The following is a 72089-nucleotide window of genomic DNA, read 5'->3' as shown; positions in this document are numbered from 1 at the left end:
TTTCCATGGGATACCCTACAAATTCTATCTAATTTCGGCTTTCTGAGTTGCTAAGATTCCACACATGAGGGAGTGTAATTGCTCATTTTTAATTGCTGGTCTTAAATTAAAAGAAGGATAGGGTACATTACCAATTCAATGAGCATTAAGTCCCTTAAATTGTGAGTTCAAGCAAAGAGTTGGCCACATGATAATAACAAAATAATAGAAAACATTAATAAAATGTTATCATCAGGCATACTTTAAATGAATGTGGTATGTTGGTTCATAAATTGAGCTATAAAACAGGCCAAGGTAGGACTCCAGTCTGTGAACCATCCCTTCTCAGAAAGCATCCAGTTTATAAACATGGGAGAATGAGCTATTTCCAAATGGATGGTGTGTGTGTGTGGGGGGGTACAAGTAGGAAGAGCAAGGGCACAGGTGCCTCCCAATCCCCCAATTTTTTTCACTATTCCTCTGTAGATAAGCAGAAGTGTTGGGCTGGGAAGGTGGCTCATTTGTACAGTGCTTGCCTTGCATGCATGAGGCCCTGTCGAATCCCCAGCACCACATAAACAAAAAGAAAAAAAAAAGCTGGAAGTGGTACTGTGGCTCAAATGGTAGAGTGCTAACCTTGAGCTGAAGAGCTGAGGGACAGCACCCAGGCCCAGAGTTCAGGCCACACAACCGTATCTTCCCCCCCGCAAAAAAGCAAATGGGTGAACAGTGTGACGGAAGAGGTTAAGCTAGCAACTAGCTAAATCTTGCAATGTGAAGTCCACTGTCCTTTTCTTGTACATGGAATCATAAGCTGGATTTAAGGATTCTCTTTGAACAATTAAAATAAATACTGAAATTGTTGAAGGCACAGGAAGCATGAGGTAAAGCACTGAAGGAAACCTCCTGTTACCAGAGAGAGATTTCTTCAGAACAGCCCACAGAGCTCATGCTTTGATTCCTAGCTTTTATGGAGGCCAAGATGAAAGAATCTCCTTTGAAGCCAGCTTGGCTTCAACTCAGTTCCTGAGTTCAACACCTCATATTGGCACAAAAGCATTCCTTCATGAAAGTGTGAAAGTAAATAGGGATACAGGTGGACCCATTGCAACAATGAGATGTACAAGTCGTTATGTCGAAAAATGAAATTTACAACTTTGGTGGGGGGGGACAGGGGGGTAAGTGGGGATGATTGGGTGGGGAGCTGGCGGGGACGAAGGGAAGGTATGGGAAGGGGAAACAAAGGAAGAGGCTACGCTACAATGCTTGATAAGAAATGTACTCATTATATCGCCCATGTAATTGTAACTCCTCTGTAGAGTATTTTCACAATATAAAATTATAAATTAAAATTAAAAAAAAGAAAGTGTGAAAGTAGAGCTCTTCATGTAACCAAACAGCTCTGGACATATCTAGAATGATTGGCTTATATAGGATCTGGAGTCTTGGTCTTGGTTTACTAATTAAGCACTTTCTGATGTAACAGACATATTTTGTAAATGCCTCCAGGATATCTTTAATTACATCACTATACTGTGGCATCTATCTTGGCTCTAGAAATTCTAATGTTAGGTCCACCTTTGTGTTTCTGTAAAAGAAGACAGTATATTTGTTGGAAGCCACATTTTGGAAAATGGAATACTACAGTAGTAACAAAGACTTGAAGTCCACAAATACACTTAGACAGCTTGGAAATAGGACAGAAAGGAAAAAAAAGAATAAAACCAACACCAAGAAACCAATCAGCACCAAGAGAGTGTTGAATTAGGACACTAGGATGACCAGAGACAAGCCAGGGGAAAGGACACAGGACATGATCACAGAGACATGTGGCATTGTATCTGGTGCCACTGCTGGTCAAGCCTAAATAGGACCTAAGAAGGAGGCAGGTCTACAAGAAATTCCAGTCCCAGGCACTAGACGAACAGATTGAGTAACATATCAGCCAAATGCTCACCCCTGCTTCCAGGAAACCAGACACACCCATCTGTTGGGTGGCAAGTGATGTATGTTGTCATTTCCTTCCCCGAGCATAAATACCAGACGGCAGACACCACCAACCACCCTGTGGCCAATAGCGCACCAGCCACTCCTGACCTCCTTACTTAATATTACTGAATTATTAAATTAATTTACAAAATGTTACATCCTCTTTATCGTTTTGTAAACAGTTAAAGAATTTGCTTTTTGTAAAAGCCATTTTTCTTGAGTCCCACCTCTGAAAGAATAATTCTCACATTCACCAAAAATTAAACATTCTTCTTTTGAATAGTTTATTTCTTCCTTCTTCCTCATTCCTTCCCTTCCTCTTTCCCTCTCTCACTTCCCTCCTTCCTTCGCTTGTCTCAGGGCCTAGAAGTGATGCTGTAGCTCAAGTGGCAGATCGTTTTATTTTTTTGTTAACTTCAATGTTTGTGAGATTGATCAATATCTTTTTGTGCCTGATTATTTTCCCTAATGTCATATCTACATTGGCCCTGTATGAGATAAAACAGGCATGACACATCGTCCACACTGGTGTTTCATTATAGCTTACTCAGCAGAACAACTAAATGGGCTAAGAGTGAATCAATCACAAGTTGCTCATCACCAGTGATTAAATAAAGAAAAGATCAAGCACTGAAGACACTTTGGGGTTCTGCCCCAAGGCAAAATGCAGAGACTCTTGTTTATTTATCAACCATATTTTTTCATTTGTTCTTTTTTTTTTTCATCCAGTCCTGGGGCCTAAACTCTGGGCCTGTGCACTCTCCCTCAGCTCTTCAGCTCAAGGCTAGTGCTCTACAGCTTGAGCCACAGCAACACTTCCAGCTTTTTTCTTTTTGCTTATGTGGTGCTGAGGAATTGAACCCAGGGCCTCATGCATGCAAGGCAAGCACTCTACCACTAAGCCACCTTCCAAGCCCCCCACCATATTTTTTAAAATATATATTGTAGATATACTATATAGATTCGTTATACCATTATATGAGTTACGTCATGAATACATTTCCTATTGATCATTGTTACCCCTCTGAGAAAGAATTTACTACTATGTATGTACTGCAATAAGGACTAATATCTTCCATTAGATCTTCCATTCAGAAACTGAACTGGAATAAGTTAGGCCTTTGTACTATAAGGCATGTATCACACATACGGAGGGAGACTAAAGGGAGCAATTGAAAAATGGTTGTTCTCATGTTCTTGCCTCCAATCATCACATTCTTTACCTATCTATTGTTCCCCTAACCATTTTGGAGATGACCTGAATCCAGTCCCAAAGGGCCAGAGCTCATGTTTCTAAGAAGAGTTTATCAAATTACCCTGACACACCATTCCTTAGTATAAAAGACACAAGTTAATAACTTCAATCTCTGAATTACTTGTTGTGATTGGTTGTTTCCACATGCTTTGGATAATATTGAAGGACACCATATCCACTCAACACGATGAGAGGATGAGAAATGTTGGCTCAAAGAAAGCTGAAGAGTGAAGAATGGTTTTCCATCACACCTAGCTTACCTCTGTCAGGAAGCATTTCTCTATATAATTTATAGAGGTTTTATGACAAATGTTTTCCTACATTGGGCTATTTTCCTGGGTGAATATTTTACTAATTGCTAAAGGACAGCTTCTGGTTGAAACACTTCCTCTCATGTTTATATTTACAGAAATTCTGCCATGTGTCCCGGTCTCTGGAACCTGTACAGATATGACTTCCGGGAAAATGTTTTCTATACTCATAATTTCTTTCCTGTCTATGCTCTCACATATGCTCAGGATTCATTTCTGATTGAAAGTCATTTCACATAGGTTCTATGCACTACTTTCTTTTCTCCTACGTGAGTCAGTTCTCTGATGAACATGAGGTATTCCTTTCTGATCAAAGGATTTCCACATTTGTAATATTTGTAAGATTTCTTTAGTGTGTGTGTTCTATGAACTTGGATCCATGAATACTTGGTAAAAGACTTTCCACATTTGTTACATTTGTATTTTCTCATCTGTGTCTGTTCTCTGATGCAAACTGAGTTAGGACTTTTTCTTGAAAACCTTTCCATTTATTTTTCCTATATAGGATTTCTCTCCTCTTTGTGTGAGATGGTGTGTCTCTGTCTGTGTGTTTTGTGTGTTCTGTGATCAACCTTGAGCTGTGTTTTCTAGTTGGAGGACTCCACATCTGCTATATGATAAGGTCTCTATCCTGTATTAGTTCTGTATTGCAATTTCAATTTTCTAACATATCGAAAACTTTGTCCATTTGGTACAATCCTAAGTTATTTCATTTGTGTGAATCAACTTATGTGTATTAAGCTGTGACCTCCAGGTCTTTCCACACTGGTTGCATTCATAAGGTTTCTCTCCTTGTGTTCTGTGATGGATGTTAAGGTGTGCTTTACAGGTGAAAGAATTTCCATGCCTGCTACATACATAACATTTCTCTCTGGTGGGTTTTTTTCTGATGGACAGAAAGTTGTATGTTCTGGGTGAAAGACTTTCCATATAGCTTACATTCATAAAATTTTTCTCCTGTTTTTGTGCTCTCTGGTGGACAGTAAGGTGTAGCTTCTGGCTAAGACTTTTCACACATATGACATTCATAAGGTTTCTTTCCTGTGTGTCTTTTCTGATGGACAGTGAGTTTTGACTTCCAGGTGATAGATGACATGCATGTTACATTCATAAGGTTTCTCTCTTGTGTGTTTTGTCTTGTGGCCAGTAATGTATGACTTCTTGGTGAAAGACTTTCCACACCTGTTACATTCATGAGGTTTCTCTCCAGTGTGTTCTCTGATGTCTAGTAAGCCTTGATTTCTGGGTGAAAGACTTTCCACACATGTTACATTCATAAGGTTTTCCTTAGTATGTGTTCTCTGGTGGACAGTAAGGCATGCCTTCTTGACAAAAGACTTTCCACACACATTGCATTCATAAGGTTTCTCCCCTGTGTGTGTTCTCTGGTGGACAGTGAGGTTTGACTTCCAGTTGAAAGACTTTCCACAAATGTTACATTCATAAGGTTGCTTTCCTGTGTGTGTTCTCCGGTGGGTAGTAAGGTTTGACTTCCAGGTGAAAGACATTTCACACATGTTCCATTGAAAAGGTTTCTCACCTGTGTGTCTTTTCTGGTGGACAGTAAGGTGTGACTTCTGGGTGAAAGGCTTTCCACACACATTACATTCATATGGTTTGTTTCGTGTGTGAATTCTCAGGTGCACAGTAAGGTATGCCTTACAGGTGAAAATCTTTCCACACAAGTTACATTCATAAGGTTTCTCTCCTGTCTGTTTTCTCTGAGGGATGATAGGGTATGTCTTCTCAGTGAAAGACCTTTCACATTGTTTATATTCTTCAACTACAGAAGGCACATGAGGACGATATGCAGCACACATCTTACCAGGTTCACTGAAAACACCCATGTTCTGACACCCAGTGACCTTTTCTGTCCTCATTCCTAAGGAGTTCCCATTATTCTTAATCAGTTCTGACTTCTGTTTTGAGCTCAAATTAAAACTTATTATAAGTCTCACTTTTTCCTCCCCTAGGTTACTATTCATGACTGCTACTTCAGAGAGATATTTATTGTGACTTTCCTGACAGGTGCTAATTTCATCCTCCATTTCTGGGACATCTAAAATGAATAACAGGAAAATAGACAAAAACATAAATGAGATCCATAAATTCCTTAATGTAAAGGTATTTTCTCACACTCTGTTACAAGATTTTCAAATATCAAAGCATTCCTTTATTCAAAGCATTCGTTTATATATATTCAGAATGTATATTTTCTTTTTTTATTTTATTTTATTTTATTTTATTTGAGAACATACTGTACAGAGGGGTTACAATTACATGGGCAGGATAATGCATACATTTCTTACCAAGCATTGCAACCTCCTCCTTTGTTTACCCTTCACCTCCCTTCCGAGCCTCCCCCCTCCCCCCCACCCAATCATACCTCTCCCCCACACATACCGACATTGTAAAGCTGGTTTTGACATGACATTTTGTACTTCTCATTGTTGCAACAGGTCCACCTGAATCCTTAAACGACTTGTTTGTCCCCATCTCCTCCACATGTTATACTGACATCAAATATAGTGAAAGCGGGGGTTACACTGTGGGGGAGGGACATACAAAGCAACAAAGAAATAATCTTATAAATGCATTAGAAACACATGCATGAAAGAAACGAAAACTTTAAAATACATATTTAAGGGTTCGTCTTCCTAACATCACATTATCTGACCTTTTCCGCTTGACTCATACCTATACTAGATATTGCAAATAAGGGAAACCATGGGACCTATGTTTCTTTGGGCCTGGCATACTTCACTTAATATAATTTTTTCCAAGCCTTTCCATTTCCTAACAAATGGGGCAATGTCATTCTTTCTGATGGAGGCATAGAATTCCATTGTGTATATATACCACATTTTCTTGATCCATTCATCTACTGAGGGGCATCTGGGTTGGTTCCATATCTTAGCTATGGTAAATAATGCTGCAATAAACATAGTTGTGCTGGTAGCTTTAGTGTGGTCTTGTTTGTAAACATTTGGGTAAATGCCCAAAGGTGGGATTGCTGGATCATAGGGGAGTTCTATGTGAAGTCTTTTGAGGAACCTCCATACTGCTTTCCAAAGTGGTTGAACAAGTTTACATTCCCACCAACAATGAAGTAAGGTTCCTTTCTGTCCACATCCCCTCCAGCATCTGTTGTTGTTAGAGTTCTTGATTTTTGCTGTTCTAACTGGTGTGAGGTGATATCTCAATGTTGTTTTGATTTGCATTTCTTTTATGGCTAGGGATGTTGAACATTTCTTCATGTGTCTATTGGCCATCCTTCTTTCTTCTTCAGAGAAGCTTCTCTTTAAGTCTTTCGCCCACTTATTTATTGGGCAGTTGTTTCTTTGAGGATTTGTTGTTGAGGGGTTTAATTTTTTGAGTTCCAAGTATATTTTAGATATGAGACCCTTTTCCAGTGTATGGCTAGTAAAGATCTTCTCCCAATCGGTGGGCTTTCTATTGATCTTGCTAGCTATGTCATTTGCCCTGCAGAAGCTCTGCAACCTTATGCAATCCCATTTGTCCAACCTTTCTTTTATTTGTTGTGTTTCCGGGTCTCTATTCAGAAAATTTCGGCCTGAGCCAAGGAGACCTAGGGTTTCTCCTATTCCATCCTGTAATGTTTTCAGAGTGTCTGCTTTGAGTTCAAGGTCTTTGATCCATTTGGAGTTGATTCTGGTACAGGGTGATATATAAGGATCTAGCTTTATTTTTCTACATGTAGTTAACCAATTTTGAGAATATATATTTTCTATGCAATGTAGTAATTGAGAAAGTAGTACTAACATTTTACAATGGAAAATAATGTTTTTCTGTATTTCAGATTTTTCTTTTTTTGTCAAGGAAATATTTACTCAAATTATTCATCTATGTACTTTTAATGCTTCCATTCTGAATCTCACTCTATACACAGCATAACTGATGAGAAATTGTCACAGCAGAGGATAGCAGCCCTAGCATACTTCTATTTTCCTCCTAACTTCATAATACTAGTTTAAAAGAAAATGAGATCTCCTTTCTACAATTTTTATTGTCTTTTTCTCTTTATGAATGACTTCTTTACAGAAAAAGAGAATTGCTAACATTAACTACACTGGCACACCGAATTCAGTTTGTCTCCACGTGAATTCTGGATTTACAATTCCTTGAGACAAAAGATCACCTACTTTTCTGCTACACGTGACTCAGGCGTACAAGGCATATTTCCCTCTAAACAGCTCAAGATAAACAGACCAATAGGCTCTGGACCAATCATCACCTTCAAGATGCTTTAACTCACCTGTGAAATTCTCTTCTGAGTCTTCTCTTATCCATGGATCTGTACCTTGCTCCAGCTTGACAATCAATTTAGGTTTAGGAACACAGAGGCCTGTGATTAAGAAATAGTGGAGAACTATTGTTCTTGCTGGGTCATCATTAATAGAAGGTTGCAGACATCCTGCTCACAAGGGTGCTCCTAAATCTGGTTTCTCAATTGTTTTATTTTTTGGTGGGTGGGTTCTGTTGTGGGGCCTGAACTCTGGACCTGGGAGCTGTCTCTCAGCTCTTAAGCTCAAGGCTAGCACTCTATCACTTGAGCCACAACGCCAATTCCTGATTTTTTTATGCTTATGTTGTGCTGAGCAATCGAACACAGTGACTCAAGCATGCAAGACAAGCGCTCTACCACTGAGCCACCTTCCCAACCCATGGTGTCTCAATTCTAACAGCTCCATGGTGGACTTTTCCCCAGCTACGCATTTATTTTGCCAATTGTGTGGCTTGAACTCAGCTATTTTGCTCATATCTAGCATTCTACTACTTTGAGTCTTGGCTACCTTTCTAGTTTTGGAATGGTTAATTGGAGATAAGAGTCTCATGTTCATTTTTCTACAGTTGCTTGCTTCAAACCAAAATCTTCAGATTTCCACCTCCAGAGTATCTAGGATTCCAAGCTTGAAGCAATGCAACCTATGTCAGGTTTGGCTTACAAATACACACTTACACACTTTCAACTACTTATTTCCAAATCGTACTGACACTAGTAATATATATTCTTTCTAGACTGCAGATCCACCTATAATAATCACACCAAGTCTGGGAAGTCAGTTTCCTGTTAGTGGATAATCGTTTAGAACTTTTGTCCAACTACTAATTTGCCTTGTTAAAGAATGAGAATAAAATTAGCTCTTGAGTTACATATAATGAAGTTGAAGTTTCCCTTAGAAAGAAATGACACTTCCCATGGACTGGAATCTTTTTTTTTTTCAACAAAATGTAATGGTCCAAAGGCTTACACTTGTAACACTACATTTAGGAGGTAAGATCAGAAGAGGCAGGCTTGAAACCAACCTGGGATGGAAATTCAGACTATACCCCAAAACAAAAGCCAAAATGGTGTTGTGGCTGAAGCAGTAGTGTGAAAGGCAAACAATAAAAAGCTCCCAGACCTGACTTTGGTTGGCTTTTATACTAGGAGTTTTTTACCTGGGAATGGACTGGAATATTATACCTAAACAACATAAACAGTCAAATGTCTACTAAAATAAAAGCACTTGATCTTCCAATTAAAAGTGACCTTTGCTCACCCAAGGACATTAAGTTGCTATAGGTCTCCAGCATTACTTCTCTATAAAGGTTCCTCTGTCCAGGATCCAGATTCTGCCACTCCTTCCAGGTGAAGTACACAGCCACATCATCAAATGACATCAGCTTCTGTAATGGCACATTTCCATCAAGAAATTAGACCAGAGTCATGAGAATTCTAATCTGGAATTCCATTATGCTGCAGGTATGCTTTTATCTTACATAAAATGTTTGCAGCTGGCTGTGGTATCTTTTCACTGGGAAAATTAAATAGCAAATTAGACATATTTGACAATACATAAACCTGGCCATTAAAATACACAGATTTGCAGGGCATCTGGTGGCTGATGCCTGTAATCCTAGCTATTGAGGAGGCTGAGGTCTGAGGATCAAGGATCATGGCCAGCCCTGGCAGGAAAGTCCATGAGACACTTATCTCCAATAAACCACCAGAAAACTGAAAGTAGCACTGTGACTCAAGTGGTAGAGCACTCACCTTGACCTGAAGAACTGAGGGACAACAACCAGGTCTAGAATTCAAGCCCCAAGACCAATAAAAAGTTACAGATTCCCTAATGCATGCAAACACATTTCTGCTGCTAGCAATAGAGACAAGATAAAAACTCTAAGGAGACAATAATCTGGCATAGTGACATTAAGTCTAAGGTGGTGTCTAAAAAATTATATTATTATTTTTGATAAAATTTTAGTACATATCAGCATAAAAATGAATTAAACAAATATTTTTTCTGCATTTACATATACTGCTTCACCATAAATCCTTTTTAGACCTTCTATTAACAAGTACTCTCATAAGCAAGCAGAACACATTCAGGATATCACATGGGATACAGAACCTACAACATTACTAGATCAAGGAAAAGCAGTGTCCACATGAATATTAAAAAACAGTAACAGTACTCCAGAAAGTAGCTAATGATTTATTGAGCCCTTATAAGACTTGATTTAGTTCCCACATAAAAATATCCTAGATTCACCATGATTGGTTTAAATACTAAATATTGAAATGTGGTCATAGATTCCCTGATATTTCCTTCCTATGTAAAAAAGAACTACTATCATGACGTTTTGTAAACTTTCTCTACATTCTACAATACAAAATATAGGTGGGAGGAGAATAAAATGTTCCTTGAGAAGATTTTCATTTTAATAGGTCTTCATGGAAGGTGGAGGCAAATTAATATACGCTCAAGGAACACTCAAGATGACAAAAATGATAAATATGACCAAATGCTCAAATGTGTTACGTATTCCTCAGTCATTTCTCCAGTAGAGCCCTAAGGATACATTTTCCCTTGTGTTAGTTAATAGTGAAATTCCTCAGAGATTAAAATCAATTCCTGAGCAAACATATGTGGGATTTTGCAACCAATGATATTTCTAACTGAGAAAACTTCGTCACTGTATTTTTTTTTTTATCAAAATTACCTATCTTATACTGACAGTGAGTGAAATATTTAAAAGTAGTGGTATGGAAAAACAAAACTGAATACCACGACAAATGAAGTTAGACCAAAATAACAGAATCAGGTGAAATCAAATTTCCTTGTAGTTTATCAATTGGGGGAAAGATGTACTTTTCTGAACGGAACTCTGAAGTTGAGCTGAAGCGGAAAAGGTTTGAGAGGTTGGAATTCCAGCCTGACAGAATTGAGAGCACTGAGAGCTGGCTGCAGTAGCCTTAAAAGAGAAATCTGGAGAGGGTTAAGAGACTGGAGTGCAGGCCTTTTCCTTACTGTTGGAAAGATAGCATCTGAAACTGAGCTGCTGTTCACCTTGAAGGCTAGGTAATGTGAACTCCATGTCTGCATTTTCTCTGGGCGACAGTCTACTGTTTCAGGAGAATAAGAAAACATGTTTTCCTCACAACCTGTTGTGGCTCTGATTGTACTATTAATATAGATAATTCATTTTTGCATGTTATCAATGGTAATCTTCCCAGTGTGCACTCAAGGAACTATGCTAGCTTTCTGGTGCACAGGGACAAAGTGCCAGAGAGCCTTTGGAACCCTGGTTTCCCGTACGTCTATCTGTTTGTGTTTTTGTGTTTCTCTAATTTTCTTTGTTTCTTGAATCCTGTAGAACTCTCTAGGCAATAATATTCCTATACTACAGGAAAAAAAAATGTCAATCCTAAGAGCCATGTCAGCAATTTAAAGCTGATCACTAAGAAAATCTGAGACACATATGGAGGAAAGAGGGAATGAAAAAAGAAAAAAATTATAGAAAGATAGATACAAAGAGAGAGAAAGAGAAAAATAACCAACACTAGCGAGTAGAAAATCAAAAATAGAGAGAGAAAATAGAGGAAAGAAATCTCGTGAGAATACTTTAGAAAACAAACAGGAATTTGTAGAAAGACCATAAAGCTTAGCAACAAGTTTCAAGTAAGACCAAGACCATGAAGCAGTCCAAGAACTATATATGGAGAGTAATTTAAGTACATATAGGTTAATCATTCCTTAAGAACACATGAAGGTATGTATGACCACACTATTTCAGCAATTCCAAGAAAATTTCATTGAGATAGTTTAATGTTATTCATGAGGAAGTGATCTGGTGGCAATGTATCCTTCACCTTCCATGAGAAGTAACCTGCTTGGTGTCATTACATCACATAACAGGTATGACTACATTTTTTGACAAGATGAAACCTAGACATTCTGAAGCCAATCTGAATTCAACTTAGAATATAACCATTTAATCTATGAAACCTACAAGCAATCTTTATCTGCTAATTTACAAGCCTTCTTTATCTGATTTATGAATATGCTCCTGAGGCTGAATCTGTGTGGTTGGTATTGTTTTTAATTTTTGGACATCTTTAGGTTCATATAATGGAATGGAAAACAAATGAAAATAATAAAACAACTCACCAGAGATCCATTCATTCTGTCTTGCTGCTGACAATGAGCAGAAGATTCTGGAAACATGGCTGGGATATAAGGGAAATGATGCATTCAGAAATGAATCTGTGAGATTTGGGGCCCAGAATTTCCTCTTGCAAACATGATACATGGGATGCAAAACCATAAACTTTTTAAAAAAATTTTATTTATTTTTTCCTAAAAACATAAAGCCTTCTTATAAGCAAAGAAACTTTAATTTCTCAGGCAGCGCATTAAAGTGTCCAATAAACACAAATCCAGTCAATTTCCTGTTAGATATTATTAAAGCAACTAATTTCTTTGTTTAAGTACACACTAAATTCAAAAAATGAATGTTCCCACTGAAATTATTGAATAATTGAAAGCAAAAACATATATTTCTACTAAACGTTATTATTACTGAATATACTTCAGGATGTATGAACTGGTTTTTTTTTCCTTTTTTTTTTTTTGCCAGACAAGGTGCCGCAACTCTGGGCCTGGGCGCTGTACCTCAGCTCTTCAGCTCAAGGCTAGTGCTCTACCACTTGAGCCACAGCACCACTTCCAGCAGTTTCTGCTTATGTGGGGCTGAGGGATCGAACCCAGGACATCATACAGGCAAGGCAAGCACTCTACCACTGAGCCACCTTTCAAGCCCATGAACTGTCTTTTTAATACAAAAGTATCCTAGGCATCCATTGTATTTTGTGTTCTACCTCATTCATTTACCTATTTAAACACCGTGGATAACATGTATGATGTAACTCAGTAATTTTCACCCAAAGTTAGAGATAAAAATGTTTATAAAGTATATTTCTTATGTTATACTATTTCAATAGTGGGTGTCAAATCGCACATTTCACTCTACCCATTGCACACATATGTAATGATTAGCAATTTGCCATTTAAAATGCTTTGGCCAAAGGGACATTAGAAAAGATCAGGTAACCCAGGTTTGAGAAGTCCCTAAGGTTCATTTCCCTAAACAGTCATGCGAAGAACCTTGGCCATCCTAAAGATACAACATAAACTAATCGATATAGGCATGACACACCTGAAAATAAGTAACACCTACAAAGCATACAACCTTGAGTAAGACATATTACCTCAAGTTTTCTTCTGTGAATTTTCTTTTTAGGCCACATGTCCCAGACCAACACTTTCTGTACAACCAAGCACAACCAATCAATTAGAGCTAGCATTAGCAAATCCATAGATGGCACATTTAATGTAAGTTTGCATGATAACATACTAAAAATCACAGTGTTAACAGGCTGAATAAATTAGCAAGAAGAGGATTAGGGATTACTACATGAATAGATACTTTCAGTCATAACAATTACCCCACCATCCCAAACCACAGCCTCAGGTACCCTCTCATAACCATGCTCTGGCTTATTCCTCAATCCAGGTCATCATGCCTCCTAGAAATTAGTTTAATCTTGCAACAACACAAAGTGATTGAGAGTGGTGTAGGAAAGAGTACCACGTGAATCTGGTGCTCAGGGAAGTAGCAACAATTTTTGCATAAGGCAAAGGAAGCTAGCAACATCTTCCCCTTCCATGCTTTTCTGCTTCTTTCCTTTAGGGCTTCTCAGAATTGACAAGGTCTGTTCATTTAGGATAGAGATTCCTATTCATAGGGTGCTCTGCTTCAAACATTGCTAGGCTTCATTCCTAAAAGTACAGGACCAGCACTCACTACTCCAATATCCAGTGTACAACTGTCTCTAGAAACAGTGTCGAATACAAACACGTGTGAAATCAAGCCAGGAGATTAAAAACTCAAGCCAAATAGATTAAAATATCTCTAGGAGAAAAATCACAGAAGCCCCAAATACAACTTCAATGTAAGAGGACTCTAGGCAGGCACACACCTCACAATTTCACTAGAATTCTTCCTGTACTCCTCTTACACCCAGGCAAAGCACATAAAGTCATATGGGTTAATAGAAGAATCCCTTGGTCTTGGAGTACAAGTGCACAATTTTAGGGCTCTCCTGGTCTGGACAATCACCCAGCTTGCTCTCAGACATTTGAACCTCAAGCAAATTATCAACTCCATACTGGAGAAAAGCATGGAGAGGGAAGTAGGCGCTTTGGTTCAAGTATCAAGCTCTCCCTCGGAGCTGAGGAGCTCAGGAATGCTGCTTTCAGGCCCAGAGTTCACCCCCCACCAAATAAACAGAAACAGATAAAACAAACAGAAACCCATGGAGGGGAGACTCCTGCAGCAATGACACAATTCCTACCTGCCTCAGTTCCAAAGCCTGAGATTCCTTCAAGTTACAGATCCCAAGCTCCACTGCACAGAGCTGGGCCCAGGGCTCCTGACTAACACCTATGGAAGGCAAAACTGTATTTCTGCGCACTTCCAGCAGCAAGGCAAAGGAAAAGAATCCAGAAGATGCAGATTTAAAACACCCATGGTGGGCGGGGAGACGCATGCGCAAAAGCATCTTCTGCCCCACCTCCACCCTCCAAAAAACAAAAACAACCCAGGACTTTCAAAGAAAATATCCTCCAAGGAGACTACAATTCCCACAATGCTCAGTGCCACCCTGCTACATACCTGGGAACAAGTGTGCTTGTGTGCATAGGGACTTTTCTCTGCCTACTGTGGAAGTTAAGCTCAGTTTCTTCTTGAAAACCACTGTTTCCTCTTGAAATACCTAAAACCACACAGAAAATGGATATATTTGGGAGAATTGGATACATTGGATTTTCGATTCTTAGTTCTAATAATGAAATTGAGGTTATGTGACTGTGTTGCTTATACCTTTCTGTTTATTCAATGCCTGCCTTCTGCTGAATGTAAATTATATCTCTGTTTTGTCTTAAATTTTTTTAATACATCCCCTCTTACTTTACAAAGGTATTCACAACCACTAAACTTATACCTGGGTCACTTCCCATTGCGGTAATGTATACACTGGCATAAAATAGTGAGATTGTTATGTAAATATGCAGCATAATACTTCCGGTGATTTGGATGTCACAAAATCTAACAATTAATTTTCCAGAAACTCCCCAATTCTATCTATTAAATCTAATGAGTTTTTGTTTTTTTCTGAATTTTGTATTTCATTTAAGGATTTTATGTTTTGTTTTGTTGTTGGTCCTGTGGCTTGAACTCAGAGCTTGGGTACTGTCTGTGAGCATTTGCTATGCTCTATGTGCATTTCCTTTGATAATTTCTTCATGTAACTAGTGAAAATTTCCCAAACAGGGATTCTTATGAACCAGGCACATCACCTCCATTTCCCTTCAAAAAGATAGTGGTTAGGGGGGTCAGGGATGAATGCAGGAGAGATAGAAGAGTGAAGTTTAGGCTAGGCTATGTTGATGTGAAGCTTAATCATTTGCAAATCAGTCTGCTTTTGTCTTTCCATTTTGCATGTGAAAATCTCTTTAGAATTCTTACCTCTTCTCTGATCCTAACAGTTCCTCTCAGTAGCTTTAGGCTACATATCTAGGGGACCTCAGACTTGTCTTCTCAGACCTTAACCATTAAATATGCAGTAAATCTTTGTCTCCTGCCATAATCCCATCAGAGCACAAGCAAGGCTCTGAGAGCCAATGGGATGATAATTAAGGAGACAGAGAGATGGCTGATGGCACAATTCTGCTATATTTCTCAAATGCTTGTGTAATATTGGTCTAGACCCACTGTGCCCAAAAGTGCAAACAGCACACATCTTTCCTCATTCTATTTCAATATATCTTTTCCACCCAAGCCTCCTGTCAGTTAAAGCCCCAGGCCAAAAGCTAGAGCACACACTTCCTCAAACCAAGAAAGGACCAGGACTTGCAGTACTGAGGGTGGGAGTCAATGGCACTGAAGCCTTTGCTCACATTTTGTCTGCTCCTGGCAGACACCCCAGGGTCTACAACAGTCTCCCTCTCTCTTATCAGAGAACCTACATTTGTCTCTTAGGTGTTTATTGTGATTTTTTTGTAATCCCTTCCATAAAAAATAATTGGGAAAGACTGGATTGGAAACTTTCACTTTTGATTTTAGTTCTTCAGTGTATGGGTTCTCCATGTCTCTATTGTGGACATGAAAATGGGAATCAAAGAGCATATTTGAATGTATAGACTTCAACTTAAAAGCACCTCTAACAATATAAAGAAAAAATAATTTCATTCTTTAAAACTAAATTCCTGGGAAATGGGGCTGTGGCTCAAGTGGTAGAGCACTCACCTTGAGCTGAAGAGCTGAGGGACAAGTGCTCAGGCCCAGAGTTCTAGCCCAAGGACCAAAAAAAAAAAAAAAGAATCCTCCCTAAATCTAAATTCCTGAGACACAAACAGATAAGGATCAGGTAAAAACTGGGGTGCTCTCAAGAGTACCTGTGAAATGTAGTTTTCTTTTCTTTTTCTTTTTTTTTTTTGGTGGGGGGGTTCAGTCATGGGGCCTGAACTCTGGACCTGAACTCTGTCCCTCAGCTCTTCAGCTCAAGGCTGGCGCTCGACCACTTGAGCCACAGAGCCTCTTCTGGCTTTATTATTTTAGTTTATGTGGTGCTGAAGAAACAAACCCAGGACCTCATGCATGCAAGGCAAGCGCTCTACCACTGAGCCACCTTCCCAGCCCTCTTTTTTTTTTTTTTATGTTAGTCATGGGTCCTGAAGTGTGGGCCTAGGCTGAGGAATCGAACCCAGGGCCTCATGCATGCAAGACAAGCACTCTATCACTGAACCACCTTCCCATCCCTGAAATATAGTTTTCATTGTTCAAGCCTACATTTGTGATGAATTTCTTTATTCTTTTATCCTTTTGTATTGTTTGGTTTTGCTTTGGGTCATGCCACTTGAACTGTGAGCCTAGGAACCATCCCTTAACTCTTCAGCTCAAGTGAAGTGGTCTACATTGTGAGCTAAAGCACCAATTCTGGTTTTCTGGTTTTTATTGGAGATAAGTGTCTCACAGACAATGCTGGCCAGGCTGACTTTGGACTGCGATCCTCAAGTTTCAGCCTTTTGAATAGCTAGGATTAAAGACATGATATACCAGCACACAGCTTGCATTTCTTTTCTTTTATGTCCTAGCCTTGGGGCTTGAACTCAGTGCATGGACACTGTCCCTAAAGTTTTGCTCAAAACTAGCACCCTACTCCTGGAGCCACAATTCGACATTTGGCTTTTTCTATGTATGTGGTACTGAGGACTTGAACCAGGGCTTCATGCAGGTTAAGTAAGCACTCTACCACTGTTTCAGGACAGCCACAACAACAACAGTGCTCTGGAAGGGCAATGGGATGATAATGGAACAGACTGAGAGAAGGCCAATGACGAATCTCTCTTTATTCCGGCAATAACCTTAGCTATAGACACTTTCTAGATCTGTCCAGTGCTTGCATCACATTTTTGAAGGACTCACTGTGCCAACAAGTGCAGACCATATGCATCCTTCCTCATTCTATTTCAACCTTTGTCCAAGAAACACCTAGAGGTAAGCCTACAGGCCTAGAAGCTAAAAGGAACACTCCCTCCTACAAAAAGGGCAAGTACTTATAGCCCTGAAGATTGGAATCCATGGTTGTGGAGCTTTTGCTCACCCTTGCCAGCTCCTGGCACCTCATGGTCTGCACCACTTCCCCTTATTTCATTTTGTAAATTGAGCAAGTGTTTATCAGCCTGAACCTGGAAAATCAGCAGATCATACATCTCAGGAAGAATGGAAGAAAGAAGAAATACCAAAACAATAAACAGGAAAATGCCTAAGAAATAGAAAAAAGAGTGCTAATTCCCCAGGTGAATCCCTGAAGGTAATTGAGAAGTGATACAGCTAAGCCTGCGTGGTGGAGTGACCAATACCAGATATCTGACCCTGAAGCTGCATAATGCCTAAGCTTAAATGATCAGAGGGCAAGGTTCCTCAAATATGTCACTAGATATTGGTACAAGTCATATTTCCATCATATTTAAGAAGGATAACACAGATGTACTGACGATTAGCATGACACATCATTTTTAACTGGGTCTTTAGCAGGTCTATGTGATTATCAACATACATCATTGCTGTTTCCAAATCATAAAACATATCACAATCATTTTATCTACTCCCACCTGCATATCAAGGGTACCAAAAACATTTCAAACTAAAGCATTAACATGTTTGCTGTATATATGGTTTCTACAAGGATCACAGGAGAAGCAGTAGCGCTAGCAACAAGAGTCAGGGTAGCAATAATGAGGGCAACCAATATTCCCAAAAATCTGCAGCAATGGCTAAGAGTCCTCTGAACCTCAAAAGCAAACCGAGACCCAAACTTATTATACCATGGTTCTATGAACAGAACATGCAATGTAAGTTAGGGGGTTTCCATAGTAAGCTAGGATTACTCATGCAGTTAGTGAGAACACAATTGTTCCTGCAAGAGGCAGGAAACACCACATCACCCATGAAAACCATACCCAGCCCAACTACTAACATGTATGGATACATAACACAAGCTTGCACAGTAAATGATACAAAACCATGAAACAGGACAGGTCTCTGAAACAGAGGTATGGGATGGTGAGTGGCATTGGTTCAAATAGGCCTCATGGCAGCAGCCAGGCTCAAGCTGTCAGGGTGAGCTTGTCCACACAAACAGACAAATATGGGAGCCAGCAAGGTACCACTAATCACAACACTCCTCTGAGACCAGTCCTGCCTTACATACTGGGAGACTCCTACCACCAGAACAGTGGACAAGATGTGAAATCCACTGGCCATCCAGGGCGATGGATCATCACAACCATGGAAATCGCTGGGCATAGTGGAACCCAAGAGGGATGCACCACATCTCCTGCCAAAGGAATCCTACAAGTGTTATGCATAAGGTCCATCTTTTTCCATTGGTTCATCTTTTCCTCCAGAGGAAGTCAGATCCATAATCTATCCCTGAATACCTTACCATACTTGTACCTTCTACTTCAGGATCTGCAATAGTCAATAACTGTGATCAATGAAGAAAGGGGATATAATATTTGTATAATAATGAGACTTACATCTGTGAGCAATGAACAATTCAAAAATAATGTACGAAGTAAATTCTATTTATACAAGTACAACAAACATAATACTTAGAAATGAATGTTTGAAAAATGTAACCAAGAACAATGACAACTATGGGAAACAGCTAGTCTAGGAAGCACCCATTTTTACATGATCCTTATGTCCTTCCCTCTCAGGAACTTACTTTTAACTTTTACAGAAAGGAAGAATTATTTTTCCTTCATATTTTATAGTTGCTCCAATGTTGCCGTCTATCCATCCAAATGTGCCTCAGGATCTCCATTTTCATGAGGAATAGCTAAAGTCCACTAAAAGAAGGATGGAAAAACCTTACATTGGAGGACTGAATAACAGGCATGAAAATTTCCTACACAATCCTTCCCAATCATAATGTGGGGAAAGGATCATCAACAATCACAACAAACCCTTAAGAGACAAGCTTAGCATGTCTTATATGAGGTAGGGAGGCAAAAGATTTATTGCACAGTGTAATGGATACAGTCTGGGAAAACAAGTCTTAGGTCCCCTAGATATGTGACCTAGACTTGCTGACAGGAACTTCTAGGGTCAGAGAAGAGGTAGAAAATCAAAACAAAATAGTATATAAAAAACAGAAAAGTAAAAACACACTGGTTTGCAGGAAGTAATCAAGCTTCACATGAACATAGACCTGCGCTGTACTCTACCTCCTCCCACATTCATACTGATCTACCTAGACAACCATTTTTTTTTTGAAGAGTCTTGGAGGAGGAGTACCATTTTCTAAGAAACTCCTGGGAGGAAACTTTTCACTAGTCTCCTGAAGCAATTAGTAAAAGAAAGGCAAGTAAGTACAGCACCGCAAATGCACACAGTGCCCAAGCTCTGAGTTCAAGCCACAGGACCAATAAAAAATGAGGGAAAAACTTTATAAGGAAAGGCAAATTTCAGACACAAATAACCAAAAACTTCTTAAAATTTCATACACGATATTTGGGAGTAACTGGGAAAGTAATGAGTAAAATTTGACAAATCAATTTAATTCATTATAAACTATATCTGTCTTTAAATTCTGTTATTTTATTGCAGTATATATATTAGAGCAGGGGAAGATGATGCCAGAATCAATCATTTTACTGTCTGCAAGTACTTTTTTTTTTTAATGTACTGAAGGTGAGTACATTAAAAATTGAACCAAAGGAACACTTCAAACATTTTTGCTTATGTGGTGCTGAGGATTCAAACACAGGGCCTCATGCATGCTAAGCAAGCACTCTACCACTGAGCAATCTTCCCAGACCAGTAACTATCAAATCTGATGTCATGAAGTATTCCTCCCCTTCTCTCTTATTCTCTTCTTTTCCCTTTCCCTCTGTTCCCCTCCTCTCCACTACTCTCTTGTTCTTTCTTCTTCCTTCTTTTCCCTAACCTTTTGCTTCCCTTCCCCACCTTCTCCACTCATCTTCTTTTCCCTTTATATCTGAGATGAAGACTTGCGAGTATCAGTACAGTTAGGTTTCTAACTTCGAAACACATGTAATACACATACTTCATGGTTTTCTTGAGCTACTATTGGAGCTTGAACTGCAGGTCTCACAGTCAGTCACCTTCCTCACTCACTGTTGGCACTATCACTTGAGCCATACCTCTAACCTGTTCATTAGCTGCTTAGTTTGAGTTGTCTATACAGGCTGGCTTGCAGACCTCAGTTTCCTCCTTAGTAGCTAGGCTAAAATGACAGTCTTGAGCAAGAAGTTCTTGCCTTGATTTTTCTTACCTCAACATTTAACATTAACACTTAATTGGATACTACAATGAAAGTTTATTGTTACTGGTTTATGTAGAATTAATATTCAAAATAAACTGAAATAGTTTATCTTTCAAATTAAGTGTTGTATTGTGTTTCTAACAATTGTAACTGTTCTAACTGCAGTATATTTCTTCACTAAGCAAATCATTTATGCTGGAGGTATTTTTTATAATTAATGTAATTTAATGTTATTGTGGAGGTGATGTATAGAGAGATATAATGATATCGGTGAGGTAAAAAATACCCTTCCTTTCATACATTGTCTTCCATGCCTTCAATCTCTCCCAATCTCTCCCTCCTATCTCTACTCTTGAATTGTATATTTTACTTTCATCACCCTATTTCCCTCACATTTTATGGCTCTGCCATACACACCAGAAGATACACACATGAAAACACCATACATAATTGAAAGCAATTGTTTTTATTTCACAAGTGAAATAAGAAAGTAGCTCCCTTTAATATTGAATAAATCACAATGAGAGCATACATATGTTTTTACATATTCATTCTAGTTTCCTTCTGTTTGTTGTACTGTTAGATTATTAGCAACATATTGTTGGATTTCATTGTACTTATATCATAGATTTATTTGTCATACTGATTTCAAGACAATTTGTCTTCAGATCTAATCTCAGTGTGTCTGTCTTGGTAAATATAAGAGCATAGTGCTTTATAAACAGCATTTTGTAAAGATAATGCAATCCATGTGTTTCTAGTGACCTTTTGTCTAGTTACTCAGTCATTAAGAGGAGTATTACTTCTCCCATCATAATGATAGATTAAAGAAATTATCATTCTTTGGCCTTTTAATCATGTCTTTGTAGACTTTACTTTTCAGAATAGAACTTTTGTTATACAGATTTATAATTTGCCTGTTATTATCAATGCTCTGTATCTGTGGTAACACAATTTGTGCTGAGGTTCTTTTCCTTTCCTATTATGACTACTTGTATTTTTCAGTATTGATTGTTGCTTATGGTATGTTTATACTGATTTACTTTTATTTCTCAATAATTAATGTATGTCTTTTTGGCTTATTGAGTTTTTTGAGTATGTTTTCTTCTGTTCAAATCAGACAGTACCTGATATAGTTACTATTTTTATATTACAATATTAACATGGTTTCATTTTAGTGATTACTTTGCTATTTATTATGTTTGTCTCATCTGATGTGTATTTCTTAGTTTGCTTTCATGTAACCTGCACACATCGTTCTACACAGTGCAAATCACCTCTCATATAATTTCCAGGGAATATTATATACACCGTAAATCACCTCTGATACCTATTACAATTTAAATCCTACTAAATAGTTGTTACAATGCATTGTTCATTGGATAATGACGGTTTTTTCAAAGGCTGCACGTTTACTATAGGTACCATACTTTGTCAAGTCTTTGGGTTCTATGGTTTGTTGAATCAGTGCAACAAACAAATATATAAGGCCTAATATATTCCTTTGAAAATGCTACTGTAGGGGCTGGAAAGGTGGCTCAGTGGAGAATGCTTGCCTTACATGCATGACGCCCTGGGTTAGGTTGCTCAGCACCACATAAACAGAAGAAGCTGGAAGTGGTGCTGTGGGTTCAGTAGTAGAGCATTAGCCTTGAGCTCAAGAGCTGAGGGACAGAGCCCAGGCCCAGAGATCAAATCTCGTGAATGATGAAAAGAGAAAACTTACCACAAATAACATAGTGCATATAATAATATTTAAAGGTGCTGGACACAAGGGTCTCATGGTAGCAAACCTGAGACCTGAGGATTGCGATTTCATCCAGCCCTTTCAGAAAAGTCAATGAAACTCTTATCTACAATTAATCACCTAAAAATCCAGGGGTAGAAATTGATAGATGGCTCCAGTGATAGATCCTTAAGATAAAATGGTCAGGGACAGCACCCAGACAATGAGATCAATACCTAATATTGGTATATTTTACTGTGTTATATGGAAATAAATGCTGCTTTCGAAAGGGGATGGAATTGTGCAAAAATGCATATTGTTCAACAAGTAATGAAATCAATTGAGTAATCAATCAAGTAATGAAATCAATACCTGGCTTATGTAACTTTGACATACATATATACCTCTCTCTCTATATATATATATACATATATACACACACATATGTATATATACATAGGTGTATATATGTATATATGTATATATGTATATATACATAGAGGTATATATGTATACACACATATGTATATATACATAGATGTAAATATGTATGATATACATACATATGTATATGTATGTACATAGATATGTGTATGTACATGTATATGTATATATAGACATACAGATATATGTATGTACAGATGTATATGTATATATATCACATTTACAATAAATTTTTTTGTGGGGTCTGGTCCTGGGGCTTGAACTCGGGGCCTGGGCCATGTCCCTCAGGTCTTCAGCTCAAGGCTAGCACTCTACCACTTGAGCCACAGTGCCATTTTCAGCTTTTTATTTTCTTTTTGCTTATGTGGTGCTGAGGAATTGAACCCAGGGCCTCAGGCATGCAAGGCAAGTGCTCTACCACTGAGCCACCTTCCCAGCCCCAAAATAATTTTTATAAGAATGCAAAAACAACAGAAACATAGAATAAGTTCTCCTATGGATGTAGGTAGCATTTGGAGCCAGGAGGGTGAGCACACACAGTAAAGGAGGTAAATATCGTTAAAAAAAAAGTGTGTGTGTGTGTGTGTTTGTGTGTGTGTGTGTGTGTGTGTGTGTGTGTGTGTGTGTGTGTGGTGTTTATCAATGAAACTTGCTGACACTGGGTTTTTTGTTTTCATTTGCTCATTTGTTGTTGTTGTTTGACATTCCTGGGGCTTGAACTCAAGGTGTGGGAACTGTTCCTGAATTTCATTATGCTGAAGGCTACCACTCTCCGACTTGAGCTACAACACCAGTGCTTCTAGGGGTGTTTGGTAGTTTTTGTTGTTTGTTAGGTATTGAAATATCAAACTTAGTGCCCCATGCATGCTAGGCAAGCACTTTATCACTAAGCCACATTGCCAGCCCCAACCATACTATTTTCAGTAAGGAGGCAGGGCTGGGAGTGTGGCTCAGTGGTAGAGTGCTTGCCTTGCATACATGAGGCACTGGGTTCCACTCCTCAGCCCCTCATCAGCAGAAAATTCATTGTGACTTATCACCAATTAAATGCCACAAAACTAGAAGTGACATTCTGGCTGGAAGTGGTAGCATGCCAGCCTTTAGTGAAAAGCCTAGGGAATATGCCAGGCCCTCCCTGAGTTTAAACCCCACAGCTAACAATTAAAAGAAAAAAGAAACAATTATGAACAAACAAAAACCTAAATACTTGCTCATTGCCTTTGTTCTTCTATTTTTCTTTGTTATTGTAACTGTATACTTCATATCATTCCATATTCTACTTTCTTCCTTTCACTTTGGGTAATTGAACCTTGGGAATTGCACATGGAAGGTGGATACTCCATACCAACCTATTCTTTTTTCTTTTAACATAAAAACTCTACTAATAGTACAAGCAAGGTAGCAAAGTGGTATAGTGCTTGCATCGCATGAATGAGGAGCTGGGTTCTATTCCTCAGGTCCACATGCACAGAAAAACCTGGAAGTGGGGCTGTGGCTCAAGTGGTAGAATGCTACACTTTAGCAGAAGCAGCTCAGGGACAGCACCTGGCCTCTGAGGTCAAGCCTAAGGACCAGCAAAACAAAACATCTGCTCATTTAGTCAATGCTTCCCCTGCAATTTAAAAGACAAACTTACAAGTGACTTTAGTTCACTTTCAATACTACTGTCCTCCTTTCCAGTGAGTGCAGGGGCCGCACACAGAAGAGACTCTCTGCCTCTGCTGTCACTTGTAAACTACTGTTGTACAACAGTAAGCAGCAACACATACATTTCTCTTCTTATTATTTTAAACACAATGGCCTTTGTGAAGATAGGTAAAAATAAGTGAAGGAAACCTTTCCTTTTCACTTATTGTGTGATTGTAATGGATCTATCTTGCTGATGAATTAAGTTGGACACTCTTGTCATTTGAGTTCTCTCTGAACTATGTTTCAATTTGTTTTCTCTTAGGACACACACATACACACACACACACACACACACACACACACACACACACACACACACACACACACACACAAATATCCTGAAGAATTTTAACTAGATCATCAGACAATAGTTTTATTACCAATTCTTCTTGTCCACAGCAATTGTATCATCTATACAAGACAAGACAATTACATCAGGCCACTGGCTTAACTTGACTAACAGGTCCCTGTGTCAACAATCAACCCTCCTGAAACCTGGGCACACCATGTCCCATGCTAGATTTGCCAGGTGGTGCTGGTGGTGTACTGATGGGTAGCACAGGCCCTGTTCTGGGCTCCTCACTCCTGTTCCAAGGGGCTTGCCAGGCTTGCATATTTCATGAAGACTTTGGCACTGTGCTCCTTTCCTCGGCTGTGTCCTCACCAATATTTTCTTTCCTGTATCTTCCATTTTGAGTTCTGGCCTAGACTATGAGCCCAGCCAACTTCCAACACACCTGATGAAGTCTCCATATCAAACTTTTGGTAACAAACATTTAAGTTAGAATGCACATATAAAGATTTGGTCTGGTTTTGCTCAGACCCCATGGACAAGTGAAGAAAAGATGGTTAGCTGTGGATGCCCCAGGTAGTGATCTTCTCAAAGTACTGACAACTCTATAACAGGGACTTCATACAAGGATGTTTCTGATCCAGAAACCTGAACAAAAAAAATTTAAAAGAACCTCAGAATTCATTGAGGAAACAGAAAAGAGAGGTTAGGGTAAGATGTTTCTCAAAGGAGGAGGAAAAATGTACACTTAATACCATGCTAATTATGGGAGGAAAAATGGCCTAGAGGTGGACAACAATAAAGATATAAGTGCTCAAGGTAATGGAAGGAGGCCTTGGGTGGTCCCTGAGGTTATAGTGAAAATCCTATGAGAGCCTTGTTCAGTATCCACTGTGCTCAGTATCCCAGCTTCTGTCCCTTCCAGTCACTCTGAAGTGAATCATTCCTGGTTAACCTCAGGAAGAAACAAGGATTCACCTAAAATCCTGCTCTCTCATTGGGATCAAGATTGCTTGGGAACTGGAGGGTTTTAGTTAAATACTTAGACCTCTGGAGAGCAGACTCTTCAGGGTCATGACTTTGGGTCATATGAACTGCCCCTGCTGATGATATCACAATGTTCATTTTTTTTAATTTAATTTAATTTTATTTGTGAACATACTGTACAGAGGTGTTACAATTCCATGGGCAGGATAATGTGTACATTTCTTACCAAGCATTGCACCCTCCTCCTTTGGTTTACCCTTCACATCCCTTCCCAGCCTATCACAATATTCTGTAACATAGATGTGACTCTGTTTGTATACTTTATCCAGTAATGTTCAATGAATGGCTATTGAAAATAATCTAATTTAGAGTTGAAATCTTTGAAGAAAGGCACAAATCTTCTAAAGCATAACTTTGGATATTGCTACAGGATGAACCTTGTGGTAGGACCATTGACATTCTGAAAAATTATACAACTTAACCCACTTGTAGTGATTAGGTCTAGGATGGATATGTACCCAAGTCACGGTTCACCACTTTTCTTCTCAGGACATAGGAGCTTTTAGAATGAGCTGAAACTAAACATCCTGTCATTCACCCCTGGGTGTGGCCTAGAAATAAAGTGTAATCCATAAGGGAAGAACAACAAAATTGCTTCTACACATATAGACAGAACAGACTGAAAAGATTATTTCTCCTACATCTGTGTGCACACAGTAGAAGACCACTGTTTTCTCATTCAAATATATTGGTATTCTGGGATCATAAATGATCACTATTGACACCTTCTTTTCTTATGATACTGATTCAAGCATATTGAAATATTTGGCCACATTTTATATGTTGAGATCTCTCTTGGAATGTCTAATTCCTACAGATGTGGACCACATTGTCCTACATAGTAACTTGAACCTCTGCAAGGACCTATGAACTAGTCAGAAATATAAAGGTATATGCATGTCTATTCACATGACAAAAGATACCAAACTATTTGTGACAATTTATCATTACCCAGGCTTTAAGACATTTCAATACCAACTTCAATTGACGGACAATGACTATACCCTATGGAGAATTTTAGGTTTCTATAGGAGTGGAAACTTTCCTGCACGAAGACCAAAGAACCCATTTTTAAAAATACCTTCCCCGGCCTTGAAGTATTTTCTACTCAGGGCCTGGGTACTGTCCCTGAGATTTTGTAATAAAGGACCAAAAGTGATGACAGTCTATCAACATGATTCACAGCACTACTTGTGGGAAATTAGGTGAAAACAGTCTCAGAGCATTTCCTACCTAGTTGGCCTTTCAATTGTGATTTTAAAACTCATACTCTTGAGCAATTAAGAATTCCAATGTGAAGCACCAGTGCCCTGTTAGATCAGGAGATCTTAACTACTTGATCCAAGCAGGACTCATGGTTTCCACAGAATACGATATAAAATTCATAACATCATATTGACATAGGCAAAGGTCCTTTTGCAATCACTTGGTAAAGGACTGTTTACCTATCATTCTGTAAACCACGTCCAAATTCTTCCACTAAATATTTGGAAGAATGCATTGTTTGCACAGATCATATTAGTGGTCCTCAGGTTGAATTCAGGGACAAAATTAGTGAGGCTTCCTTTACTTTCTATACCAGATGCCTTTTTGTATCACTGATTTTTCACCTTAAAGTCTTGCTTCTTTGTCTGTGCCTTTCAACACACTAATTTTATACTTACATATCACAAGTAGCAAACAAGATAGGCACATATGACCAGATCCATCCTTTTATTGGCTAAGAAAACATATTCATGAAGCTTTTGCATTGAATGGCCTACAAATACTAATTTTCTAATTTCAGCCTCCTGAGTAGCTAAGATACCATACATGAGGTAGTGTCATTGCTCATTTTTAATTGCAGGTTTTAAATTAAAAGAAAGAAAGGGTACTTTACCAACTCAGTGAGCAGTAAGTCCCTTAAAATTTGAGCTCAAGCAAAAGTATTTGCCAAAGGATAATATTGAATGACACCATCCCCACTCAACGTGATGAGAGGATGAGAAATGTTGGCTCAAAGAAAGCTGAAGAGTGAAGAATGGTTTCCCTTCACACCTAGCTTACCTCTTCCATGAAGGATTTCTTTGTACAATTTACAGAGGTTTTCTGACAAAGATTTTCCTACATTGGGCTCCTTTCCTGGGTTAATGTTCTAACATTTGCTGAAGGTTGGCTTTTGGTTGAAAGACTTCCTCTCATGTTTATATTTACAGAGATTCTGTCATGTGTCCAGGTCTCTGATACCTGTACAGATGGGACTTCGGGCAAAATGTTTTCTATACTCATAATTTCTCTCCTGTCTCTGCTCTCACATATGCTGAAGACTCAGTTCTGATTGAAAGTCATTTCACATATGTTCTATGCACTACTTTCTTTTCTCCTATGTGAGTCAGTTCTCTGATAAACATGAGGTATTTCTTTCTGATCAAAGGATTTCCACATTGTAATAGTTTTCATTTTATTTTATTTTTTTGTGAGCATACTGTACAGAGGGGTTAAAATTACATGGGCAAGATAATGAGTACATTTCTTATCAAGCATTGCAGCCTCCTCCTTTGTTTACCCTCACATCCTTTCCCAGCCTTACCCTACTCCACCACCCTATTCTCCCCCCCCCCCCACCAAAGTTGTAAAGGTCATTTTCGACTTGACAACTTGTACTTCTCATAGTTGCAACAGATTCACCTGTATGCTTAAATAACTTGTTTTTCCCCTTCTCCTCCACCAATTATACTGACATCAAATATAGTGAAAGCAGGGATTATACTGTGGCGGAGGGACATACAAAGCAACAAAGAAATAATCTTATAAATGCATTAGAAAGAAATGCATGAAAGAAAAAAAAAACATTTAAATACATAGCTAAGGGTTCATTTTCCTAACAGCACATTATCTGACCTTTTCTGCTTGACTCATACATATACTAGATATTGCAAATAATAGGTCCCATGGTTTCCCTTATTCACATTTGTAATATTTTTAAGATTACTCCGCTGTGTGTGTCTTATGAACTTGGATCCATGAATACATGGTAAAGGACTTTCCACAATTGTTACATTTGTATATTCTCACCTGTGTCTGTTCTCTGATGCAAACTGAGTTAGGACTTTTTCTTGAAAATCTTTCCATTTATTTTTCCTACATAGGATTTCTCTCCTCCTTGTGTGTGAGGGTATGTGTGTGTCTGTGTGTCTCTGTGTTTTGTGTGTTTTATGATGAACCATGAGCTGTGTCTTACAAGTCCAAGACTTTCCCATTTGGTACAATCCTAAGTTATTTCATTTGTGTGAATCAACTTCTGTGTGTTAAGCTGTGACCTCCAGGTCTTTCCACACTGGTTGCATTCATAAAGTTTCTCTCCTTGTGTTCTGTGATGGATGTTAAGTTGTGCCTTCCAGGTCAAAGAATTTCCATGCCTGCTACATACATAACATTTCTCTCTTGTGGGTTTTTTTCTGATGGACAGAAAGGTGTATGTTCTGGGTGAAAGATTTTCCACATAGCTTACATTCATAAAATTTCTCTCCTGTGTGCCCTCTGGTTGACAGTAACGTATAGATCTTGGCTGAAATACTTTCAACACATATGACATTCATAAGGTTTCTTTCCTGTGTGTTTTCTGATGGGCAGTAAGGTATGACTTCTGGGTGAAAGACTTTCCACACACGTTACATTCATAAGGTTTCTCTGCTGTGTGTGTTCTCTCGTGGACAGTAAAGTGTATCTTCTGGGTGAAAGACTTTCCACAAATGTTACATTCATAAGGTTTCTTTCCTGCGTGTGTTCTCTGGTGGACAGTAAAGTGTATCTTCTGGGTGAAAGACTTTCCACACATGTTACATTCATAAGGTTTATATCCGAGTGTGTGTTCCCTGGTGGACAGTAAAGTGCAGCTTCTGGGTGAAAGACTTTCCACACACATTACATTCATAAGATTTTTTTCCTATGTGTGTTCTCTGGTGAACAGTAAGGGGTGACTTATGTGTGAAAGACTTTCCACACATATTAATTCATAAGGTTTCTCTCCTGTGTGTGTTTTCTGGTGTACAGTAAGGTTTGACTTCTTGGTGAAAGACTTTCCACACATGTTACATTCATAAGGTTTCTCTCCTGTGTGTGTTCTCTGGTGGTCAGTAAGATATGTCTTGCAGGTGAAAGACTTTCCACAAATGTTACATTCAAAAGGTTTCTCTTCTGTGTGTGTTCTCTGGTGGACAGTAAGGTATGCCTTACTGGTGAAAATCTTTCGATACATTTTACTTTCATATGGTTTCTCTCCTGTGTGTGTTCTCTGAGGAACAATAGGGTTGTCTTCTCAGTGAAAGACCTTTTACATTGTTTATATTCTTCAACTACAGAAGAAACCTGGGGACTATGTACAGCACACATCTTACCAGGTTCACTGAAAACACCCATTTTCTGACACCCAGTGACCTTTTCTGTCCTCATCCGTAAGGAATTCCCATTATTCTTAATCAGTTCTGACTTCTGTTTTGAGCTTAAATTAAAACTTCTTATAAGTCTCACTTTTTCCTCCTCTGGGTTAATATTCATGACTGCTACTTCAGAGAGATATTTATTGTGATTCTCCTGACAGGTGCTAATCACATCCTCCATTTGTGGGACATCTAAAATGCATAATAGAAAAATAGACAAAAACATAAATGAGATCCATAAATTCCTTACTGTAAAGGTATTTTCTCACATTTTAACTGTTACAAGATTTTCAAATATCAAAGCATTTTTTTATGTAGAATATAAACTTTTCTCTGCATGTACTAACTATGAATGTAGTACTGACATTTTAAAATGGAAAATAATGTTTTTCTGTATTTCAGATTTTTCTATTTTTTTCTAGGAAATATTTACTGAAATTATTCATCAACATACACTTAATGGTTCCATTCTGAATGTCACTCTATGCCCAGCACAACTCATAAGCTATTGTCCTGATGAGAGAATAGCAGCACTATCATTCTCCTATTTTCCTCCTACCTGCATAATACTAGTTTAAAAGAAAATGAGATCTCCTTTTGTACATTTCTTATTGTCTTTTTCTCTTAAAGAATGACTTTGCCAGGCGCTGGTGGCTCACGCCTGTAATCCTACCTACTCAGGAGGCCGAGATCTGAGGATCCCGGTTCAAAGCCAGCCCAGGCAGGAGAGACCGTGAGACTCCTATCTCCAATAAACCACCAGAAAACCAGAAGTGGTGCTGTAGCTCAAGTGGTAGAGCGATCGCCTTGAGCTGAAGAGCTGAGGGACAGCGCCCAGGCCCAGAGTTCAAGTCCCACGACTGACAAAAACAAAACAAACAAAAAAAAAGAATGACTTCTTTACAGACAAAGAATTGCTAACATTAAATACACTGGCACACCAAATTCAGTTTGCCTCCATGTGAATTCTGGATTGACAATTCCTTGAGACAAAGGATCACCTAGTTCTCTGCCACACATGACTCAGGGGTACTAGGAATTCTATTGCTCTGTACAGCTCAAGATAAACAGTCCAACTGGGCTCTGGACCCATCATCACCATTCAAGATGCTTTAACTCACCTGTAAAATTCTTGTCTGAGGCTTCTCTTATCCATGGATCTGCACCTTGTTCCAGCTTGACAATCTATTCAGGTTTAGGAACACCGTGTCCTATGATTAAGAAATAGTGGAGAATTATTGCTCTTGTTGGGTCATCATTAACGTAAGGTCGCAGACATCCTGTTCACAAGGTTGCTCCTAAATCTGGTTCCTCAATTGTTTTTTGGGGGTTGGGGGTCCAGTTCTGGGGCCTAAACTCTGGTTCTGGGCACTGTCCGGCAGATCTTCAGCTCAAGGCTAGCACTGTATCACATGAGCCACATAGCCAATTTCGGCTTTTTTTTTCTGCTTCTGTGGTGCTGAGATATCCAACACAGGGCCTCATGCATGGAAGGCAATTCCTCTGCCACTGAGCCACCTTCCCAGCCCATGGTTTCTAAATTCTTAACAGCTCCATGGTGGAGTAGCATCCAGCTTTGGGTTTATTTTGCCAACCGTGTGGCTTGAACTCAGCTCTTTTGCTAAAAGATAGCATTCTACTAGTTTGAGTCTTGGCTACATTTCTAGTTTTTGAATGGTTAATTGGAGATAAGAGTCTCATGGTCATTTTTCTACAGCTGCTGGTTTCAAACTGAAACCTTCAGATGTCAGCCTCCAGAGTATCTAGGATTGGTAGCATGAAGCACTAAAACCTGTAGCAGGTTTGGCTTACAAATACAAACTTTTACCTATTGATTTCCAGAGCATACTATCAGTAGTAATGTATGGGCTATTCTAGACTGTAGATCCACCTATAATAATTACCCAAGTCTGGGAAGTCAGTCTCCTATTAGTGGATCATAGCTTAAGAACGAGAATAAAATTAGCTCTTGTGTTACATATAATGAAGTTGAAGTTTCCCTTAGAAAAAAATAACATTTCCCATGGCCTGTAATCTTTTTCTTTCTTTTTTTTTTTTTTTAGAAATTGTAATGGTCCAAATGCTTACACCTGTAATCCTACACTTAGGAGGTGAGATCAGAAGAGGAGGCTTGAAACCAACCTGGGCACGGAAACTCAGAATATACCCCAAAACAAAAGTGAAAATAGAATTGTGGCTCAAGCACTAGTGTGAAAGACAAACAACACCAAGCTCTCAGACTCAAATTTGACTGACTTTTATAGTAGCAGTTTTTTACCTGGGAATGGACTGGAATCTTCTCCCTAAATAACATAAATAGTCTAATGTCTACTAAAATAAAGGCACTTGATCTTCCAAGTGAAAATAACCTTTGCTCACCCAAGGACATGAAGTTGCTATAGATCTCCAGCATTACATCTCTATGAAGGGTCCTCTGACCAGGAACCAGATCCTGTCACTCCTTCCAGGTGAAGTTCACAGCCACATCATCAAATGATATCAGATTCTATAATGGCACATTTCCATCAAGAAATTAGACCTGGGTTATGAGAATTCCAACCTGGAATTTCATTATGCTGCAGGTATGCTTTTGTCTTACATAAAATGTTTGCAGCTAGCTTTGTTATCTATTCACTAGGAGAATTAAATACCAAACTAGAAATATTTGACAATACATAAACCTGGTCATGAAAATACACAGATTTGCAGGGTGCTGGTGACTTATACCTGTAATCCTAGCTATTCAGGAGGCTGAGGTCTGAGGATCAAAGTTCAAGGCCAATCCAGGCAGGAAAGTCCATGAGACACTTATTATTTCCAATAAACCACCAGAAAATGGAAGTAGCACTGTCACTCAAGTGGTAGCACTCACCTTACCCTGAAGAGCTGAGGAAAAACAGCCAGGCCCAGAATTGAAGCCCAAGACCAATAAAAAATTACAGTTTCCATCATGCATGCAAACACATTTCTGCTGCTAGCAATAGAGACAAGATCAAAACTCTAAGGAGACAATAATCTGGCATGATAACATTAAATCTAAGGAGGTGTCTGAAAAATTATATTATTATTTTTGATAAAATTTCAGTACATACCAGGGTAAAAATGAATTAAACCAATATTTTTCCTGTTTGACACATACTGCTTCACCATAAATCCTATTTAGACCTTCTATTAACAAGTACTCTCAAAAGCAAGCAGCACACATTCAGGATATCACATGGAATACAGAACATAGAACATTGCTAGATCTATGAAAAGCAGTGTCCACATGAATATTAAAAAAAAAAAAACAGTAACAGTACTCCAGAAAGTAACTAATGATTGATTAGGCCCTTATAAGATTTAATTCCCACATAAAAATATCCGAGGTTTACCATGTTTGGTTTAAATGCTAAATATTGAAATGTGGTCATAGATACCCTGATATTTCCTTCTCATGTAAAAAAGAACTGCTACCATGAAATTTTGTAAACTTTGCCTACATTCTACAATACAAAATAAAGGTGGAGGGAAAAAAATATTCCTTACAAGGTTTTCATTTTAATAGCCCTTCATGGAAGGTGAAGGCAAATATAGAGAGGCTCAAGGAACACTCAAGATGACAAAAATGATAAATATGACCAAATGCTCAAATGCGTTACATATTCCTGAGTCCTTTCTCCAGTAGATCTCTAAGGTTATATTTTCACATGTGTTAGTTAATAGTCAAATACCTCAGAGGTCAAAATCAATTAGTGAGCCAACATCAGTGAGATTTTGTGACAAGTGATATTTCTAATAGAGAACATCTTGTCACTGTATTTTTTTTTTCAACACTAGTTCCAATCTTATACTGGCAATGAATTAAAATATTCAAAAGTAGTAGGAAAGAAAAACAAAACTGAATAGCACATCAAATGAAGTTAGACCAACACAAAATCAGGAGAAAACAGATTTTCTTGCAGTGTATCAATTGGTAGAAGTAAGTACTTTTCTGTAGGGAATTCTGAAGTTGAGCTGAAGGGGAAAAGGTTTGAGAGGTTGGAATTCCAGCCTGACACCACTGAAAGAAATGAGAGCTGGCCGCAGAAGGGTTAAAAGAGAATTCTGGAGAGGGTTAAGAGACTGGAGTACAGGCCTTTTCCTTACTGTTGGAAAGATAGCATCTGAAACTGAGCTGCTGTTGACCTTGAAAGCTAGGTAAGGTGAACTCCATGTCTGCATTTTCTCTTGAAGCCAGTCTTCTGTGTCAGGAGAATAAGGAAACATGTTTTCCTCACAACCTGTTGTGGCTCTGATTGCACTATTAATATAGATACTTCATTTTGGCATGTTATCAATGGTAATCTTCCCTGTGTGAACTCAAGGAACTATGCTAGCTTGATGGCACCCAGGGACCAAGTGCCAGAGAGCCTTCAGAACCCTGGTTTCCCCTAAGTCTATCTGTTTATGTTTTTGTGTTTCTCTAATTTTCTTTATATCTGGAATCCTGTAGAACTCTCTAGGCAACAATTTTCCTATACTATGGGTAAGAAAAATTTCAATCCTAAGAGCCATGTCAGCAACATAAAGCTGATCTTTAAGAGAATCTTGTTCCAGATAGATCATTTGAAGAAAAGACACAACTGAGTCACATATGGAGGAAAGACAGATTTAAAAAAGAAAAAAATGATAAAAGATACAAAGAGAGATTAAGAAAAATAACCAACACTAGTGAGTAGAAATTCAAAAATAGAGAGAGAAAATAGAGGAAACAAATCTTGTGAGAATACTTTAGAAAACAAACAGGAATGTGTAGAAAGACCATAAAGCTTAGCAACAAATACAGGCTAAGTTTCAAGTAAGTCCAAGACCATGAAGCAGTCCAAGAACTATATATAGAAAGTAATTTAAGTACATATAGGTTAATCATTCCTTAAGAACACACGAAGGTATGCATGACCACAATATTTCAGCAATTCCAGGAAAATTTCATTGAGATAGTTTAATGTTACTCATGAGGAAGTGATCTGGTGGCAATCTATCCTTCAACTTCCATGAGAAGTAACCTGTTCTGTGTCATTACATCACATAACAGCTGTGACTACATTTTATGACAAGTTGAAACCTAGACATTCTGAAGCCAATCTGAATTCAACTTAGAATATAACCATTCAATCTGCTAAACCTACAAGCAATCTTTATCTGCTAATTTACAAGCCTTCTTTATCTGATTTATGAAAATGTTACTGAGGATGAATCTGTGTGGTTGGTATTGTTTTTAATTGTTGGACATCTTTAGGTTGATATAGTGGAATGGAAAACAAATGAAAAATAAAAAAATCAACTCACCAGAGATCCATTCATTCTGTCTTGCTGCTGACAATGAGCAGAAGATTCGGGAAGCATGGCTGGGATTTAAGGGAAATGATGCATTCAGAAATGAATCTGTGAGATTTTGGGCCCAGAATTTCCTCTTGCAAACATGATACATGGACTGGAAAACTGTAAAGCCTTCTTTTTTTAATTTTTATTTATTTTTTATTGTGAAAACATAAAGCCTTCTTATAAGCGAAGAATTTTTAATGTCTTAGGCAGAGCATTAAAGTGTCCAATAAACACAAATCCAGCCCGTTTCCTGATAAATAGATATTATTTAACCTACTAATTTATATATTTATGTACACACTAAATTGGAAAAAATGAATGTTCCCACTGAAATTATTGAATAATTGAAAGCAAATACATATATTTCCACTAAAAGTCATTCGTTATTACTGAATATACTTCAGGATGTATGAACTGCTTTTTTTCCTTTTTTTTTTTTTTTTTTGCCAGTCCTGGTGCCTGAACTCTGGGCCTGGGCGCTGTCCCTCAGCTCTTCAGCTAAAGGCTAGTGCTCTACCACTTGAGCCACAGCACCACTTCCAGCATTTTCTGCTTATGTGGTGCTGAGGATTTTAACCCAGGGCCTTATGCATGCAAGGCAAGCACTCTACCACTGAGCCACTTTTCCAGCCCATGAAATGCTTTTTTAATGCAAAAGTATCCTCGGAATCCTTGGGTTTTGTGTTCTACCACATTCATTTACATATTTAAACACCATGGAAAGCATTTATGATGTAACAGTAATTTTCACCCAAAGTTAGATAGAAAAATGTATATAGAATATATTGCTTATGTTATACTATTTCAATAATGGGTGTCAAATGGCACATTTCACTCTACCCATTGCACACATATGCAAAGATTAGCAATTTGCCATTTAAAATGCTTTGTCCAAAGGGACATGAGTAAACATGAGGTAACCCAGATATGAGAAGTCCCTAAGGTTCATTTCCCTAAACAGTCATGCGAAGAACCTTGGCCATCCTAAAGATATAACATAAAATAATCGATATAGGCGTGACACACCTGAAGATAAGTAACACCTACAAAGCATACAATCTTGAGTAAGACATATTACCTCAAGTTTTCTTCTGTGAATTTTCTTTTTTAGGCCACATGTCCCAGACCAACACTTTCTGTACTACCAGGCACAACCAACTGATTAGAGCTAGCATTAGCAAATCCATAGATGGCACACTTAATGTAAGTTTGCATGATGACATATTAAAAATCATTGTTAACAGGCTGAATAAATTAGCAAGAAGAGGATTAGGGATTACTACATGACTAGATACTTTCAGTCATAACAGTTATTCCAACATCCCAAACCACAGCTTCAGATATCCTTTGATAACTTTGCTCTGGCTTATTCCTCAATCCAGCTCATCACGACTCCTAGAAATTAGTTTAAATCTTGCAACAACACAAAGTGATTGAGAGTGGTGTAGGAAAGAGTACCACCTGAATCTGGTGCTCAGGGAAGTAGCAACAATTTTTGCATAAGGCAAAGGAAGCTAGCAACATCTTCCCCTTCTTGTGGTTTTCTGTTTTTCCCTTTAGGGATTCTCAGAATTGACAGGGTCTGTCCATTTATGATGGAGATTCCTATTAATAGGGTGCTCTGCTTCAAACATTGCTAGGCTTCGTTCCTAAAAATACAGGACCAATATCCAATATCCCATGTACAACTGTCTCTAGAAACAAAGTCGAACACAAACACTTGTGAAATCAAGCCAGGAGATTAAAAACTCAAGCCAAACAGATTAAAATATCTCTAGGAGAAACAACACAGAAGCAATAAATTCAACTTCAATGTAAGAGGACTCAAGGCAGTCACAAACCCTACAATTTCACTAGAATTCTTCCTCTACTCTTTTACACCTAGGCAAAGCAAATAAAGTCATATGGGTTAATAGAAGAATCCCTTGGTCTTGGAGTACAAATGCACAGCTCTTGGGCTCTCCTCATCTGCAGAATCACCAAGCTTGCTCTCAGATATTTGGGAACCAGGTTCTTGTACCTCAGGGCCTAGAGCCTAATGACAGCACAAACTCCTGAACCTCAAGCAAATTACCAACTCCAGACTGGAGAAAAGTCTGGAGGGGGCAGTAGGAGCTTTAACCGAAGTGTAATGTTCTCCCTTTGAGCTGACGAGCTCAGTTATGGTGCTTGCAGGCCCAGAGTTTAAGCCACACCAATGACCAAACAGAAACAGAAAAAGAAAAAGAAATCCGTGGAGGGGAGACTCCGGCAGCAATCCCACAGTTCCTACCTGACATCAGTTCCAAAGCCTGAGATTCCTTCAAGTTACAGCTCCCAAGCTCCACTGCACAGAGCTGTGGGCCGGACTCCTGGCTCCCACCTATGGAAGGCCAAACTTTACTTCAGGGCACTTCCAGCAGCAAGGCAAAGGGAAAGAATCCAGAAGAAGCCCACTTAAAATGCCCATGGTGGGCGGGGAGACGCATGCACAAAAGGATCTTCTGCCCCACCTCTGCCCTCCAAAACAACAAAAACAACCCAGGACTATAAACAAAAATGTCCTTCTTGGAGACTACAATTCCCACAATGCCCGGCACCACCCTGGTCACAAGAGTGCTTGAATGCATTGGGACTTTTCTCTCCCTGCTGTAGGAGCTAAGCTGAATTTTACTTGTAAAACACTATTTCCTTCCTGAAACCCGCCACAAAATGTGAATATATGGGGACAAGTGGATGCATTGACTGTTTGGTTCTTTGTTCTAATAATGAAATTGAGTTCATGTGACTGTGTTGCTCATATATTTCTTTTTGTTCCATTCCTGTGTTCTGCTGAATGTAAATTATATCTCTCTTTTGCCTTCAATTGTTTAATATCTCCCCTCCCATCTTACAAAGGTACTCACAGACACTGAACTTATACCAGGTCAATTCCCATTGCTGTAATGTACACAAGGGCATAGAATAGGAAGATTGTTACCTGGAAAAGCAGCATAATCCTTGTGTTGATTTGCATTTCGAAAAAAAGCTAACAATTAATTTTCCAGAACATCCCCAATTCTATCTATTAAATCAAAGGAGTTTTAGGTTGTTTCTGCAGTTTGCTTTTCATCTAAGGGTGTTATGATTGTTGTTTTTGCTCTTGGTCCTGTGGCTTGAACTCAGAGCTTGTACACTATCTGTGAGCATTTGCTGTGCTCTATTTGCATGTCCTTTAATAATTTCTTCAGGTAAGTAGTGAAAAGTTTCCTCACAGGGATTCTGAAGTACATGGCACATTACCCTGATTTTCCTACAAAGAGAGTGATTTGGGGGTCAGAATGAATGCAGGTGTGTAGAAAAGTGAAGTTTAGGGTAGGTCTATGTTGATGTAATGCTTAATCACTTGCAAATCAGTCTGATTTTGTCTTTTCATTTTTGCATGTGAAAATCTCTTTAGTAGTCTTACCTCCTCTCTGAAACTTAAAGTTCCTCTCAGTAGCTTTAGGCTACATATCTAGGGGACCTCAGACTTGTCTTCTCAGACCTTATCCATTAAGCTGTGGAATAAATCTTTTGTCTCCTGCCCCAGTCTCATCAGAGCACAAGCAAGACTTCTGTGGTCCAATGGGATGGTAATTAAGGAGACAGAGAGTGGGCTGATGGCACAATTCTGCTATGTCTCTCAAATGCTTGTGTAATATTGGTCTAAGCCCACTCTGCCAAAAAGTGCAAACAGCACACTTCTTTCCTCATTCTATTTCAATCTAAGTTTTCCACCAAAGCTTCCCTTCACTTAAAGCCCCAGGCCAATCAGCTAGAACACACACTTCCTCAAACCATAAAGGGCAAGGGCTTGTAGTCCTGAGGGTGGGAGTCAATGGCCCTGAAGCCTTTGCTCACATTTTGCCTGCTCCTGCAGGAACCCCAGGGTCTGCAACAGTCTCTCTCTCTCTCTCTCTCTCTCTCTCTCTCTCTCTCTCTCTCTCTCTCTCTCTCTCTCTCTCTCTCTCTCTCATAATCAGAGATCCTATACTTGTCTCCTAAAACTTATTTTGATTTTTGGTGATCCTTTACATACAACATAATTGGGATGGATTGGATTGGAAACTTTCTTACCTGATTTTATTTCTCCAGTGTATGGGTTTTGCATGTCCATTTTGTGGAGCTGAACTATTCCTCATGAAAACTGGGAATCAAAGGCCATATTTGGATTATAGACTTCAACTGAAAAGCACCTCTGATAATATAAAGAAAACCTAATTTCATTCTGTAAAAGTAAATTCCTAAGAGGCAAGGAGAAAAGGATCAGGAAACACTGGTGTGCTTCCAAGATTATCTGTGCAGTGTAGTTTTCACTTTTCCATCCTGTATTTCTGATGCATTTATTTATACTTTTATCCTCTTTTTGTTTGTTGTTGGGTCATGGCACTTGTACTCTGAGCCTGGGAACCATCACTGAGCTCAAGTGCTCTACTATGTGAGCCACAACACACTTCCGGATTTTTAGTGGTCACTGGAGATAAGTGTCTCACACATGTTGCTGGCTAGTCTGACTTTGAACTGGGATCCTCAGTTTCAGCCTATTGAAAGCCAGGATTACAGACATGAGGGACCAGCACCCAGCTTATATTTCTTGTGTTTTATGTCCCAACCCTGGGGCTTGAACTCAGTGCATGGACACTGCCACTGAACTTCTTTTGCTCAAGACTAGCACCCTACTACATGAGCCACATTTCCACATTCTGCTTTTTCTCTGTATGTGGTAGTGAGGAGTTGAACCAGGGCTTCATGCATGCTAGGTAAGCATACTACCACTGCTGGGGGCCAGCCACAACACCAGCAGTGCTCCAGAAGAACAAGGGGATGATAATGGAAGAGACAGAGACAAGGCTAATGATGAATCTCTCTTTATTTCAGCAACAACCTTAGCTATAGACACTTTCTATATCTGTCCAGTGATTGCATCACTTTATTCTAGGACTCAACCTGGCAACAACTGCAGATTATATGCATCCTTCCTCATTCTACTTCAACCTTTGTCCACCAAACTCCTACAGGTAAGGCCCCAGGCCCAGAAGCTAAAAGGAACACTCCCAGAATCAATCAGTTAAGTGTCTGTAAATACCTGATCCTATGGTTTGAACTCTGGGCCTGAGCACTAACCCTGAGCTCTTTCCCCCAAGTTGAGCTCTCCAGAACTTGAGCCACAAGGTCACTTCCATTTTTCTGGTGGTTAATTGGAGTTAGAGCTCATGAACTCTCCTGCCAAAGATGGCTTTAGACCAGCATCTTCAGATCTCAGCCGCCTGAGTACCTAGGATTACAGGCATGAGCTACTGGCACCCAGCTGCAAATACCTTTTTAAACTGAGAGGAGAGATATTCAAATTTTTAAGGCAAAACAGAGACATAATTTATGTTCAGAGGAACATACACTTTGAATAAAAACAAAATCAATAACCATGGAGTCTTATAACATCAATTACATTAATAAACTAAGAATTAAAAAGCCAAATTATCTAATGCTCCTAATACAATTCTATGTTTTGGTTGATCTCACAATGTTTCAGGAGGTAAATGGATTTTACAAGAGGAAACTCACCTTAGTTTCCCACAGTTGGGAGAGAAATGTCCCCAAGCAACCAAGCACACTTAGGACCAAGTCTCTGGTACCAGTCCAAACCCTGTAACAAGCCCACTTCCTCTAGTTGAATGCATGGTATTATGGGAATTGTAGTTTTTATTGGGGCACAGATCCTTTGAAAGTGTGGAGGGGGGCTAGGGTAAGGCATTTGAGTCTCCTTGGCTGCCACTGTTGGTGTTTTTAGTTTGCAAATTCGGGTTTCTTTCCTTTTACCTTGCTGCTGGAAGAGCTCTGAAGTACAGCTTTGCACTCCATAGTCAGAGCCAAAAGGAAGAAGCCCAGTGCCTCTTCTTCATAGGCACTTGGGAGCTGTAACTTGAAGCAATCTGATTTGGGAGCCAGAGTCTGCCCTTAGCATCTTTCCCTAGTCTGGGGTGGATGATATTTTATGGGCTCTTGGGTTTGTGCTGCCATTAGCACTTGTTCCTCCAGCTGTCAGAAATTGGCTCACAAACCTCTGGTCCTGTAGACATGGAGAGTCAGGAGTTGTGCGTTTATACTCCTGAACCTAGAGATTCTGGTACTGACCCATGTGACTTCATAAACTTGCTTTTTGTGTATTGAAGCCTATGAATAGTAAATATTCCTTGAAAAAATGTCTTATATAAACACATTGATCCTCTTTTCACCCTGTGCACTTCCTATGGCTTTCAAAATGCTGCTGGCACAGATATACTCCAATGAATGTGTCTGTTTTTAACAAATTACAATTTCTCCACTAATATAATTAGCCTATTTTACATCACTTAAATTGAGAGAGACTGGCTGGGCAGGTGGTTCAGTGGTAGAGTGCTTGCCTTGCATGAATAAGTCCCTGGGTTTGATTCCTCAGAACCACATAAGTAGAAAAAACTCGCAGGGCACTGTGGCTCAAGTGGTAGAGTGCTAGCTTTGAGTTTAGGAGCTGAGGAACAGTTCCCAGGCTCAGAGTTCAGGCCCAATGACAGCCAAAATAAATGAGAGAGACTTTCTATATATGTATTCCAAATCAATTGTTAAAATATAATTTGAATATAATACAATGACCTTGATATATGTGCTTGTCCTGATTCTAGAATTCAAGGTCTGGAAACTGACTATGAAATTATTTGGCTACTTTATTGGAGATAAGTCTCTCAGACACTCTTGTACCCATGACTTCAATTTGTCATCCTTGTAGTGATCCTTTAGGTCCATCCCAGGGGACCAAAAGCAAGCACAGGAGAAAGATTATTATAAGGTTTACTAGAAAGACAGTATTTCCCAGGAGAGGGAGCACATTCATCTGTCTCTTTTCAGGTAGCAACAGGAGCTGGGGGCAGGAAGTTAGGTAGGTGCATGCTCAGGTTGGTGTGGGTAGAGGGAGGGAGTGGTCAGCAGTATGGAGGGAACTCTAGGTCTGGGAGGAGCTCAGGTCTGGGTGGAGATGAGGAGCAAAGGCGGGGATAATATTAACTTTCCTCAGATCTCAGCCTTCTGAGTAGCTAAGATTACAGCCATTAGACATGAGAGCCCAGTTACAATGTCCTCTTTTAAATTCAGATTCTATTCTAATAAAATAATATGAAATAGAAAACTTGAAAATTTTGAGGCAGGATGTTCAGTCACTAATGTGGATGAGGTTGGTCCAAATCCCAAAACAAACAGCAAATACCCCACCATGAAATTTGTAACACTCCTCCACTTAAGTATTGTGAATGTGAACACTTAGACTATAATAAATTCACTTTAAGTTTTTCAAAGTAAGAAAACATTCTTGTGATGTAGGAAAACCCATTACTAATGTGCAAAACCTGCTTTTAAAGGATTCATATGGTCTTTCCTATCAAAAACTACCTCACTGAAGTAAACAGAATAGATTTTCTCTTTTTGTAAATGGCACTGCAAAGTTTATGTATTTTATGTTATCAATTACCATTGTGGGTAAGTGTAAGAAAAACCAGGATGCTGGATAAAAGAATTTCCTGTATACCAACAATTATGAGCAAAAGTACATCCCTATATAAGTTGTTTCTTTTAAATTTTATGGATCTACATTTTGGGGTGTATTTTCTGTTAATATTGTTTAGTAACACATAAGACTTCACTCTTCTGTGGATTTGTCTTTAGTGGAGACTTTAATGCTCTCCTTGATTCAGGAATGTTTCTTCTCCCATAAGAAGGCTTTATGCTTTTCCAGTCCACTATCATGTTCTGACCAGAAACTTCGAGGGTAAAATCACACAGGTTCTTTTCTGACTCTCTCATTTGGCTTCTCTCCAAGCCATGGCTCCAGAATCTTTACTCATTGTCAAAAGCAAGAAAGAATGAAAGGATCTCTGATGAGATTCTTTTATTTCTCACTCTGTTTGACATTCCATGTTATGAATCTAACTGTGTCCAAAATTGAAAAACAGAAAGAAAAAAAAAAAGATTCAGCTTTAGGAATATGTTTCTAAAAAAGCTAAGGATGGCTTGTAGATTTAGTAGATGATCAAATCTTGCCTTCTAAGATAAGTGCAGATTTGCTTTAGTGTGTTTCTCATTTTTTAATGTGAGGACAAAGTTACTTCACTTTTTTGTGCTTCAATGACACCTAGGAGGTAAGTTCTCATGGAAGGTAAAGGTTGGCTAGAATCCGGTCAGGCATCACATCCACAAAAATAACATTAGACTATCGTAATAAAGTTTTAATGGATTTGCTGAAAAAGTGTGTTCAAACATAATTTTGACTGCTGTACAGGACTGAGTGTGTTATAAGTAGTTCAATTAATCTCTGAAAATACTTTTGGACTTCTTTGTGGTATTTGTCTTTCTTGAAACTTAGTCCTTATTTGATGGCATTTATAGAAATCTTTATTTTTCTCTAAGTTACGTACAAGTGTAGAAGTGCTGGACCATATTTCTATGTAATTCTATATTCAGTTCTTTTTAGGACTTTTTGTCCCATCTTTGATAGCTTTACATACCTGAGAGAAATGCACCAAGTTCACATTGTTGTCACATCTCTCCTAGCTTTTGTTAGACTTTGGAAGGATTTTTGTTGTTTTGTTTAAAACTATGGCCACATTAACATGTATAAAATGGTTATTTTATTGTACTTTTGATTTGAATTTTCTCATGATTATTGATACTTTTATATTTTAATCTTCACAATAAATTTTTTAAAAATGCAAAAACAAGAGAAACACAGAGTAAGTTCTCCAGTGGATGTAGGTAGCAGTTGCTGCAGGGAGGGTGAGCAGACATAATAAAGGCGAGGAATATGGTTTTATAAAAGTGTATTTGTGTGTGTGCGTGTGTGTCTATGTGTGCGTTTGTGTGTTGTGTTTATCAATGAAACTTGCTGACATTGGGTTTTTTGTTTCATTTGCTCGTTTCATCTTGTTTTTGTTGTTCTTGTTTGACATTCCTGGGGTTAAAACTCAGGGCTTGAAAACTGTTCCTGAATTTCATTATGCTGAGGGTTACCACTCTACCATTTCAGCTACAGCACCAGTGATTTTAGGGGTATTTGGGGGCTGTTCTTGTTTATTAGCTACTGAGATATCAAACTTAGTATTCCATGCACGCTAGGCAAGCACTTTATCACTCGCCCACATTGCCAGCCCCAACCACACTGTTTTAAGAATGGAGGCAGGGCTGGGAGTGTGGCTCAGTGGTAGAGTGCTTGCCTTGCATACATGAGGCACTGGGTTCCATTCCTCAGCACCACATAAGCAGAAAATTCATTGTGACTTATCACCAATTAAATGCCAGAAAACTACAAGTGACAGTATGGCTAGAAGTGGTAGCCTGCCAGCCTTTAGTGAAAAGATTAGGGAATATACCAGACCCTCCCTTAGTTTAAACCCCACAGCTAACAATTGAAAGAAAAAAGAAACAATCCCAAACAAACAAAAACCTAATTACTTGCTCATTGCCTTTGTTTTACTTTTCTTTGTAGTTATAACAAAATACTTCCTGTCATTCCATTTTCTACATTCTTCCTTTCACTTTTAGGGGTTGAACCTTTGGACATGCACATGGAAAGTGGATACTACATACCAACCTATTCTTTCTTCTTTTAACATAAAAAGTGTGCTTATAGGACAGGGAAGGTAGCTAAGTAGTACAGTGCTTGCATCCCAGGAATGAGGAACTGGTTCCTCAGGTTCTCATACACAGAAAAAGCCAGAAGTGGTGCTGTGGCTCAAGTGGTAGAATGCTACCCTTAAGCAAAAGCAGCTCAGGGACAGCACCTGACCCCTGAGTTCAAGCCTAAAGACCAGCAAAAAAAAAAAAAAAGTCTACTCATTTAAATTAGTCAGTGCTTCCTCTGGAATTTAAACGACAAACTTACAAGTGACATAACTTCACTTTCAATAGTATAGTCCTCCTTTCCAGAGAGTTCAGGGACCGCACACAGAAGAGACCTTAGGCCTCTGCTGTCATTTGTAAACTAGCTGTTGTACAACATTAAGCATCAACACATACATTTCTATTCTTATTATTTTGAACACAATGGGATTTGTAAGGGTAGGTAAAAATAAGTGAAGGAAGCCCTTCCTTTTCACCTATTTGTTGTGATAGTAATGGATCTATTTTGCTGTGCACCTAAGTCCCACACTTGTCATTGAAGTTCTCTCTGGGCTGGGAAGGTGGCTCAGTGGTAGAGCGCTTGCCTTGTATGTCTGAGGTACTGGGTTCGATTCCTCAGCACCACATAAGCAAAAAGAAAAAAGCCAGAAGTGGCGCTGTGGCTCAAGTGGAAGAGTGCTAGCCTTGAGCTGAACAGCTGAGGGGCAGCACCCAGGTTCAGAGTTCAGGTCTCATGACCGGACGCCCCCCCCCACAAAAACATGGCAATCTAAGTTCTGGGGCTGGGAAGGTGGCTCAGTGGTACAGTGCTTGCCTTGCATCAAAAGGCCCTGGGATCGATTCCTCAGCACCACATAAGAAAAAAGCCGGAAGTGGTGCTGTGGCTGAAGTGGTAGAGTGCTAGCCTTGAGCTGAAGAGCTGAGGGACAGCGCCCAGGCCCAGAGTTCAGACTCCACGACCGGACCCAAAAATAAATAAATAAATAAATGAAGTTCTCTCTGAACTACTTTTCAATTTCTTTTCTTCTTAGGACACACACATTCACACACATCCTGAAGAATATTTCCTAGTTCATCTAACAATGTTTTACTACCAATTCTCTAGTCCACAAGTAATTGTATCATCTACATAGGACAAGACTATTACATTAGGCCACTGACTTCTCTTACAGGTCCCTGTGTCAACAGTCAGCCCTGCAGGAAACACGTGTACACCTTGGCCCATGCTGCAGGTGCCATGCTGTGCTGGTGGTGGACTGATGGGGAGCACATACCCTGCTCTGGGCTTCTTACTCCTGTCCCAAGGGGCTTGCCAGGTTTGCCTATTGCATGAAGACTTTGGCACTGTCCTCCTCTCCTCACCTGGCTCATACCAAACTTTTCTTTTGTGTACCTTCCATTTTGAGTTCTGGCATAGACCATGAGCCCAACCAACTTCCACCACATCAGATGAAGTCTCCACATCAAACTTTTGGTAACAAACATTTAAGTTAGAATGCACATATAAAATTTTGGCTGGGTTTGGTTCAGACCCCATATACAAGTGAGGCAAAGATGGTTGGCTGTGGATGCTCCAGGTAGTCATCTACTCAAAGTACTGAGACCTCTATAACAGGGACTTCAAACAATGGTGTAAGTGATCCAGGAAAATGAAAGAGAGAATTTTAAAAGAATTTCTTAATTCAAATTCATTGCGGGAACAGAAAAAATGTATACTTAATGTTAAGCTAATTATGGGAGGAAAAATTACCTAGAGCTGGACAAACATAAAGATATAAGTGTTCCAGGTAACACAAGGGGGCCTTTGTTGGTCACTGGGAGTCTAGTGAAAATCCTATGATAGCCTTGTTCAGTACCCACTGTGCTCAGTATCCCAGCTTCTGCCCCTTCCAATCATTCTAAGGTGCATCATTCCAGGTTAACCTGAGGAAGAAACAAGGGTTCACCTAACATTGGTGTCAAGAGTGCTTGGGAATTGGAGGTTGTTGGTTAAATACTTAGATCCCTGGAGAGCAGACTCTTCAGGGTCCTGACTGAATCATATTAACTGCCCCTGCTGATGATATCAGAATTTTCTCTAAAATAAATAGGACTTTATTTGTTTTCTTTATCCAGTAACATTCACTGAATGGCTATTGAAAATAATCTAATTTAGAGCTGAAATCTTCATACAAAAGCAGAATTCTTCTAAAGCCTAATTTTGAAAAGGGCTACAGGATGAACTGTGTGGTAGGACCCTTGACATTCTGAAAACTTTTGTAACTTAACCCACTCTTAGTGATTGTGTGTATGGTGAATTGACACTTCTCTTCTGAACATAGCTTTTAGAATGAGCTGAAACTAGATATCCTGTCAATCACCCGTGGGAGTGGCCTTGAAATAAAGTGCAATCAGAAAGGGAAAAACAACAAAAATGCTTCAACACATCTGAACAGCTCAAACTGAAATGCGTATTTCTCCTACATCTATGTGCACACAGCACAAGACCACAGCCTTCTCGTTCAAATATATTGGTATTCTGGGACCTTAAATCATCACCACTTGATTCCTTCTTTTCTTATATTACTGTTTCAAGTATACTGAAATATTTGGCCACATTTTCTATGTTGAGATCTCTCTTTGAAGGACTCATTCTGTACTTTACAAACATGGACCACATTGTCCTGCATAGTAACTTGAACTTCTGCAAGGACCTATGGACTAGACAGAAACATAAAGGTATGTGCATGTGCATTCACATGAAAAAAGATACGAAACTATTCGTGACAATCTACCATTACCCTGGCTTATAAGATATTTCAATATCAACTTCAATTGAGGACAATGACTATACCCTATGGAAGAGTTTATGCTTATACAAGACTGGTAAATTTTCTGCACGAGGGCCAAAAACCCATTTTAGAAAATATCTTCTCTGGCCTTGGAGTGCTTTCTATTCAGGGCCTGGGTACTGTCCCTGAGCTTTGGTAATAAAGGGACAAAATTGTTGACAGTCTATCAACTTCATTCACAGCACTACTTGTGGGAAATTTGGTGATAATTGGCCATAACACTTTCACAGCAATTCCTACCTAGTTTGCTTTTCAATTGTGATCTTTAAATCTCATACCCTTGAGCAACTAAGAATTCCAATGTGAAGTACCAGTGCCCTGTTAGATCAGGAGATCTTACTTACTTGATCCAAGCAGGACTCATGGTGTCCACTTAACAGGATATAAAATTCATAACATCATATAGCCCTATGCAAAGGTCCTTTTGCAATCACTTAGTAAAGGACTGTTTACCTATCATTGGGTAAACCACATCCATATTCTTCCACTAAATATTTGGAAGAATGTATTGGTTACATGTATTTTATTATGGCTCCTCAGGTTGAATTCAGGGGCAAAAATTTGTGAGGCTTCCTTTACCTTCTATGCCAGGTGCCCTTTTTGTATCACTGATTTTTCACCTTAGGGTCTTGCTTCTCTGCCTGGGCCTTTCAACACACTAATTTTATAATTACATATCACAAGTAGCAAATAAGATAGGCACATATGACCAGAGCCATGCTTTTATTGGCTAAGATACCATTTTCATGAAGCATTTCCATGGGATGGCCTACAAATACTATCTAATTTCAGCTTCCTGAATAGCAAGGATTCAACACATGAGGGAGTGTAATTGCTCATTTTTAATTGCTAGTCTTAAATTAAAAGAAGGAAAGGGTATTTTACGAATTCAGTGAGCATTTAGTCCTTTAAATTCTGAGTTCAAGCAAAGTGTTGGCCAAATGATAACAGAAATAATAAAAAAATTAATTAAATAAGTTATCATCAGGCATACTTTGAATGAATGTGGCACAATGGTTCATAATTTGAGCTATATAACAAGCCTAGGTAGGACTCTGATCTGTGAACCATCCCTTTTCAGAAAGTATCCAGTCTGTAAACATGGGAGAATGAACTATTTCCAAATGGATGTGGTGTGTGTGTGTGTGTGTGTGTGTGTGTGTGTGTGTGTGTGTGTGTGTGTGTGCACGCGCGTGTGTGTGTGTGGTACAAGTAGGAAGGCCAAGGGCACAGGTGCCTCCCAATACCCCTATTTTTTTAAACTAGGCCTCTGTAGATAAGCAGAAGGGTTGGGCTGGGAAGGTGGCTTAGTGTTAGAGCACTTGTCTTGCATGCACGAGGCCCTGTGTTTGATTCCCCAGCACCACATAAGCAAAAAGAAAAAAAAGCTGGAAATGGCACTGTGGCTCAAGTGGTGGAGTTCTAGCCTTGAGCCGAAGAGCTGAGGGACAGCACCCAGGCCTAGAGTTCAGGCCCCACAACTGGACCCCGCCCCCCCAAAAAAGGAGAAGGGTAAACAATGTGAGGGAAGGGGTTAAAGAGCAACTACTTAAATCTTGCAATGTGAACTCCTCTGTTCTTATCTTATAAATAGAATCATAGGCAGGATTAAAGGATTCTATTTTTATTGTGAAAATACCATAAAGAGTAGTTATTATTTTTGAACAATTGAAATAAATACAGAAATTATTGAAGCCACAGGAAGCCTGAGCTGAAGCACTGAAGCAAACTTCCTGTTACCAGAGAGAGATTTCTTCAGAACAGCCCACAGGGCTCATGCTTTGATTCCTAGCTTTTATGGAGGCCAAGATGAGACAATCTACTTTGAAGCCAGTTCAGGCTGGCTTCAACTCAGGTCCTAAGTTCAACAACTTATATTGGCACAAAAACATTCCTTCATGAAAGTGTGAAAGTAGAGCTCTTCATGTAACCAAACAGCTCTGGACATATCTAGAATGACTGGCATTTAAAGGATCTGGAGTCTTGGTCTAGGTTTACTAATTAAGCACTTTCTGATATAACAGATATTTTTTTCTATAGACCTCCAGTATATCTTTAATTACATAACTATACAGTGGCATCTATCTTAGCTCTAGAAATTCTAAATTTAGGTCAACCTTTGTGTTTCTGTAAAAGAAGACAGTATATTTGTTGGAAGCCACATTTTGGAAGATGGAATACTGGAGTCTATTACACAGTTAGATGTCTGCAAGCAGCCTGTTGTAACAAAGACTTGCAGTCCACAAATACACTTAGATAACTTGGAAACAGGACAGAAAGGGGAAAAAAGGATAAAAACAACACCAAGAAACCAATCAGCACCAAGAGAGTGCTGAATTGGGACACTATGATGACCAGAGACAAGCCAGGAGACAGGACAAAGGACATGATTACAGAGACATGTGGCATGGCATCTGGTGCCACTGCTGGTCCAGCCTAAATAGGGCCTAAGCAGGAGACAGCACTACAGGAAATTCCCAGTCCCAGGCACTGGACTATCAGTTTGAGTAACATATCAGCCAAATGCCCATGCCTGCAGCAGGGATCCAGCCACACCCATCATTTGAGAGGCAAGTGATGGATGGGGCATTTCCTTCCCCCTGCATGAAAAAAAGATGCCAGACCCCACCATCTACCATGTGGCCAATAGGGCACCATCCACACCTGACCTCATTACTTAATATTACTGAATTATTAAATCAATTTATAAAATATTACATCCTCTTTATCATTTTGTAAACAGTTCAAGAATTTGCTTTTCATAAAAGCCATTTTTCTTGCGCCGGAGCTCTGAAAGAATAATGCTCACATTCACCAAAAATTAAACATTCTTCTTTTGTTCTCATGTTCTTGCCTCCTAACATAACAGTCTTTACTCATCTATTGTACCCATAACCATGTTGCAGATGATCTGAATCCAGTCCCGAATGGCCAGAGCTAATATTTCTAAGAAGAGTTTTTTAAATTACCCTGACACAAAATTCCTTAGTATAAAAGACACAAGTTAATAACTTCAATCTCTGAATTACTCATTGAGACTGGTTGTTTCTACATGCTTTGGATAATATTGAATGACACCATACCCACTCAACACAATGACAGGATGAGGAATGTTGGCTCAAAGAGAGCTGAAGAGTGAAGAATGATTTCCCATCACACCTAGCTTACCTCTGCCATGAAGGATTTCTCTGTATAATTTACAGAGGTTTTCTGACAAAGATTTTCCTACATTGGGTTTCTTCCCGGGGTGAATGTTCTAATACTCGCTGAAGGTTGGCTTCTTGTTGAAATACTTCCTCCCATGTGTATATTTGCAGAGAGTCTGTCATGTGTCCAGGTCTCGGATACTTGTCCAGATGTGACTTCTGGCAAAATGTTTTTTATACTCATAATTTCTTTCCTGTCTATGCTCTTACATATGCTGAGGACTCAGTTCTGATTGAAAGTCATTTCACATATATTCTATGCACTACTTTCTTTTCTCCTATGTGAGTCAGTTCTCTGATGAACAGGAGGTATTCCTTTCTGATCAAAGGATTTCCAAATTTGTAATAGTTTTAAGATTACTCCATTGTGTATGTCCTATGAACTTGGATCCATGAATACTTCGTAAAGAACTTTCCACATTCGTTACATTTGTATTTTCTCGCCTGTGTCTGTTTCCTGATGCAAAGTGAGTTAGGACTTTTCTTGAAAACCTTTCCATTTATTTTTCCTACATAAAAATTTCCCTCCTCTTTCTGTGTGAGGGTGTGTGTGTGTCTGTGTGTCTGTGTTTTGTGTGTTCTGTGATGAACCCTGAGCTATGTGTCTTGTAGTTCGAGGACTCCATATCTGCTATATCATAAGGTCTCTATCCTCTATTGGTTCTTTATTGCAATTTCAATTTTCTTACAGATCAAAGACTTTCCCATTTGGTACAATCCTAAGTTATGTCATTTGTGTGAATCAACTTATGTGTATTAACCTGTGACCTCCAGGTCTTTCAACACTGGAACACTGGTTGCATTCATAAGGTTTCTCTCCTTGTGTTCTGTGATGGATATTAAGGTGTGCCTTCTAGGTGAAAGAATTTCCATACCTGCTACCTACATAACATTTCTCTCTGGTGGGTTTTTTCTGATGGAAAGAAAGTTATATGTTCTGGGTGAAAGACTTTCCACATAGGTTACAATCATAAAATTTCTATCCTGTGTGTGCTCTCTGGTGGACAGCAAGGTGTACCTTCTGGCTGAAAATCTTTCCACACATATGACATTCATAAGGTTTCTTTCCTGTGTGTTTTCTGATGGACAGTGAGGTTTGACTTCCAGGTGAAAGACTTTCCACACATGTTACATTCATAAAGTTTCTCTCCTGTATGTTCTCTGGTGGCCAGTAAGATAGTACTTTTTGGTGTAAGACTTTCCACACATGTTACATTCAAAATGTTTCTCCTTTGTGTGTGTTCTCTGGTGAACAGTAAGGTTTGATTGGGTGAAAGACTTTCGACACTCATTACATTCATAAGGTTTCTCTCTAGTATGTGTTCTCAGGTGGACAGTAAGGTGTACCTTCTTGGCAAAAGACTTTCCACACATGTTACATTCATAAGGTTTCTCTCCTGTGTGTGTTCTGTGGTGGCTAGTAAGATATGACTTGCAGGAGAAAGACTTTCCACAAATGTTACATTCAAAAGGTTTCTCTTTTGTGTGTGTTCTCTGGTGAACAGTAAGCTTTGATTTGTGGATGAAAGACTTTCCACACATGTTACATTCATAAGGTTTCTTTCTTGTGTGTGTTATCTGATGGACAGTGAGATTTGAATTCCAGGTGAAGGACTTTCCACACATGTTACATTCATAAATTTTCTCTCCTGTGTGTGTTCTCTGGTGGCTAGGAAGATATGACTTTCTCGTGAAAGATTTTCCACAAATGTTACATTCAAAAGGTTTCTCTTTTGTGTGTGTTCTCTGGTGGCCAGTAAGCTTTGATTTCTGGGTGAAAGTCTTTTGACACATGTTACACTCATTAGGTTTCTCTCCTGTGTGTGTTCTCTAAGGGACAACAGCGTGTGTCTTCTCAGTGAAAACCTGTTCACTCTCTTTTCATTCTTCAACTACAGAAGACACATGAGGACTATATGCAGCACACATCTTACCAGGTTCACTGAAAACACCCATGTTCTGACAGCCAGTGACCTTTTCTATCCTCATCCCTAAGGAGTTCCCATTATACTTAATCAGTTCTGACTTCTGTATGGAGCTCAAATGAAAACTTCTTATAAGTCTCACTTTTTCCTCCCCTGGGCTACTAGTCATGACTGCTACTTCAGATAGATATTCATTTTGACTTTCCTGACAGGTTCTAATCACATCCTCCAATTCTGGGACATCTAAAATGAATAATAGATAAATAGACAAAAACATAAATGAGATCCATAGATTCCTTAATGTAAAGATATTTCCTCACATTTCGTTGCAAGATTTTCAAATACGAAAGCATTGCTTTATGCAGAATATATACATTTCTCTGCAATGTAGTAATTAAGAAAGTAGTACTGACATTTTACAATGCAAAATAGCGTTTTTCTGTATTTCAGAGTTTTATATTTTTCTCCAGGAAATATTGACTCATATTATTCATCTACGTACTCTTTTTTTTTTTTTTTTTTTTTTTTGGGTCGGGTCGTGGAGCCTGAACTCTGGGCCTGGGCGCTGTCCCTCAGCTCTTCAGCCCAAGGCTAGCGCTCTACCACTTGAGCCACAGCGCACTTCCGGCTTTTTTCTTATGTGGTGCTGAGGAATCGAACCCAGGGCCTTGAGCATGCAAGGCAAGCGCTCTACCACTGAGCCACCTTCCCAGCCCCCATCTACGTACTCTTAATGCTTCCATTCTGAATCTCCCTCTAAGCCCAGCACCACTGATAAGAAATTGTCCCAATCAGAGGATAGCAGCCCTAGCATACTTCTATTTTCTTCCTACCTGCATGATACTAGTTTAATAGAAAATGAGATCTTCTTTCTACATTTCTTATTGTCTTTTTCTCTTTAAGAATGACTTCTCTACAAACAAAGAGAATTGCTAACAATTACTAAACTGTTATACCAAATTCAGTTTGTCTCCATGAGAATTCTGGATTGACAATTCCTTGAGACAAAGGATCACCTAGTTCTTTGCCATACATGACTGAGGGGCACTAGGAATACTATTGCTCTGTACAGCTCAAGGCAAACAGAAAAACTGGGCTCTGGACCCATCATCACCATTCAAGATGCTTTAACTTACCTGTGAAATTCTCTTCTGAGCCAACTCTTATCCATGGTTCTGCACCTTGTTCCAGCTTCACAATCAATTTAGGTTTAGGAAGACAGTGCCCTGTGAATATGAAATAGTGGAGAACTATTGCTCTTGCTGTGTCATCATTAATGTAAGGTGGTAGACATCCTGTTCACAAGGTTGCTCCTAAATATGGTTTCTCAATTGTTTTATTTTTTGGGTGGTGGGTTCTGTTGTGGGGCCTGAACTCTGAATCTGGGAACTGTCTCTCACCTCCTAAGCTCAAGGCTAGCACTCTAACACATGAGCCAGAATGCCAATTCTGGCTTTTTTTTTCTGCTTTTTTGGTGCTGAGGAATTGAACACAGGGCCACAAGCATGCAAGGCAAGCGCTCTACCACTGAGCCACCTTACCAACTGATGGTTTCTCAATTCTTAACAGCTCCATGGTGGACTTTCCCCCAGCTCTGGTTTTTTTTTTTTTTTTTTTTTTGCCAATGTGTGGCTTGAACTCAGCTATTTTGCTCAAATCTAGCATTCTACTAGTTTCTGTCTTGGCTACATTTCTAGTTTTTGAATGGTTAGAGATAAGAGTCTCATGTTCATGTTTCTACAGTTGCTGGCTACAAATCAAAATCTTCAGATTTCAGCCTCCAGGGTATCTAGGATTCCAAGCTTGAAGCAATGTAACCTATGTCAGGTTTGGCTTACAAATATACACTTTCACACTTTCCATTACTGATTTCCAGATCATACTGAGAGTAGTAATGTATATTCTATCTAGACTGTAGATCCACCTATAATAATGACCCCAAGTCTTGGAAGTCAGTTTCCTGTTAGTGGATCATAGTTTAGAACTTTTGTCCAACTACTGATTTGCCTTCTTAAAGAATGAGAATAAACGACTTGGAAGGTGGCTCAGTCATAGAGCACTCACCTTGCATTCCTGAGGCCCTGGGTTTGATTTCTCAGCACCACATAAGCAAAAAAAAAGCCAGAAGTGGCGCTGTGGCTCAAGTGGTAGAGCATTAGCCTTGAGCTGAAGAGCTGAGGGACAGTGCCCAGGCCCAGAGTTCAGGCCCTATGATGGGACCAAATAACAACAACAAAAAGAATGAGAATAAAATTAGCTCTTGAGTTACATACAATGCAGTTGAAGTTTCCTTTCAAAAGAAATAGCATGTCCCATGGAGTGGAATCCTTTTTTTCTTAGAAAATTTAATGGTCCAAAACTTTACACCCATAACCCTACATTTAGGAGGTGAGATCAGAAGAGGCAGGCTTGAAACCAACCTGGGCACAGAAACCCAGAATATACCCCATAACAAAAGCCAAATGGCTCATGCAGTAGCATGAAAGGCAAACAACACCAAGATCCCAGACCTGAATTTGGCTGGCTTTTATACTAGCAGTTCTTTACCTGAGAATGGACTGGAATCTTATACCTAACTAACATAAACAGTCAAATGTCTACTAAAATGAAAACACTTGATCTTCCAAATAAAAGTGACCTTTGCTCACCCAAGGACATGAGGTTGCTATAGGTCTCCAGCATTACATCTCTATGAAGGGTCCTCTGACCAGGATCCAGATCCTGCCACTCCTTCCAGGTGAAGTACACAGCCACATCATCAAATGACATCAGCTTCTGTAATGGCACATTTCCATCAAGAAATTAGACCTTGGTCATGAGAATTCCAATCTGAAACTCATTATACTACAGGTATGCTTTTGTCTTACATAAAATGTTTGCAGCTTGCTGTGTTATCTATTCACTGGGAAAATTAAATAGCAAATTAGAAATATTTGACAATACATAAAGCTGGCCATTAAAATACACAGATTTGCAGGGCCCTGGTGGCTTATGCCTGTAATCCTAGCTATTGAGGAGGCTGAGGTCTGAGGATCAAAGTTCAAGGCCGGCCCAGGCAGGAAAGTCCATGAGACACTTATCTCCAATAAACAACCAGAAAACTGAAAGTAGCACTATGACTTAAGTGGTAGAGCACTTACCTTGATGTGAAGAGCTGAGGGACAACAACTAGGCCCAGAATTCAAGCCAAAAGACCAATAAAAAGTTACAGATTCCCTAATGCATACAAACAAATTTCTGCTGGTAGCAATAGATAAAAATTCTAAGGATAGGGGCTGGGAAGGTGGCTCAATGGTAGAGTGCTTGTCTTGCATGCATGAGGCCCTGGGTTTGATTCCTCATCACCACATAAGCAGAAAAAGCCAGAAGTGGGGCCAAGACTCAAGTGGTAGAGTGCTAGCCTTGAGCTGAAAAGCTGAGGGACAGTGCCAAGGCCCAGAGTTCAGGCCCCCACGACAACATTAAGTCTAAGGTGGTGTCTAAAAAATTATGTTTTCTGTACAACTCATTATGCTGAAAAATGGACTTTACAACTTTGGTGGGGAGGACCAGGGCGGAGGGGTGGGGGGGGAGGATACGAAGGTATCTGAAGTAGAAACAAAGCAGGAGGCTACAATGCTTGATAAGAAATGTGCTCGTTATGTTACCCATGTAATTGTAATCCCTCTGTACAGTATTTTCACAATAAAAACGTATTTAAAAAATTTATATTATCATGTTTGATAAAATTTTACTACATATCAGGGTAACAATGAATTAAACAAATATTTTTTCTACATTTACATTTACTGCTTCACCATAAATCCTATTTAGACCTTCTATTAACAAGTACTCTCATAAGCAAGCATAACACATTCAGGATATCACAAGGGATACAAAACATATAAGATTACTAAATTAATGAGAAGCAGTGTCCACATGAATGTTAAAAAACAGTAACGGTACTCCAGAAAGTAGCTAATGATTTATTGGGCCCTTATAAGATTTGATTTAGTTATCACATAAAAACATCCTAGGTTAACCATGTTTGGTTTAAATACTAAATAGTGAAATGTGGTCATAGATACCCTGACACTTTGTTCCTATGTAAAAAAGAACTGCTACCATGAACTTTTGTAAACTTTGCCTACATTCTACAATACAAAATATAGGTAGGAGGGGAATAAAATGTTCCCTAACAAGATTTTCATTTTAATAGGCCTTCACAGAAGGTGGAGGCAAATTTATACAGGCTCAAGGAACACTCAAGATGACAAAAATGATAAATACTTATACTGGCAGTGAATGAAAATATTTAAAAGTAGTGGTATGGAAAAACAAAACAGTACCACAACAAATTAAGTAAGACCAAAGATAACAGAATCAGGTGAAATCAAATTTTCTTGTAGTTTATCAACTAGGAGAAGGACGTACTTTTCTGTAAGGAACTCTGAAGTTGAGCTGAAGGGGAAAAGGTTTTAGAGGTTGGAATTCCAGCCTGACAGCATTGAGAGCACTGAGAGCTGGCTGCAGAAGGCTTAAAAGAGAATTCTGGAGAGGGGTAAGAGACTGGAGTGCAGGCCTTTTCCTTACTGTTGGAAAGATAGCATCTGAAAATGAGCTGCTGTTCACCTTGAAGGCTAGATAAGGTGAATTTCATGTCTGCATTTTCTCTGGGTAGCAGTCTTCTGTCTCAGGAGAATAAGGAAACATGCACCCCTCAAAAACTGTTGTGGCTCTGATTGTAATATTAATATAGATATTTCAATTTTGCATGTTATCAATGGTAATCTTCCCTGTGTGAACTCAAGGTACTATGCTAGCTTGCTGGGAACCAGAGACCAAGTGCCAGAGAGGCTTCAGAACCCTGGTTTCCCCTAAGTCTATCTGTTTATGTTTTTGTGTTTCTCTAATTTTCCTTGTTTCTGGAATCTTGTAGAACTCTCTAGGCAACAATTTTCCTATACTGTGGGTAAGAAAAATGTCAATCCTAAGAGCCATGTCAGCAAAGTAAAACTAATCACTAAGAAAAACTAGTTCCTAGATAGATCATTGAAGAAAAGAAAAAACTGAGAGACATATGGAGGAAAGAGAGAATGAGAAAAGTAAGAAAAAATGATAAAAGATAGATACAAAGAGAGAGAAAGAGAAAAATAACCAATACAAGTGAGTAGAAAATCAAATGTAGAGAGAGATTGTAGAGGAAAGAAGTCTTGTGAGAATACTTTAGAAAACAACAAGATTTTGTAAAAAGACCATAACGTTTAGCAACAAATATAGCCTAAGCTTCAAGTAAGACCAAGACCATGAAGTAGTCCAACAAGTATATATGGAGAGTAATTTAAGTACATATAGGTTAATCATTCCTTAAGAAAACACAAAGGTGCGTATGACCACACTATTTCAGCAATTCGAGGAATGTTTCATTGAGATAGTTTAATGTTAATCATAAGGATGAGATCTCGTTGCAATCTACCCTTCACCTTCCATGAGATGTAACCTGCTCTGTGTCACTATATCACGTAACAGGTATGACTACATGTTATGACAAGATGAACCTAGACATTCTGAAGCCAATCTGAAATCAACTTAGAAAGAATATAACTATTTAATCTGCTAAGCCTACAAGTAATCTTTATCTCCTAATCTATAAGCCATCTTTATCTGATTTATGAATATGTTCCTGAGGCTGAATCTGTGTGGTTGGTATTGTTTTTAATTCTTAGACATCTTTAGGTTCATATAATGGAATGGAAAACAAATGAGAAATAAAAAAACACTCACCAGAGATCCATTCATTCTGTCTTGCTGCTGACAATGAACAGAAGACTCTGGAAGCATGACTGGGATATAAGGCAAATGACATATTCAGAAATGTATCTGTGAGATTTTGGGTCCAGAATTTTCTCTTGCAAACATGAAAAATGGGCAGCAAAAGCATAAAGCTGTCTTATAAGAGAAGAATCTTTAATGTCTCAGACAGAGAATTAAAGTATCTAATAAACACAAATCCAGTCCATTTCCTGGTAGATAGCTATTATTAAACCAACTAATTTCTATGTTTATGTACACATTAAATTCAAAAAATTGAATGTTCCCAAAAACTATTGAATAATTGAAAGCAAAAACATATCACATTTCCACTAAAAGCATTTATTACTGAATATACTCGGGGATGTAGGAACTGATTTTTTTAATATAAAGGTATCCTAGGAATCCATTGGAATCAGTGTTCTACCTCATTCATTTACATATTTAAACACCTGGGAAAGCATGTGTGATGGAACTCAGTAGTTTTCACAAAAGTTAGAGAAAAAAATGTATAAAGAATATATTTCTTGTGTTATATTTCAATAGTGATTGTCAAGTGGCACATTTCACTGTACCCATAGCACACCTATGCAATGATTTGCAATTTGCCATTTCACATGCTTTGGCCAAAGGAACATGAGTAAAGATGAGGTAAACCCAGGTTTGAGAAGTCCCTAATGCTCATTTCCCTAAACAGTCTTGGGAAGAACCTTGGCCATCCTAAAGATACAACATAAAATACTCCATATAGGAGTGACACACCTGAAGATAAGAAACACTTACAAAGCATACAACCTTGAGTACGACATATTACCTCACATTTTCTTCTGTGATTTTTCTTTTAAGGCCAAATGTCCCTGACCAACCCTTTCTGCACTACCAGGCACAACCAAACAATAAGAGCTAGCATTAGCAAATCCTTACATGGGACATTTAACATAAGTTTACATGATGACATACTAAAAATCATAGTGGTAACAGGCTGAGTAAATTAGCAAGAAGAGGATTAGGGATTACAACATGAATAGATACTTTCAATCATAACAATTACCTCACCATCCCAAACCACAGCCTCAGGTACCCTCTCATAACTATGCTCTGGCTTATTCCTCAATACAGTGCATCACAATTCCTGGAAATTAGTTCAAATCTTGCAACAACACAAAGTGATTGAGAGTGGTGTAGGAAAGAGTACCACCTGAATCTGGTGCTCAGGGAAGTAGCAACAATTTTTGCATAAGGCAAAGGAAGCTAGCAACATCTTCTCCTTCCTGTGCTTTTCTGCTTCTTCCCTTTAGGGCTTCTCAGAATTGACAAGGTCTGTCCATTTAAGATGGAGATTCCTATTCATAGGGTGCTCTGCTTCAAACATTGCTAGGCTACATTCCTAAAAATACAGGACCAGAACTCCCTACTCCAATATCCCATGTATAACTGTCTCTAGAAACAGTGTCAAATACAAACACGTGTGAACTCAAGCCAGGAGATTAAAAACTCAAGAGAGCTGGGCGCAGGGCTCCTGGCTCCCACCTATGGAAGGCCAAACTGTACTTCAGGGCACTTCCAGCAGCAAGGCAAAGGAATAGAATCCGGAAGAGGCAGACTTAAAACGCAGGTGGTGGGCGAGGAGACGCATGCGCAAAAGCATCTTCTGCCCCACCTCCACCCTCCAAAAAACAAAAACAACCCAGGACTTTCAAAGAAAATATCCTCCATGGAGACTACAATTCCCACAATGCTCGGTGCCACCCTGCTACATACCTGGGAACAAGTGTGATCTTGTGCATTGGGACTTTTCTCTGCCTTCTGTGGAAGTTAAGCTCAGTTTCTTCTTGAAAACCACTGTTTCCTCTTGAAATACATAAGACCAACCAGAAAATGGATATATATGGAGAGAACTGGATACATTGGATTTTTGATTCTTAGTTCTAATAATGAACTTGAGGTAATGAGAGTGTGTTGCTTATACCTTTCTGTTTATTCAATGCCTGCCTTCTGCTGAATGTAAATTATATCTCTGTTTTGTTTTAATTATTTTTAATATATCCCCTCTTACTTTACAAAGATGTTGCCAGGCGCCGGTGGCTCACGGTTCAAAGCCAGCCTGGGCAGGAGAGACCATGAGACTCTTATCTCCAATAAACCACTAGAAAACCGGAAGTGGTGCTGTAGCTCAAGTGGTAGAGCACTCACGTTGAGATGAAGAGCTGAGGGACAAGCACCCAGGCCCAGAGTTCAAGCCCCACAACCGACAAGAAAAACAAAACAAAACAAAGCAAAAATATTCCCAACCACTAAACTTATACCTGTGTCATTTCCCATTGCTGTAATGAAAACACTGGCATAAAATAGTGAGATTGTTAGGTAAATATGCAGTATAATACTTCTGGTGATTTGGATTTCACAAAATCTATCAATTAATTTTCCAGAAACTTCCCAATTCTATCTATTAAATCAAATGAGTTTTTGTTTTTTTCTAAATTTTGCATTTCATTTAAGGATTTTATGTTTTGTTTTGTTGTTGGTCCTGTGGCTTGAACTAAGAGCTTGGGCACTGTCTGTGAGCATTTGCGGAACTCTATGTGCATTTCCTTTAAAACTTTGTTGAAGTAACTAGTGAAAAGTTTCCTCACAGGGATTCTTATGAACATGGCACATCACCTCCATTTCCATTCAAAGAGATAGTGGTTTAGGGTGTCAGGAATGAATGCAGGAGGGATAGAAGAGTGAAGTTTAGGCAAGGCTATGTTGATGTGAAGCTTAATCACTTGCAAACCAGTCTGCTTTTGTCTTTTCATTTTGCATGTGAAAATCTCTTTAGACTTCTTACCTCGTCTCTGATCCTAACAGTTCCTCTCAGTAGCTTTAGGCTACATATCTAAGGGACCTCAGACTTGTCTTCTCAGACCTTATCCACTAAACTGTGGAATAAATCTTTTGTCTCCTGCAGCAATGCCATCAGAGCACAAGCAAGGCTCTGAGAGCCAATGGGATGATAATTAAGGAGACAGAGAGATGGCTGATGACACAGTTCTGCTATATTTCTCAAATGCTTGAGTAATATTGGTCTAGACCCACTGTGCCCAAAAGTGCAAACAGCACACATCTTTCCTCATTCTGTTTCAATACATCTTTTCCACCCAAGCCTCCTGTCAGTTAAAGCCCCAGGACAAAAAGCTAGAACACCCACTTCCTCAAACAAATAAAGGGCAAGTACTTGCAGCCCTGAGGGTGGGAGTCAATGGCCCTGAAGCCTTTGCTCACAATTTGTCTTCTCCTGGCAGGCACCCCAGAGTCTACAAGAGTCTCCCTCTCTCTTATCAAAGAACCTACCCTTGTCTCTTACATGTTTATTGTGATTTTTTGTAATCCCTTCCATAAAAAATAATTGGGAAAGACTGGATTGGAAACTTTCACATTTGATTTTAGTGTATGGGTTCTCCATGTCTCTATTGTGGACCATAACTGTTCCTCATGAAAATGGGAATCAAAGAGCATATTTGAATGTATAGACTTCAACTTAAAAGCACCTCTAACAATATAAACAAAAAATAATTTCATTCTTTAAAACTAAATTCCTGGGAAGTGGCACTGTGGCTCAAGTGGTAGAGTGCTCGCCTTGAGCTGAAGAGCTGAGGGACAAGTGCTCAGGCCCAGAGTTCAAGCCCCACAACCAAAAAAAAAAAAAAATTCCTCCCTAAAACTAAATTCCTGTGAGACATAGAGATAAAACTGGGGTGCTTCCAAGAGTACCTATGAAATGTTGTTTTCTTTTCTTTTCTTTTCTTTTCTTTTTCTGTTAGTCATGGGGCCTGAACTCTGGGCCTAGGTACTGTTCCTCGGCTCTTCAGCTCAAGGCTAATGCTCTACCACTTAAGCCACAGTGCCACTTCTGGCTTATTCTGCTTATGTGGTGCTGAAGAATGGAACACAGGGCCTCATGCATGCAAGGCAAGCACTCTACCACTGAACCACCTTCCCATCCCTGAAATATGGTTTTCATTGTTCAAGCATACATTTGTGATGAATTTCTTTATTCTTTTATCGTTTTGTTTTGTTTTGTTTTGGGTCATACCACTTAAACTGTGAGCATGGGAACAATCCCTTAGCCCCTCAGCTCAAGTCAAGTGCTCTACATTGTGAGCTAAAGCACCAATTCCGGTTTTCTGGTTTTTATTGGAGATAAGTGTCTCACAGACATTGCTGCCCTGGCTGACTTTGGATGCAATCCTCAGGTTTCAGTCTTTTGAAGAGCTAGGATTAAAGACATGAGGTACCAGCACCTAGCTTGCATTTCTTTTCTTTTATGTCCCAGCCTTGGGGCTTGAACTCAGTGCCTGGACACTGTCCCTAAAGTTTTGCTCAAAACTAGCACCCTAGTACTGGAGCCACAATTTCACATTTGGCTTTTTCTATGTATGTGGTACTGAGGACTTGAACCAGGGCTTCATGCAGGTTAAGTAAGCACTCTACCACTGTTTCAGGACAGCCACAACACCAACAGTGCTCTGGAAGGACAATGGGATGATAATGGAACAGACTGAGAGAAGGACAATGATGAATCTCTCTTTATTCCAGCAATAACCTTAGCTATAGGCACTTTCTAGATCTGTCCAGTGCTTGCATCACATTTTTGAAGGACTCACTGTGCCAACAAGTGCAGACCATATGCATCCTTCCTCATTCTATTTCAACCAAGAACAATTCAAAAATAATGTACAAAGTAAATTCTATTTAAACTAGTATAATAAACATAATACTTAGAAATAAATGTTTCAAAAATGTAACCAAGAACAATGACAACTATGGGACACAGCTAGTCCAGGAAGCACCCATTTTTACCTGATCCTTATGTCTTGCTTCTCAGTAACTTACTTTTAACTTTTACAGAAAGAAAGCATTATTTTTACTTCATATTTTATAGGTGTTCCAATGTTGCCGTCTATTCATCCAAAAGTGCCTCACAATCTCCATTTTCATGAGGAAAAGCTCAGGTCCACTAAAAGAGGGATGGAAAACCCTTACAGTGGAGGAATGAATATTAGGCATGAAAATTTCCTACACAATCCTTCCAAATCATGATGTGTGGAAAGGATCATCAACAATCACAATAACCCCTTAAGAGACAAGCTTAGAATGTCTGATATGAGGGAGGGAGGCAAAAGATTTATTCCATAGTGTAATGGATACAGTCTGGGAAGACAAGTCTGAGGACCCCTAGATATGTGGCCTAGACATGCTGACAGGAGCTTCTAGATTCAGAGAAGAGGTAGAAAATCAAAACAAAATAGGATATGCAAAACAGAAAAGTAAAAACAGACTGGTTTGGAGCAAGTAATCAAGCTTCACATAAACATAGACCTGCCCTGAACTCTACCTCCTCCCACATTCATCCTGATCTACCTAGACAACCATTTCTTTGAAGAGTCTTGGAGGAGGAGTACCATTTTCTAAGAAACCCCTGAGAGGAAAATTTTCACTAATCCCCTGAATCAATTAATAAAAGAAAGGCAAGTACAGCACAGCAAATGCTCACAGACAGTGCCCAAGCTCTGAGTTCAAGCCACATGTCCAACAACAAAATGAGGGATAAACTTTATAAGGAAAGGCAAATTTCAGACACAAATAACCAAAAACTCCGTAAAATTTCATAGATGGAATTTGGGAGTTTCTGGGAAAGAAATGAGTAGAATTTGACAAATCAATTTAATTCAAAGATTATGAAGTATATCTGTCTGTAAATTCTGTTATTTTATTCCAGTATATATATTAGAGCAGGGGAAGATGATGCCAGAATCAATAAGTTTACTGTCTCCAAGTATTTTTTTTTTTTTTGGTTGATCTTGTGGCTGGATCCCAGCCTGAGCACTGTCCCTGCGTTTCTCAGCTCAAAGTGAGCTCTCTACCACTTGAGCCACAAGGCCACTTCCATTTTTTTGGTAGTTAGTTGGAGATAGGATTTATGAACTTTCCTGCCCAGGTTGGCTTTGAACTGGGATCCTCATATCTCAGCTTCTTGAGTACCTAGGATTACAGGCATGAGCCATTGGCACCCAGCTGCAAATACCTTTGTAAAGTAAGAGTAGAGATATTCAAAACTTTAAGGAAAAACAGAGACATAATTTACATTCAGCAGAATGTACTGTTTGAACAAAAACAAAAATAAAAACTACGTAGTTTCATAACCTCAATTATATTAAAAGAACTAAGAATTAAAAAACCAAAATATGCAATGCTCCTAATACATTTGTGTTTTTAATTGGTCTCATAATATTTATGTTGGTAAACTGAATTTTCAAGAAGAAACTCACCTAAGTTCCCGCAGCTGGAAGAGAAAGGTTCCCATTCATCCTTGCACACTGAGGATCAAATGTCTTCTGCCAGTCAAAACCCTGTAACAAGCCCACTTCCTCTAGGTGAATTGTGCATCGCATTCTGGGAATTGTAGTTTCCTGAATGTGGGCGGGGAGGGTGGGGAGGAGTATTCGGAGTAGGGGGTGGGGAAGAGGCGCCAATGCCACCTTGCCCACTGTTGGTGTTTTTAGTTTGCAAATTCAGGTTTCTTTTCTTTTGCCTTGCTGCTGGAAGTGCTCTGAAGTACAGGTTTGCACTCCATAGTCAGAGCCAAGAGGTAGAAGCCCAGCTTCTCTTTTTCAGGGGAACTTGGGAGCTGAAACTTGAAGCAATCTGAGGCTCCTAGCCAGATTCTGCCCTTCCCATCTTTCCCTGGTCTTGGGTTGATGATATTTTAGGGCTCATGGGTTTGTGCTGCCATTAGCAATTGTTCCTCCAGGTGCCAGAAAGTGGCTACAAACCTCTGATTTTCGAGACAAGGAGAGTCAGGAGTTGTGCGTTTATACTCCTGACCCTAGAGATTCTGGTACTCACCCATGTGATTTTATAAACTTGCTTTTTGTGAATTGAAGTCAATGAATGGTAAACATTCCTTGAAAATGTCTTATATAAACCATACTGATCCTCTTTTCATTATCTGAATTTCCTATGGATTTTGAAACTTTCAAAATGCTGCTGGCACAGATATACTCCAATTGATGTGTCTGTTCTGACAAATTACAATTTCTCCACTAATATATTTAGCCTATTTTACATCACTTAAAATGAGAGAGACTGGCTGGGCAGTTGGTTCAGTGGTAAAGTGCTTGACTTGCTTGAATGAAGCCCTGGGTTTTAGACCTCAGAACAAAAAAGCCAGAAAAAGCCAACAGTGTACTGTGGCTCAAGTAGTAGAGTGATAGCTTTGAGCTGCAGGTCAGAGGGACAGTGCCCAGGCTCAGAGTTCAGGCCCCACAAAGACAAAAAAAATGAGAGAGGTTTCCTATACATCTACACCAAAAGCAATTGTTAAAATATGATAATTGTTAAATATAACAAATGTTAAAAATATGTTAAAATTTGAATACAATACAATGCCCTTGATATGTGTCTGCCTGTCCTGATTCTTGAACTCAAGGTCTGGAAACTGACCTTGAAATTATTTGGTTCAATGATAATGTTCTGCCTCTTAAGCCGCATTTGCACTTCCCACTACTTTGGTATTTTATAGGACATAAGACTCTCAGACTTTCTTATCACCCTGGCTTAAATCAGTGATCCTTGTAGGGTGTCTTCATGTCCATCACAGGGGACCACAAGCAGGCACGGGAGAAAGATTATTATAAGGTTTATTAGAAGGACCATATTTCCCAGGACAGGGAGCACAAGCATTTGTCCCTCTTCAGGTTGCAACACAATCTGAGGGGCAGGAAGTGAGTTAAGTACATGCTCAGGTGTGTCTGAGATGAGAGGGAGTGGCCAGCTGTAGGGAGGGAACTCTAGGTCTGGGAGGAGCTCAGGTCTGGGTGGAGCTGAGCACTAAAGGTTGGGATAATACTAACTTTCCTCAGATCTCAGCATTCTGAATACCATAGATTGCAGCTATTAGACATGATAGCCCAGTTACAATGCTCTTTTTTAAATTCAGATTATATTCTAATGCAATAATATGAAATAGAAAACTTGAAAATTTTAAGGCAGAATGTTCAGTCACTAATGTGTATGAGGACAGTCCAAATCCCAAAAGACAGAAAATGCCCCCACCTTGAAATCTGTAACACTCCTGATCTTAAGTATTGTGAATGTGAACACTTAGTCTATAATAAATTGTTTTAAGTTTTTCAAAGTAAGAAAACATTCTTGTGACAGAAAACCCCAGTAGTAATGTGCAAGTATTGCTTTTAAAGGATTCATAGTGTCTTTCTGAGCAAAAACAACCTCAATGATGTATACAGAATAGATTTTCACTTTTTGTATATGTCACTGTAAAGGTGATGTATTTTATATTAACAATTACCATTCTACATAATTGTAAAAACTACATCACTACTCGATAACAGAATATCCTGTGTAATCAACCAATAAGTACAAGCAAAAGCACATCGGGATATAATTGGTTGGTTTTAATTTTGATGGATCTACATTTTGGGGTGTATTTTCTGTTAATGTTGTTTAGTAACACATAAGACTTCAATTTACTAGTGCCTTGGCTGGGGATGGTTGACTGGGATTTTGTCACTCCTCTGACCAGCATTTTATGTTGCATCTTTATTAGGCCCTGTATCTCCAGCAGAATGGACATGATTCTTAATATGACTACTTAGGAAAGTGAGAGAATTCTCAATGTGTGTTTATATCATCATTACTGAGGTACCTTTGGCGAAAGCAGGTTCAAACTCAAATTGCAAGTCATTGTACAAGGTATGCTAATTATTTGCATAAAGGATAATGTACCATATGACAACCATTACTGAAATATTATAAAACAAAAAAATATGTGTTGTATATATTTTATCTCTATAACTTTGTGTGAAAATACTGTTCATAACATACATGTGTTTGAATATGTAAATAAATGAGGTAGAGTACAAATAATCAATGGAATCCTAAGATACCTTTACCTTAATAGAAAAATAGTTTATATATCCCTAGATGTATTTCAGTGGTAATTACTTTTAGTGAACAGGTGGCATGTTTTCCTTTTTTGGGTTCAATTTTTCAACAATCTTTTGTAGGAGCTTTAGTTTTATTTTCTGTTTTTTTGGGAGGTGCGGGGGTCTGGTGGTGGGGCCTGAACTCTGGGCCTGGGCCCTGTACCTTAGCTCTTCAGCTGAAGCCTAGCGCTCTACTACTTGAGCCACAGTGCCACTTGCAGCTTTTTTCTTTTTGCTTATGTGGTGCTGAGGAATTGAACCCAGGGCCTCAGGCATTCAAGGCAAGTGCTCTACCACTGAACCAACTTCCCAGCCCCCTTGCATATGTCTTTAGTGGACACTTTAATGCTCTTCTTAAGACAGGAATGATTCTTCTCCCATAGGAAGGCTTTTCCAGCCCACATATCATGTTTTGAGCAGGAACATCTAGGGTAAAATCTCACAGGTTCTTTTCTGACTCCCTTATTTGCCTTCACTCCTAGCCATGGTTCCAGAATCTTTATTCATTGTCAACAGCAAGAAAGAATGAAAGGATCTCTAGTGAGATTCTTTTCTTTCTCACTTTGTTTGACATTCCATTTTATGAATCTAAGGGTGTCCAAGATTGAAGAAAAGAAAAGAAAAGAAAAAAGAATCAGCTTCAGGAACATGTTTCTAAAAATGCTAAAGATGTAGCTGGACACCAGTGGCTCACACCTGTAATCCTAGCTACTAGGAGGCTGGGAGCTGAGGATCAGGGTTCAGAGCCAGCCCAGGCAGGAAAGTCTGTGAGACTGTTATCTCCAATAAACCACAAGAAAAGCAGAAGTGGTGCTGTGGCTCAAGCTATAGAGCGCTCCCCTTGAGCTGAAGAGCACAGGGACAGAACCAAAGCCCAGAGCTGAAGCCCCAGGACCGACAAAAAAAAAAAAAAGCTGAAGATGGCTTGGAGATTTAGCAGATTATAAAATCTGTCATTCTAAGTTAAGTGCAGATTTGCTTCAATTTGTTTCTACTTTTTCTAGTGTGAGAGAAAGTTGTCCCACTAGTTATGTGATTTAGTGACACCTAGGAGATGACTTCTCATAGAAGGTGAAGGATGGCTAGCAACTGCTCAGACATCACATCCTCATATGTAATATTAAACTATCCTAATGAAATTTTACTGGATTTGCTGAAATAGTGTGGTCAAACATAACTTCAAATATTCTACAGGACTGAGTGAGCTATAAGTACTTCAATTAATCTCTGTAAATACTCTTGGACTGCTTTGTGCTCTTTGTTTTACTTGAAACTAAGGCTGAGCTTGATGGTATTTATAGAAATCTCTGTTGTTCTCTATGGTGTTCTCATAGGAGTTCTCTTTCCTATTTTCCCAATTCATTCTATTTTTCATGTTTATTAGCTTTTTTTCTTTCTTTTGTATTACATTTATTTATTGTGAAAATACCATAAAGGGAGGTTACAATTACATGGGCAAGATAGTGAGTACATTTCTTATCATGCATTGTTGCCTCCTCCTTTGTTTCCCTTTACCATCCTTCTTTCTTCTTTTTTTTTTTTTTTCAGTTGTAGGTCTGGAACTCTGGGCCTCGTCGTTATACTTAAACTCTGCAGCTCAAGGCTAGTTCTCTACCAGTGGTGCCACATTGCCACTTCCAGGTATCTAGTGGTTAATTGGAGATAAGAGTCTCACAGATGGTCCTGCCTGGGCTGGCTTTGAAACTCTATGCTCAGATCTCAGCCTCCTGAGTAGCTAGGATTACATGCATGAGCCACCACCATGTGAATTCACTAGCTTTATTTCTCTCTTCTCTTGTTGTCTATTTTTCTCTGTCTCTTTTTCTCTTTCATTCTCTCTGCTTCTCTTTCCTCCACTTGTCTCTTAATTTTTCTTTTCTTCAAATGTTTTATCTGGGAAGTAGCTTCTCTTACTGATCAGTTTTCTTTTGGTGACATGGCTCTTAGATTTGACATTTTTGTTATTCATTATACAGGAAAATTGTTGCTAAACATAAAATAATTTGAGTTTCCAGATTCTATTATCTTTCTCTGGTTTAATCTCATTTGATGTGGTTCCTGCAGTTTTCCTTTTACTTCTTGCTCTGCTTGAATATTTGCATTCACTGATATTATAACATAGAAGCTTGTTGTGAAAATACACATACAGTGACTATGGTTTTGGTATTGGAAATATCACTAATGGAAAATTCTGACATACATTTGCTAAGTAGTAAACTTTAATCTCAGGAACTTCAATACTAAATAGCATGTGTGGCAATGTATCCTTGGGAATCTAGTGGAAGAAATGGTTCAGGAATATGTGACACACTTGAGCAATAGTGAAATCATCTGCAAAACCTACACAGATTATAATAATTTGTATTTTTGTCCATGTGTGTTTGTTATTAATGCTATTTGTAGTGTGTATTTCCAACTAAACACTGTTTGAGCATGTGTTCAAACACTTTCAGTTTGTTTATTATTTTAGTAGGTAAAATAGATATGTTTGTCACCCATATGTCTTCACAGAATCCAAAATTTGATTTTTCCATGTTTCTTTGGATGATAGGTCTAGCTATGTAGTCCAGCAAGCTCTTTTTTGTTAAATAAGTTTATTTATTGTGAAAATACCATACAGAGGGGTTACACTTACATGAGCAAGATAATGAGTACATTTCTTATTAAGCATTGTTGCCTTCTCCTTTGTTTTTCCCCTACCATCCCGGCCCTCCCATCTCCTGGACTACACTCCCCCACCCACCTCCAAGCAAGCTCTTCATCTTTTTATGTAGCCTAGGCTGGCAAGTAATCTTTCTTGAGTTTCCCAAGTCCAGGGAGAATACTTGTGTTTCAGACTGTGTGTGGCTACATTAGCCATTCTTATGTGTAGAGTTCATTGATAAAACACTGGGCCACACTGTTGTGAAGCCATTCCATCCATCCATCTACAACACTTTTCATCTTCCATCTGTGAAGCTATTTGATCATTGAATAGGCAGCCCCTGTTCCTCTCTATCCCAGTCTCTGGAATCATCCTACATTTGGGCTCCACAAGTTTGTTGATCCTTGGAAGCTCAGTAAGGGAAATTATACCATGGCTGCTCCTTTATGATTGGTGTGTTTTATTTAGCTTATTTTACTTAAAGTTCATCCCTGCCATAAAATGTAGTAAAGTTTTCTCCTTTGAACACATTTATTGTTTTACATGCTTCAATGTTTTGCTTATTGTGAGTAGATTTTGAGAAGTGATTCTCCAAGCATTTGTTGTACTCCCTGCTTTATCTGCTGTTGCACACAAGCATAGAAATGCTGGACCATATTCCTATATAATTCTATATTTAGTTCTTTTTAGGACTCTTCCTACCATCTTTGATAGATTGTTTGTTTGTTTGTTTGTTAGGTCGATCAAGGGGCTTGAACTCCGGGCCTGAGCCATACTCCCTCAGCTCTTTAGCTCATGGCTAGCGCTCTACCACTGGAGCCACAGCACCACTCCTGGTTTTCTGGTGGTTTTATTGGAGATAAGAGTTTCACGGATTTTCCTGCCCATGCTGGCTTTGAACCATGATCCTCAAATCTCAGCCTTCTGAGTAGATATGTTTACAGGTGTGAACCACAGGTACCTGGCTTCATCTTTGATATTTTTATATACATGACAGAAATGCACCAAGGTTCACATCCTTTTCACATCTTTCCTAGCTTTTTTGAGACTTTGGGAGTATTTTTGTTGTTTTTATTTAAAACTATGTCCATACTAGCATGTATCAAATGTTATTTTATTGGGATTTTGATTTGAATTTTTCTCATGACTACTGATATTAAACTAATTTTATATTTTAATGTACTACATGTGTATATCGTTTTTAGAAAAATCTCTTCAATCTTTTTCCAACTTTAAAATTAGATTTTGTTGTCTGGGTTACTTGAAGGATTTTCTTTATATTTTCTAATTCATATTGGTTAGCAATCCATTTAGAGATATATGCAAATATTTCTCACATACATGCTTTTTTCCCTTTATTGG

At 38.9% G+C, this 72089-nt stretch overlaps 1 pseudogene; it reads right to left on the bottom strand.

Moving 5' to 3' along the window:
• Positions 1 to 29512: 29512 nt before the first annotated feature.
• LOC138838641 (zinc finger protein ZFP2-like) lies at positions 29513 to 53007 on the bottom strand (annotated as a pseudogene).
• Between the last annotated feature and the right edge of the window lie 19082 nt (positions 53008 to 72089).

Source organism: Dipodomys merriami, unplaced genomic scaffold, assembly GCF_024711535.1.
Source record: "Dipodomys merriami isolate MVZ:Mamm:240054 unplaced genomic scaffold, mDipMer1.0.p SCAF_286, whole genome shotgun sequence".
Taxonomy (NCBI): Eukaryota; Metazoa; Chordata; class Mammalia; order Rodentia; family Heteromyidae; genus Dipodomys; species Dipodomys merriami.
The sequence above is the reverse complement of the archived record's forward strand: the minus strand, read 5'-3'. Positions and strand labels throughout refer to the sequence as shown.